The sequence below is a fragment of the Sander vitreus genome, chromosome 2 (genome assembly GCF_031162955.1).
Source record: "Sander vitreus isolate 19-12246 chromosome 2, sanVit1, whole genome shotgun sequence".
In the NCBI taxonomy this organism is placed as follows: Eukaryota; Metazoa; Chordata; class Actinopteri; order Perciformes; family Percidae; genus Sander; species Sander vitreus.
In genome coordinates this window covers 31,785,704-31,857,641 of record NC_135856.1, presented here as the reverse complement: position 1 = coordinate 31,857,641, position 71,938 = coordinate 31,785,704, and the positions used below count along the sequence as shown (strand labels likewise).

At 41.8% G+C, this 71,938-nt stretch overlaps 4 protein-coding genes across 10 annotated transcripts in view; all 4 read right to left on the bottom strand.

The window, feature by feature from the left end:
* The window catches only part of LOC144527856 (ETS-related transcription factor Elf-2-like), a 23,743-nt gene extending 10,735 nt beyond the window's left edge, over window positions 1–13,008 (bottom strand). For 2 of the 6 annotated variants that reach the window (XM_078266156.1, XM_078266181.1), the window contains exons 1-3: window positions 10,106–10,384; window positions 2,136–2,305; window positions 536–788 (exon numbers count right to left, since the gene is read on the bottom strand). In XM_078266156.1, the coding sequence (XP_078122282.1) occupies window positions 536–788; window positions 2,136–2,210 (328 nt within the window). In that variant the 5' untranslated portion in view covers window positions 2,211–2,305; window positions 10,106–10,384. Of the gene's footprint in view, window positions 1–535; window positions 789–2,135; window positions 2,306–2,603; window positions 2,818–10,105; window positions 10,386–12,614 lie in introns of those variants that run through there. The other 4 variants (XM_078266163.1, XM_078266189.1, XM_078266172.1 and 1 more) reach the window with 4 other exon arrangements.
* Window positions 13,009–19,979: 6,971 nt separating this feature from the next.
* Window positions 19,980–29,855, bottom strand: LOC144527845 (uncharacterized). 2 transcript variants are annotated; one of them, XM_078266134.1, is made up of 4 exons: window positions 29,646–29,855; window positions 25,195–25,295; window positions 23,374–23,446; window positions 19,980–20,580 (listed from the first exon to the last, which is right to left on the bottom strand). In XM_078266134.1, the coding sequence occupies exons 1-4, from the start codon at window positions 29,716–29,718 to the stop codon at window positions 20,096–20,098; spliced, it is 732 nt and encodes a 243-aa protein (XP_078122260.1). In that variant the 5' UTR covers window positions 29,719–29,855; the 3' UTR covers window positions 19,980–20,095. The 2 variants fall into 2 exon arrangements, with proteins under 2 accessions (XP_078122260.1, XP_078122269.1); XM_078266143.1 differs by having other exon boundaries at window positions 25,195–25,292.
* Window positions 29,856–33,488: 3,633 nt separating this feature from the next.
* LOC144527837 (ras-related protein Rab-33B-like) lies at window positions 33,489–38,768 on the bottom strand. The gene is made up of 3 exons (XM_078266123.1): window positions 38,507–38,768; window positions 34,845–35,023; window positions 33,489–34,117 (listed from the first exon to the last, which is right to left on the bottom strand). Exons 1-3 carry the CDS (start codon window positions 38,723–38,725, stop codon window positions 33,793–33,795), a joined length of 723 nt encoding a protein of 240 aa, XP_078122249.1. The 5' UTR covers window positions 38,726–38,768; the 3' UTR covers window positions 33,489–33,792.
* A 2,286-nt stretch (window positions 38,769–41,054) lies between these two features.
* naa15b (N-alpha-acetyltransferase 15, NatA auxiliary subunit b) lies at window positions 41,055–62,524 on the bottom strand. Its single transcript, XM_078266110.1, has 20 exons — window positions 62,370–62,524; window positions 55,891–55,975; window positions 55,677–55,781; window positions 53,088–53,245; window positions 52,242–52,376; window positions 51,514–51,667; window positions 50,225–50,344; window positions 50,011–50,106; window positions 49,671–49,777; window positions 49,389–49,461; window positions 48,385–48,554; window positions 48,128–48,280; window positions 46,313–46,441; window positions 45,965–46,178; window positions 44,559–44,752; window positions 44,340–44,448; window positions 44,118–44,216; window positions 43,869–44,012; window positions 43,010–43,107; window positions 41,055–42,698 (listed from the first exon to the last, which is right to left on the bottom strand). The coding sequence occupies exons 1-20, from the start codon at window positions 62,421–62,423 to the stop codon at window positions 42,501–42,503; spliced, it is 2,595 nt and encodes an 864-aa protein (XP_078122236.1). The 5' UTR covers window positions 62,424–62,524; the 3' UTR covers window positions 41,055–42,500.
* Between the last annotated feature and the right edge of the window lie 9,414 nt (window positions 62,525–71,938).

The following is a 71,938-nucleotide window of genomic DNA, read 5'->3' as shown; positions in this document are numbered from 1 at the left end:
ACGACCAGCCACGCTGAGGCGGTACTAAAATCTGCAATGGAAAACGGACGCACAGTGAGGCGAGTAGAGTCGAGGCGAGTCGAGCAGGTACCATGTAATGGAAAAAAGTTTAAAATTCCAACATAAAGAAAGCGGAAGGTAACAGACATCTGGCCTAAAAACAGGGACATACGGCGGAAGTTCCGGCAGCACCTGAACTATCTCGAACTATCCAAGTGGATCGCTGGATGGTTAAAGCAAAATTATAAATGATCAGAAATCTCTCACAAGTCTAGAGCTAATGTCTTGTTTCTGAAACATGCAGCCCATGAAAGTAAACGGTACAACAGCACCCAGAAATGGGAACTGTGCACCAACAATGGTAACAGGATGTAGAAAAAGAAACAGGAGACAAATTTCCCGTTAAGGTTGCTTAACGACCAGGGTTTGGTAGTGGAGTGAGTCATCTGATGCACTAACCTATAGTGCCAAAAGGAACAATATGAGGGGACATTACGTCCAATTTCTGGTGAATACAGGAATATTCATGTCTCACCTGGCTCCCCTTCTGTCTCCACCTCCTGCTCATCGCCCACTTCCTGCATCAGGTAGGCCTCGTCGTCACACACAAACACCTGGGCTGAGTAACCTTGCTCGCCGGCCATGCTGGCGCCGGGTACCTCCTCCACTATGACTGCTGGGTAATCCTCAGCCTCCTCTCTGTCCTGTACTTCTTCATAGGCCTCCTCAGCTTCACACTCGCCTTCTACCTCCCCTTCAAACTCCAAGTCCACCTCACACTCTCCCTCCTGCAGGGGAAAGGGATTGCGGTTCGAAAGAGAGCGAGGCAGTCAAATAGTTTTCAATAAGAGAAATAAGACAGATATGAGAAAAGAAGGCAAGATTCTGTTGTAAACTGCCGTTGCCGGATTAAGCAGAATGTATGCTTCTGCGGGGGCTCTACACAGAGCTTACGCCGTAGTCTACGTAAGTGGCCTGAGGTTTATACTTGTGCGCTGGTGTCTGCGTCGTTCTAGCGAGTGGCGCAAAAAATGGGAATGCACTATATGCGGCGCATAGGGGCGCAGCACAACGGGGGGCGCCAAAGTGATGGTTAAAAAAAAAAAAAAAAAAGATTATTTTTTTCAATATGTAGCTGCTGTTGTGCATTTCCAGATCATTTCTGCATTTTCTCAATGTTATTATATAACATTTTAGAGGACTAACTAGAGTAGGCGCCCTGTCTCATAAGATTCCATCATAGAATGTTGACATAGAAGAGGGAGGGGGAGGGGAGGGAGCGGGTGGGCGCTGTGAGCGCTGAGTGAGCAGGTACGAGCGTACGAGTAGTAAGTTGCTGTCTATGGAAAAAGAGCAAAGCAAAACAGCTGTTGGGGCTAAAACTAGAAAAAGAAAGAGGGAAAAGGAGATGACATGTCAAGGGATGCGACAGCAGTTAAATAAGTGGATGGTGAGAGGCAACAGGTAGGATTTAAAGTGTGACGTCTGTGCTTGGAGGCTTGCAAATATTCATGTTAACAGACTAGCTAGCGTTTGCTAACACTGGGAATGTAGCAGCCAAATGGGGGTTTACGGCTAGCTTACAATATGCAAAAAACGAGGTTGCTGAGCTGAAAACTGATAAATATAAAAGGTAGCATGTACAATAAATGACAATCATCTGGAAAACATAACTAATGCTATAACTCTGGTTTACCATGGAATCATGTATAGATTTGCTACCAAACTTGGAGGCTTGCAAATATCCATGTTAACAGACTGGCTTGTGTTTGCTAACTTGATGCAAACCAATGTTGCTGATAGCTACATTTAGATTTTGGTTAAACCCTATGGTACCAATCCCATTCAAGACATATCTCAATTTTATTAAGGTCAAATAACAACTGGTAAATATAAGGTAGCATGCACAATAAATGACACAACCTTACTGCATAATAGTTGTCTTATCTGATGCAACGGACCAATCACAGGTATTGCGGTCTGCGTCGCCGCGCCGTGTAGTTACATTTTTTGAGAGGTGCACGTGAGGCTACGGCGTAGGGTCGGTATCTACGCGGTACCTACGTGTGTACCCATGACGTGAACTTAGCGCAGGAGCATAAATTGGGCTTTGCTCTTGCTTGCGTCTGACCCACCTGCTCGGGGTCCTCTTCAGCTGCGACATACTCCACCACCGTCCCACCAGCGTCAACCAGCACCACTGAGGCCATGACTCATGCTCCTCAGGGATCAGCGGTCACAGCCGGCGATTAGCCACAGCACCTCTTGTCTGGTGGACTCACCCAGTTGGGTGAATAAAGGCCCCCTGGAGAGAGAAGACACACTGGGTAAACAAAACTTGGTTCAACACAATGAAGTCTGTGATGCAGATTTGGTCAAAGCTGAGTTTTACGGTGAGTTTGACGATGACAGGAGTCTGCCTATTTCCCTATGTTAGCCCTGCGTTGTGTGTCCTTGATCAAAACAATGAATGTCTACCACCTCCACAGTTGTTGTTATATATATATATATATCTCTATCTATCTTCATTGCTCACACTTAACAACCTGAACAATTCTCTTTAAAATGAAAAATCACATGGCTTAAATGCAACCAGCCCAAACCTTCCTCCATCCGTCCCAGCTTTAGACACAGGCTTCAAAAAAGGCCGGGATCTCTCGTATCTCTTCCATCTCTTTCCTTTGTTCTGCAGGAAGTGCCTGTCTGCTATTACAGGAAGAAATGTACTGACAAGAAGCCAAGTGAGTTCCTTAAACACGCACACAGTGTCCAGTGTGAGATCTAGCCATGGTAACAGTTGCTAGGAACCACAGGGCCCTCAGTCCCTGTTCGGTGCTGCTCTGCAGGGTGACAACAGGATGTAAGACAAAGGGAATGCAGGAGCATGGAGGGGCAGACAGATATACACAAACTGCATGACGCTGTTCAAACTGATGCTCCACCTGCTCTGCCTTTACTCAGTTTTTAAAGAGCTGACTTGGCCACTGACCTACTGGGATTTGATATATTGTTACACTGGTCAGTGTTTACAACATGATCCCTCCTTGGAGCAGCAGCGCGTGTGGGATTGTGTTCAGACAGATATTCTGAATATAAAGACTATAGAGAGTGGTGTCTTTTTTGGCCTTTTTAGTGTTAAAAGTGAAACATATTGCTTGAAAATACAAACTATAAAGCATAAATCCAACCTGTCTCGATTGTCCAAGTATGTAAACTAAGCAGCCTAACAGTGTCATGTCAGAATAAAACACGTCTTACATTTTACTTATAATACTGGGACTAACTACCTCCACCCTGCAATACATAAACAATGCTCTTCTACATGGATCATGAACCGGTGAGGATGCTGATTTTTGTGTAGGACAGGACATGCAGCTTTGGCATGATACGGATATATGTATGTAGCCATCAAGTGCATATTCATATATCATTCTACAGCTGTTCACGTTTAAAGCATAACTGCTGGAGACATTAAAAAGTCAGCCAGAGACGTTTCTACGTCTAAAGGCTCTGACAAACCAACCCGACGGCCGACCGTCAGCAGAAAAAGGCCTCCACGAGTTGGTCAAAAAAGTGCCTCGGAACACACCAAAGCGACACCGACTTGAGCGACGTTCTGCGCGTGCGCAAGACGTAATACGTCTCCATAACAGCATTGTATTGTCGCCCAAAAAAATGAAAACCGGCAGCTGTACGAACCAAGGGGGTAAGCTTCTCCTCGAACACGTAGCTCCTATGGCGCCATTTTGATGCTACCAAGCCATCACCTCCTGTTAGCATTCCATTGACTGCCATTCATTTTGGCGCCAATTTGACAGCGAATAACTTTACATCTGAAGCGTTTAAAGACTATTTGTCCATTGTTTATTTCAAAAGAAACGCGACAATGTATAAAAGGCTCCATTACCTTGTATCTCACATTATGGCTCTGTAGCAGACGCGACTACTTACTGTCGCATAGTAGAGGAATTACCGTACAGTACAGGAGAAGCTCGCAGACAGTTTCGACTTACATTAGCTGTTTAAGTTTAATTACTAATGTTAACTAGCATTTTAGTTAGCAATAATTAGCCTGTGCCTATGTTATCTCCTTACATATACCTACGCTCTCCGTCTCTGCAAGATTAGGAATGATTGAGATTTCTCTTGGCACAGCTACCAGAAGACCTCCAACTTTCAGACAGGTTGCTCACGTCACATTTACGTCTTCAAGCTCAGTTGGAGGCTGCTCAGTAACGCTCAGCCATCACTGGAAAACTGCTTCTAATATCCATCACTGGTCTCCGTCCAGAGTAACGGGATCTGTTGGTCCATTTTAAATATGTTAATGGTACGAACGCATGGGTCTGGCTTCTCCGGAATTTTAAAGCCAGCCCATCATGGCTGCTATTTCGGAATACGATCTCATAATTTACGAAAATAGTTCACCGAAACGTGTTTCTGAAAACATTTTAAGCGAGAAATAGGCCGTGCAGTTGCTGAATCTGTCTTCATTTCAGATCGACAAAGGTCAGTTTAAAAGATTTTCGTCAGATTTTGAGAGACTCTAGTCACGCTCAACCCGCTCGTCATTTCCGGGTTAGCACTCCACCAATCAGATTGGTCACTGAGTCCGACTGCCCGCCCTCCGACCCAGCAAGTCAGGTCGGCCAAAACGGATGCCGATGGCCCCTCCGACGGACGACGGCACGGAACACACAGAACAGACTCGAGTCACTGACCTCGCCAGACTGTCCGACGGGCGATAATCGGGTTGGTGTGTCAGGGCCTTTACGGATGTGACATTAGCTTTATTATATAGCTAGCAACAGCTGATAAAGGTCTACTAGCGACAGTTGTCATTTCAGCCAGCCAATTCAACATTTACCAGCTAGAAATACTAGCAGTTAAACTACCTCAGTCTGAAATCAATCACCCTTGTTTTGAAAAGAATTTCAATGGTCAACCTGCCATAAACTGCATATGTGCTGTGCATGAGCGGAAAGCTTAACAGGCGTAGCAACAGTAACTAAGGGAGGCGGAGCTTAACACACTTCATGCCGCGATTGAGCAGGTAAACTGGGGGTTTGAAATTCTCACTGCAAGTTCTCTACTCCCACAAATCAGGAGAACATGTCTGAAAGTGTGCATCCTTATTCCTATTGGTCCAATTCCTCCCATTCTCTACCCTCTCTGTGACATTTGCCTTTAGATGTGTTTGGACCTCTATGGTTTGGATAGGCTGGCTTTGCCAGACCTTCCTCCACAGCGCTGTGGAGGAGGGTCTGGCTAGTCCACACAGCATTCCGGGATGGGAGAAAAACGTGCTCTGGTTTATTGGCATTTCTTTAAACCAATCACAATCGTCATGGCCGGACGGAGCCACGGTGCCGCTGCAAAATAGCCTCGGGAAAGAACTTGTTTTGGTGGAACGTGTGTACGTTCAAAAGTTGTTTTAGTCGTGCAACAGAAAACTCAGATTGGACAGATGGTCTAGCTAGCTGTCTGGATTTACCCTGCAGAGATCTGAGGAGCAGTTAACCATAGTCCTCAGAAATCCACCGGCGTTTAAAATGCCAACACAAAGAAAGCCCAAGGCAACGGACCTCCGGCCGAAATGAGGGACATCCGGCGGAATTTCCGGCGGCACCTGAGCAATCCCGGAAGGGGAACGTCATTGATATAGACTATGGTTTGGACGACACTATGTTTGACACTTTATTTTTTAACATGAACAAGGTCACAAACAGAACAAACTCTATTCTCCTCATCAAGCACAGCACATCTCCCCACTTGTACCGCCAAGGCAGCCCAACCTCTGCTTAAAGATAATCCCACGCAACATTCTTCAAATTCTTCTGTACAAACAGAGACAAGGATTAGAAATAACAATAACTCTCTCACTGGCACTTCCATTTTTTCCACATGTTCCAGTGTAAAAGTAATGACACATTTCAAAATAGCCAGAACACTGAATGTAAAAGCCATTCCATGCATTTCTAAATTTGTACAAACTGACCATACAACAACGTCCTCGAACATGGTGTGTCAGTGTGACATGCTTGGTTAGTCTAACTGCTGTATAATGGATGAGCCATGCTGTGCTGGGGTTTCCTCCGCTACTGAGACCAACATGCTATCAGCTCGGATGGAAATCCTCTGTTCGATTATTCAACAGCATGGAGCAGACACTCATCTACAGCTGTATGTTCTGTTTAGGAGGGGCTGCGTTAATTCAGATTTGCAGTATGCATGCATGCAGGGGTTATGTGATACACCCACATGTCTCCCAGAAGGGCATCTGACTGGTATGTGCTGCTCCAGAGTCCCAGGAAATCAGGTACTTTATATACTTTACTCCCCTCCAATCTCTATTTCCTTCCATTCTAACTCTTCGTTTGAATATTTTATACTTCACCTGTTGTTTCATGCATGTTATTCTCTGGCACAGACACAGGCTAACCAAAGAAGGGTGTGTACACGTGCTGCACTACGTGCCGTGGTTTTGCCGTTAAACTGACAAGTTATTATGTAAGCTCATGGAAGAGTTGGAGATTGTGACACACTGGGTTTTTGTAATACAGTGGTGTGAAAAAGTGTTTGCCCCCCTTCCTCATTTCCTGTTCCTTTGCATGTTTGTCACACTTAAGTGTTTCGGAACATCAAACCAATTTAAACAATAGTCAAGGACAACACAAGTAAACACAAAATGCAATTTGTAAATGAAGGTGTTAATTATTAAAGGTGAAAAAAAATCCAAACCATCATGGCCCTGTGTGAAAAAGTGATTGCCCCCCTAAACCTAATAACTGGTTGGGCCACCCTTAGCAGCAACAACTGCAACCAAGCGTTTGCGATAACGTGCAATGAGGCTTTTACAGCGTCCTGGAGGAATTTTGGCCCACTCATCTTTGCAGAATTGTCCTAATTCAGTTACATTAGAGGGTTTTCGAGCATGAACGGCCTTTTTAAGGTCATACCACAACATCTCACTAGGATTCAGGTCAGGACTTTGGCTAGGCCACTCCAAAGTCTTCATTTAGTTTTTCTTCAGCCATTCGGTGGTGGACTTGCTGGTGTGTTTAGGATCATTGTCCTGCTGCAGAACCCAAGTTTGTTTCAGCTTGAGTACACGAACAGATGGTCGGACATTCTCCTTCAGGATCTCTTGGTAGACAGCAGAATTCATAGTTCCTTTTATCACGGCAAGTCTTCCAGGTCCTGAAGCAGCAAAACAGCCCCCAGACCATCACACTACCACCACCATATTTTTACAGTTGGTATAATGTTCTTTTTATGAAATGCAGTGTTCCTTCTACGCCAGATATACTTGGACACACACCTTCCAAAGAGTTCCACTTTTGTCTCATCGGTCCACAGAATGTTGTCCCAAAAGTCTTGGGGATCATCAAGATGTGTTCTGGAGAAATTGAGACAAGCTTTGATGTTCTTTTTTGCTCAGCAGTGGTTTTCTCCTTGGAACTCTGCCATGCAGGCCATTTTTGCCCAGTCTTTTTCCTGATGGTGGAGGCATGAACGCTGACCTTAACTGAGGCAAGTGAGGCCTGCAGTTCTTTGGACGTTGTTGGGGGGTCTTTTGTGACCTCTTGGATGAGTCGTCGCTGCGCTCTTGGGGGTAATTTTGGGCGGCCGGCCACTCCTGGGAAGGTTCACCACTGTTCCATGTCTTCGCCATTTGTGGATAATGGCTCTCACTGTGGTTCGCTGGATTCCCAAAGCTTTGGAAATGGCTTTATAACCCTTTCCAGACTGATAGATCTCAATTACTTTCTTTCTCAATTGTTCCTGAATTTCTTTGGGTCTCGGCATGATGTGTAGCTTTTAAGGATCTTCTGGTGGACCTTACTGTGTCAAGCAGCTCCTATTTAAGTGATGCCTTGATTGTGAACAGGTGTGGCAATAATCAGGCCTGGGTGTGGCTAGAGAAATTGAACTCAGGTGTGGACAACCACAGTTATAGTATGTTTTAACAAGGGGGGCAATCACTTTTTCACACAGGGCCATGATGGTTTGGATTTTTTTTCTCCTTTAATAATAAACACCTTCATTTACAAATTGCATTTTGTGTTTACTTGTGTTGTCCTTGACTTTTGTTTAAATTGGTTTGATGTTCCGAAACACTTAAGTGTGACAAACATGCAAAGGAACAGGAAATGAGGAAGGGGGCAAACACTTTTTTCACACCACTGTATATCCAATGACTACCATCAAAGTCATTTCATTAGAGAGTCAGAAAGAGATTAAGTGAAAAGGTCAAAGTTAGGGCTGGGTACCAAGCTTCAATAGTTCAAGGCACCGACCAAATTGTAGTATATATATATATATATATATATATATATATATTATCAAAAATGTCTTTTCATTTAATACCTAAGGAGTAAATTTCGCCTAGCAGTTTTCCTCAGATTAGGGTGTCATCTAAATCATGGTTGCAGCTGACGCCGTTGTCCTGCTCCGCGCCCTGCTACGCCCTGCTACACCCTGCTACACCCTGCTACGTCCTGCTACACCCTGTAACGCCCTGCAGTGCCCTGCTACACCATGAACTACTACAACTACTACTTCTAGCCATAGTTCCATTATCTTTATTGTGACTATTATTGCCACTGTTCATCACACCCCCAACCGGCACCGTCAGACACCGCCTACCAAGAGCCTGGGTCTGTCCGAGGTTTCTTCCTAAAAGGACGTTTTTCCTCGCCACTGTCGCACTAAATGCATGCTCTTGGGGGAATTACTAGAATTGTTGGGTCTTTGTAAATTCTAGAGTGTGGTCTAGACCTACTCTATCTGTAAAGTGTCTTGAGATAACTCTTGTTATGATTTGATACTATAAATACAATTTTATTAAACTGAATTAAATCTCATCAGTGTCAGTGAGCCAATTAGCATGCAGCATGCTTGTACCAAGATCTAATAATGCTGCTGACCGGCTGTCCTACATTACAAGTCGTAGAGTCATGCAGGAAACACACAGCAACAGGAGTCACATGTGTGTATTTTGAGAGGCTTGACTACAGTGTGCGTCTCATAAGTGTAAAGCAGCTGAAAAATAAAAAAAACAGATTGTACCGTAATGTTGTAATGCCTTTAAAATTGGTATCGGGGGAAAAAAAATCGTTCAGGAACCGGTATAGAAGTCAAGGTATCGTACTGGCACCAATATCGGAATGTTTTGAACGATATCCAGCCCTACTCAAAGTGCAGTGTCTTGTATGTGGTGCCTATATGTTAACACTTGGCCAACAGAATGATCTGGCACTAAAATGACGGCATACATCAGTATGGAAATAAACTGTCATTGCAGCGCTGTGTATGTTCTTTCTCCCTTTAATGCTATTCCTTTTATTTAGTTCTCTAGTTTATTTCCACTACTAAGGTGTTAAGATAACTCATCTCAGTGCACAAATACAGACAATCTGCACAATACAATGTGCAAGATCACAAAGTATGAAACGTGCACACTACAGGCAGATTCAAAATGTGCGTGCGCGCATACACCCACACCCACACACACACACACACACACACACAAGCTGGTAGGAGTTGAGTCGCTCAAGCAGGACTTGCAGGTTGAATTGATTCAAACAGGTATTACAGGACCTGCTGGACGACCGGGAACACGTGGCTGCCTGGTCGCTTCTGAGCTCAAACATAAATGAGTCAAGAGGCTGCACTATTACCACTGCGACACACTAGTTAATTCAAAAACTACCAGCAAGTTTCATGTTAATGAAAGGAATTCATATTTAAATAAAGTCAAAAGCAGCCTTTTCACTTCTAAAAATTAGCTACTAGTCATGTTAGTATTCCAGGAATTGAATATATTTCTGCTGCAATGAAAGTATATCCTGGGATAAGAGCTACAGCTACATGTGTCAAATCCAGTTCACTTTTAACCTTTGATTACCAGGGTGGAAGCACACGATTAGCTTGATTCTTTAACAAATGGTGTTCTGGTTCATGGTGAGTCAGTAGCAGTCTCGCGACTTTACAAAACACAGCAGAGTCATCCTGACAGGACAACTTTGCCCACTATGAAATCCCAACAAACGCATCAAGACTAAAAAAGGGAAAACGGTCCAAGGGAAAAGTCCAAACTTGCCTTGCCACAGAAAGGTTGATGCGAGTCAAAATGCAGGCCTGCATCTTTACTTGGCTGCTGTTAAAAAATCCACAAAGAGGAGAATGAAAGAATGATGCTTTCTTGTCGAAGGAAAGCAACAGGACTTTTTGGCACCTCTCTCTCTGCCTGTCTCTGACTTTCTCCCACACCTCCTCTCTGTCTGTCTGACATCCATCCATCCATCCATCTGGCCATCCATCTCCTCTTTCTGCCTGCCTGCTCACTGTCTGCCTGTTCCCTGGGTGGAAGGAACCTCTCAGAGCGAGTCAGCACTTCTCAGACCCTGCCCTGAGCTCAGATCACATGACAAGGGTGGAACACACACACAGACACACACACACACACACACACACACACACACACACAGTCACATGATCTTTCAACAACAGAGCTTTTGTTCCAAGTAACTGGGGCTGCAAGTAAAGATACAACGCCCTGCCTTGTGCCTTGCCCTCCACCAACACACACATGCACAGACACAATAATGACACAACGAGCAAATGAAATGGCAACCATGACCTCAGGATTTACTTGACATCCACCCATACCCATATACATACACACACACACACACACACACACACACACAAGTTCGACTATAATTCAGTTGCTCCAATGATATGGTCATGAAGTGGTGTATACATTCTCTGCAGTGTTTTAGTGTCTGCTGTCGAAATAAGCCAGTTTGTTCTATAATACAAATTTGTCTTGCCTAATATTTTAACATTGAGATACTTAAGAGGGGTGGGGGAAATGGCAGCAAATTGTGTTAACTATACTCTCACACATAACCAACACCAACAGATAAACTGTACTATATCACGTCTTAAACCTTAGCATGTTAAGAAGTTACAGGAAGCTGCAACTGAATAAAAAATGTGCAAGTTTGGAAAAATGAGCCTTTAACATTATGCTTAGTGCTGAAACAATTAGTCCATTAATCAATGACCTGATCGACCGAAAACTATTTGCCAACCACTTTGATAATCGATGTATCCATTAAGTCCTTCATCAAGCAAAAATGCCAAATACATACAGGATCAAGCATCTGAAATGTGAGGATTTTTCTTTTTTCTTATGTCATTGTGAATTACAGAGCTGATCTTAATTCATCACAACCCTCTGCACAAATTCCAGTGGAACTCAGCATAACACACACACACACACACACACACACACACACACACACACACACAGCCTCCCACTGTAACATGCAACCACAGTTTAATGATGGATGTTGTCCCCCCCCATCATCCATCCATCTCTTTGGTACCAATCCCTCTTTTCTCGACAGGCCTCTCATAATTTAGCCCCATTACAAGGCTGAGCAAAAGGCAGGCTAGTCAATCATTTACCAGCACAAAGCACACACACTTCAGTAGCCTATACAGCTCACACTGGACACAGCAGGTCCAGGCCCCTGGCCTCTGGGAACTAAACAACACTACCTCACCACACACAATCAAAACTGCCACTAAAGCATAACAACCGGTAACTTAAAAAAAATAAGAATACTGTGCTACACTACGACATTATGTTAATGCTAATTTACAGTGTGGTCAAAGATAGGTAGAGAGGTAGGGGGCGGTGCTCAGGAAATTACATGGGGAAACTATTGTGTTTTTTCATCCATCAAACACAAGTTGAATGTTTGATTTTAAACAATTACTTGATTATGATTAGCTATATTTCTCACATTTTGTTTACTAAACAACTTGCTGTTAAAACATCAACAATAACAAAAATCACTTCCCACATATTCCAAACTACACTTTCCAAATAAACGAAATTATATGAAGAAGAAAAAAGAAAATAGTACTAGAAGGGTTATTATCTATTCGAATTTTTCAACAAGCAATGAGAAATTTGAAAAAGCTACAAATAAGAACAGCACGCCACCAGCATCAATGGCCTACTTATCACCACCTGATACTAATGTTACATCACACAGCAGGGTTACAATAATATGCACTCACTTGCTATGCTACAAAGCCAATATAGTTTTAGTGTGTTGACACAAGGCTTGTTTGCTGGTGGTAATACCTCCGACACATAGAAAGCAGTGAGGTTAGATCCTAAATCAAAGTTACCCAGATCACACAGCTGGCTGCCTGTTTGCAATGCTTACAAACGAGAGATATGAAAGACAAGAGAAAGATGTCAGGCATGTACACAGGCCAATTCAATGTTGCAATGATACCTTTGCTCTCCGCCAGCCTTATCAATGAATTATTAGCCAGCGCTTGCATCATTTATGTATTATTTTACATTATATGCCGAGCTGGTCAATGAACTCTAACGCATTTCAAGAACCGTCATTTTTGAGAACACGTCGCACACAAGAGGCAAACTGAATGGAAACAGAGCATTGGCATGAACTTGGCTAACGTTAGCTAGCTAAGTTAGCATTGTGAAAAACAAGCTGTCAGAAAAGAAACACAACAAACCATGTGACTATTGCTGGCTAATGTTTGCTCAGCTCACTTACCGTGAAATTCTTCTCGCTCCTTGCTGGTAACCAACTTAGTTGACAGGCGGACGCCAGCTACTTGACGTTAGCAGGCTGGCTAATGAGAGTTTGCTGTGTGTGCGTGTGTTTGTGTGTTTGTGTGTTTGCGTGTGTGTGTGTGTGTGTGTGTGTGTGTGTGTGTGTGTGTGTGGTGACAACCAGAGACAACTCTCCTCCTCTTAGCCGGACGGCTCTGCTCTGATCCCGCTGCTGCTGTCGAGTGTCAGGCGAGAGTCCCGCTGCTAATGCAAGCTAATTTAGCGTTAACGTTAGCTGTATTCATGTTTAGGAGCCTCTAGACATATGAGTATAAAAACCTCGGTGTTCTTGGGGTTTCATGTGGGACAGTAAACGAATAAAGAAGCAAACGTTTGGTCAGGACGGTGTGCCCTTCTGGAGACTGACTTGAAGTCAGTTACTCTCACAGTACTCTCCGCTTGTTCAGGCGAATTACTCTCGTGACGTCACGCCGTACAATAAACAATCCCCATAATAAACCTTATATGAAAAAAAGAAAAGAATAAACCCTATATACCCCATGTAATAAACTCATCCATTTCAGTTTGATTTGTTTAATTTCAAGTAAAAAAGAAAAGAAAATCCTAAATACTATGGGGTTCCGATTGTGATACTTCCCTGTCCCATCAGTTATAAAGGATAAATGTGTGTCGTTTTATGAGGAATTTATTTTCTTGCTTTTTTTTTTTGCCTTTGGAAAACAAATGTTCACAATGGTCACTAGTTATTACAAAAACCTCCTGGAAAAAAGCTAATATCCATAACCTTAGACAAATGATCAAATAACACGTATCTGTCTCCACCGAGTGGTAAGTGCACTAAAATGTACCACAGTAGCATAGTGCATTACCATGTTGATTAATAATGAACACACAAATAATTGTATGCACAGAAAAAGTGAGTTCAATTGTTAACACATCACTTTATTTAAAGTGTCTATGTAAGCACATTATCATGACAACAGGGACATCGTTATTAACTAAATAAAAATTGGTATACTAACTTGTTAATATGTTGTTATGATATATAGTTAATATATGATCATTCATGCAGTGCACCGACAACTATTTCTACAACTCAGAGATAATTGGAGGAATGTGACTGTTGAATATAATCGACTAAGTGAGGGTTCAAAATGAATTTATACTAGTTGGAACTTGAATATAATTGATCTTGTTGTAGGAGGTCAAACAACAACACTACAAAATGGATACTAGATATGCATTAAAATATGGATATACTATTGATATCACCTTTAAAAAGCAAATATATGAAAATCAGTTTATCACATTACATGAACAGCAAATTCCTTTCACTGCCTACTACAACAGAGATAACTCCAAAGAAACGTTGTGTTCCAATCAACTGGTCATGAAAAGCTTTGCAACAGTGGCACCTAGAGGACAAGGTGACAGAATGGGAATCATTTCACAAATGCTAATGAAGATTTATCAGAAACAGATGGGAAACATAAAAAAAAAAAAAGAAAAGAAAAAAAAAGAAACTGGTAACATTTCAAAAAGGACACATTATAGCTAGTTAAACCAGTGGCTAGTTGCCCTCGTGTTGTTTTCATCAGCCGTCCTGGCTTGGTTGACAGATACGAGAGTGTTGTGGAAGGCACACTGTCTGTCATGTCATAACTGGCTTGTCACCACCACCATGGTCTCTGTGGCTGAAACAAACAAACAAACAACACTAGTTTGTATGGTAGAAGTGCACAAGTTTAGTGTATGTGACTATGTCACTTTGCAACATACAGTACATATCCTAGAGTTTAAATAAGTAGAATGGACATGGGCAGCAGGACTTAAACAGAGAGCAAAGAAAAGTGTAATAATAGTGTATATGAGCCACACTGGCCTCATGAACTGAGCATCTAAAATGTGGCTATCTGAGAACAAAACCTATCCTGAAGATGTCCATTCTACTCTGTCTCTAGCTCTACACAGACAGCTGTGCTTATTATAGCTGTGCTGCTTTTGACAGTTTACCTTCTTAACTGTACTATTACATCACTGAGCAGCTTTTTACACTCCAGATAGACACCTTTGGCTCTGTGGATATAGGCAGAAATACACGTGGTCAGAGCCTAATACAAGGAAGACTCAGATTATATATATATATGCAAGCTCAGTCTATATGTTTCCAATTAGGTTTAACCCTTGTGTTGTCTTATCGCCGGCCATGCAACTTGTTCCTGTCCTCCCGGCTCAAAATTGAAAATGACCACCTTTTTTCTACGTTTTTGGCCCTTTTTCTAATGTTTTAGTCAGCTAAGAGCTTTTTTTTACTACCACTAGTACATACACAACTAACACAACTATTGCCACTAGTTTTACACAGATATTTTGGAATTCATGGTCAATAAACCTCATTTATATTAAATTATGCCTAATTTCTTAGTTAAAAAAAAATGAAATTCTGAATTATTTTGACTAGGTAAGATCAGAGGAACATATGTTAATGGGTAATCACAGACTGTCAAAGTTTAGTAACTGTTTTGAAACTTTTTACATTTTTTCTCAAATGCTATGAAATTGAATAACACCCAAAATTCAACTGATCATTCATTTAACTTGCAACCAACATTGTATGGAACCATCCATGTTATTTTGGGACAATGTGGTTGAAAGAAACACATATTTCTGATATAAAAAAACGGGTTAAATTTGACCCAAGGACAACAGGAGGGTTAATTAGGTGGTCCTTATTCGTGAACCACTAATTAAGAGTCTTTAGGATCTGAGAGCTTTCCAATTAATAAGGTCCCTTTATATGCAGATGTAGGGAGAGGGAGTTGTAGCCAGTTCAATGTTCTGTCAGCGACCATGATCAGTGGACAGACCACTGAATAGGCTACAACGCCTGCTCGGTGTAGGTCTTTCCTGCAGCTGTCATCATTAAAGATAAATGTCGGCTTACAACAAAGGAAACCTGTTAAAAGTCAACCGAAGAACTTGTCCACCTCCACACTGACTCTGGGAGAGGTGGGCAGTGGCTCCTGTAGCCACTCTAAAACCTTTATTCAAGATGAATCTAGTTCTAGATGGGGTTTTTTAGGTGATATTGTTTGTTATATTTTCAAACACACAAATCCATGTCCGCCCTTAGTTCAGTTACAGTTTCTCAAAGCATGAAAAGCAAAGATGGAATGGAATGGATAACATTAACGATGGCTCAGCTTCATTCAAGTGTATCATTAAGCCATGTCAATGAGCCAGCACCTAAATGGAATGTAGTCAATATTATTAGTTACACCTGGCTTTACGTCTGCTGTGACAAAGATTTATTGTGCTGCCATCTAACGTCTGAAAAAAAAATGAAAACATTTGCCCACACAGTGATTTGTGATGTCAGACTATTTTGTCTATTTGGCAAAACAATAATAAAATAATCAGATCTGAGAGCAGCCTATCCTCACCCTACTTATCATAGCCAATTATATAAGTATGATATGTATTGTCTGACAGGTATATAACAGGTGGACACAAGCTTAAAACTTTGGGTATGATTTATCTTATTTTAGCCTTGGGGGCAATGCGGAGGCTCTTATTCTGTACTACTAATTCATTACATTTACCAAAACAACAAGTGGAGCTATTATGCAGCATTATAGATAATACTAAAGTAGGCATGGGGCATTCAAAAACAGTATGTTCTTACTTTGTTCTTCCACCAGTGACACTGCCTCCTGGACCTCATGTGTTACATCCACAGCTTCCTCAATGGCCAAAGCAGCAGGTGGCGCCCCCTCCTCCGCTGCTGATGGAGCAGAGTGGCAGGCGTGACAGTGCTTGGCCTCATGTGCTGGAGCCTCTGACGTAGATTCTGCGTCAGCAGCTGAAAGGACCTCCAGGTCCGACCCAGAGGAGGCTGCAGCCAGCTGAGTCATGTCCACAACAGCCGCAGCTTCACTGTGTGTCTCGTCTGCGGAAGCTTCAGCTGCTGCCTCCTCCACTGATGTCTCAGCCGCAGGTGACCTCTCACCTGCTGATGTCTCATCCACTGGAGCAGCAGCAGCGGCGGTGGTGGTGGTAGTGGTGGCCTCCTCAGCGGGAGCAGCATCTTCAGGTGAGGCCTCCGTGGAGGAGACAGCCTCCTCTGGAGCAGCGCCAGGGACCGCAGCCTGATCTTCACACTCATCCTCACCCAGCTCCTTCACTGTCGGGGCTGAAGTTGTAGGTTCCTCAGACTGAGGTGCAGCCACCGCCTCCGTCTCCTCTGCTGCTACAGGAGCAGATGTCTCCTCTTTAACCAGCTGTTCAGCAGCTGGAGCTTCTGCATCTTCTGCATCAGCACCAGCTTCTGCAGACTTCCACTCCTCCTCTGTCACTACAACCGCCGCCTCTTCGGCCGCTTCTTTAGCTACCACCTCTGGGGTTGCTTCCAGGACTTGTAGCTCTACCACCTCTGGTGTAGAGTCCAAACTTCTTCCATCACCCTCTATTTCCCGGACGGCTTTCACTAGACTCTTGTCACCAACAGAAGCTGCTGCAATCTCCACTGTGGAGCCGGCCAAGATCTTCACAGCAGCTGTGAGCAGATCGGGCATAGACTCTGAATGACAGAAGGACAGGAAGTAGTGGCTGAGAGATTTGAAATGTAGTATAGGATATAGGTTAACACATTACAACAACTCAGAATATCTGAGTATAAATGAGCTCCAAGTGCAGTTATCATTGTCTTAAACTCCATTAGAAGCCTGGTACCATATGAAGCATGACTGTTGTTAAAAAGGGGTGGCAGTAGCTCAGTCAGTAGGGAGTTGGGTCCATACGGACCAAAGTATGGTGGTGGACTGGTAGCTGGAGAGGTGCCAGTTCACCTCCTGTGCACTGCCAAGCAGTGAGCAAGGCACCGAATCCCCAACTGCTCGGGGCGCCTGTCCATGGGCAGCCCCCCCTCACTCTGACATTGCTCCATTAGTGCATGTATAGGTACTGGGCATGTGTGTGTAATTCAGGCCTGTATGTAATGTGTATAATAATAACAACAGAGTGAAACATTGTAATTTCCCCTTGCTGGATTAATAAAGTATACATTATCATTATAACACAGAAAATGAATCTGCAACTATTTTGATAATCGATTATACAGTTTGTTTTTTAATCAAACAAAAAATGCCAAATATTTACTTGTTCTAGCTTTTCAGATGCGAGAATTTGCTACTTTTCTGCGTATCAAATAATTGGAAATTGAATTTCTTCGTATTTTGGACTGCTGGTCAGAACCACAATGGGTTCTGGAAACTTGTGATGGATTTGTTGACATTACATGCACTTAACGATTGATTGATTGATTGATTGATTAATTGGTCAAAAAGTAATTGCCAGATTAACCGATTATGAAAACATCGTGATCATTTGTTGCAGCCCAAGTGAAGTCCCTCATGTAAAACTAGGATAACAGCTCATGTAAAACCGCTTACCTTGAGCAGGTGTCTATCACTGCATGGTCTACAGTCACCACAGGTTCAGGGAATAGCTACAGGAGACTACCTGCCCAGTTCATGCTCCCTCTGCTGGTGTAAAAAGTGTAAAACACGGCACTTTGAAAGAGCAGTTCGCTTTCAGATAGAGTGTGGTGAGCACTAACACTCTTGGGAGACAATTTGTTTAATAGCACTACATTTGAATACAAAAAAAGTAACCATAACTCTTGTTTTTAAGAATAGGATAAACCTTATATGGACATTTATGAAGACATTCTCCGCACAACGTTCACTTATTTCAATTTGCGTGACATTTGTGTCGTTAGATAGTAAACATCTCTGGATTGCCACCAACAATCCCAGTCCCATGAGCCTGTCTGGTGAGCCACCAGGACACCCTAAAACAAGCATTGTAATCTAGGATTAGTCTTAACCTGTCTGTCTGACTGACTGACTGCTTTAAACTGCACTCCAAATAAAAAGCCAACACACATCTGTGGTTTGACAATCAAGGAAATTTAGAAAGAAAAGAAACTTGTCAAGCTGCATAGATATGAGCCAGGTTTCCCCCCCTCAACTTGTTGAGCAGGACCTGCCACAGAAAACAATTCATGTTGCTTCTGGATTCGTTGCATCTAAAATTCTTCTTTAGAGAGAAGGCACAGGAGCAGGAACATGGCACAGGGATTCTTCAGGATATTAAGTTTTCTACAGGAAGTGGGTGTGTCACACCTACAGTACAATCCAATTGTTACACCATTTACTGCATGTCACGGTATACAATCAAAGCAACAAGCAGCTAAGAGAGTCGCTGAATTATAGCCCTGGACAAATAAGATTACACTTATTCTTATTCTAAACCGTATTTCATAATTGTGATAAACGCACATAATTAAAAACACTTAACGGTCGTTTCAAAAATCATACATTTACCACATGACCATGTACATATAGTGCTTTCAAAAAAATAAAAAATCCAATATTGAGACACTTCGTTCTCATCCAGTAATGTTTTATTGTTTGAAAAACTATTAATCATAATGACAACTTGCTCAAAGACAGATGAATGAATTTTCTGTAGTGTTCCCTGAAAGATTTCACTTTTTTTTTTTTTAAAAGAAGTAAAGAAACATGTAAAAAGAGAGTTAACACTGCAAAAAAACATCTTGTATATGGCTGGTGAATAAGTAAGTAGCAGTAGTAAGTATTTGAATGTGCAAGGTCATTATGAAGCAAATAGGAAAGAGGAGATGCACAAAAATGATTACGAAAACTGGACAAGAGCTGAAGAGCTGTTTTTGGTCAAACTTCACGGTGAGACAGTTCACGAAATGAAGTAGCACTTAGTGTTCCATCTCTCTACCGTTTTGCAAAGATTCATGGGCTATAGCTGGAAGTAAGCATTTGCTGAGCAGAAGAAGACCAAGTGCAAATAATGTTGGAACGAGAAAAGACAACTTAAACAACTTATCAAAACGGGCTACATTCATTCACTGTGCTGACATTTTTTAAATAAGGAAGAAAATGCCGGGCTGTCCTGTTTTAAGGGCACTTAGAATAACATTTCAAGGAGGTCAACATTAGTCATCAACTCAGTTCTATCCCTTATATCACCTAGTTCAACACTCGTATTAACTGTATAGCAGCCAAACCATAATTTGGATTTGCTCGTTATTTAAAAAAAAAAAAGAAAATCCTATAGAAACTGAATATTCCAAACTGAATTTTAAACACAGCCGAATGCCAAATGTTCTGGTTTGGGGCTGAAGGTTGGGGTGAGGTAAGGGAAAGAAGGCACCCGAAAACTGGACTGATGAACCCCCAACTGGTACTTAATAACAAACTAGAAGTGAAAACTAAATGCGTCCTCCCCACCCCCCCTTTTTAATGAAAAAAAAAAAAATCAAAATAGGGGTTCATGAGCGCTTTTTTCCAGTGCCAGAGGTTTGGGACACAGCACAACTGACTCTAGCCCTACTTTCTGGGCGGCTATTGCACCCTCACAGCTCTATGCAGCCACCTCTGCAGCAGGGGCTGCCTCAGCCTCGGGGGCTGCAGAGCCAGTCTCTGCCTCAGCGGGGGGAGCGGGAGGGACTTCATCTACAGCTGCCGTACCAGCGCTCTCTGCTGCAGGGGCTTCGGCTGCAGGGACCTCTGCTGCAGGGGCCTCTGCTGCTGGGGTCTCCTCTGTGGCAGCCACTTCCACAGCTTCAGGAACTGCTTCTACAGGTGGAGCAGCTTCTTCTGGGACTGCTGGCTCTGCTGCAGCCTCAGCAACCACCACCTCCGAGGCCGCGGCGGCTGCTTCTTCAGACGCGACCTCAACGACCGGTTCGGCGGCGGTCTCCGCTACTGGTTCTGCAGAATCAGGGACAGCCTCGGCAGCTGCCTCCTCGACGACCACCTCTTCGGCGACTTCTGCGGTCGGTGCTGCCTCCTCCACCGGGGCGGGTTCAGGAGCTGCCACTTCTGGTGCTGCCTCTGCCTCAGGAGCTGCACATTAAGAGGTTGGGAGCAGAGATAAATAAATAAAAATGGCAAAATTGGACTAGTTTCTCTTCATTAATTGTTATCCGCATCAGGAAAAAATGACATCAAACCAATTTGAAAAACAGCTAGTCAGTATAATGTTTTTGTCAAGTTTAATGGCTCAAAGCCCAGTTTTACAGATTTAGTTTAAATGTGCCATTACTGAATATACACTGACAAAAATTAAGTAGGAAGGCAATTATGTGTTTAAAAATGCAAATAAGAAGTCAGAAAGGAGTGAAAGTCAGTACAGTAGACACGCCTAAACACACTCATAAACAACTAACAGTATTGCTATTATCCTCATTGATTGCATTTTCTGTCACAGTAAAGAATGTTACTATCCCTCAGCTCTGGTATCTGAAAAATAAATTATTTCGTTCCATCAGTACCCATCTATGAATAGAATGCTGGCCTTTACAGTAACAATACTAACTAGTTCATCAATAACAACATACCAGCCACAGAAATAACACTATTTTAGGGGCACACCTCTTCCTATGTCTATGCCCCAATGATATGGAACACCCTGCCACTGGAACTGAGAGAGGCTTCCACACTGAACACTTTACGAAAGTCTATGAATAACTGAGTTTGTCGCTGTTCAATGTTGATCTTTGGTTTGTGTGTGTGTGTGTGTGTGTGTGTTACATGTTTTGTATATATGTGTTAAGTATTATTTTATGTCGCTTTTGTACGAAGCACATTGTGTTACATTAACGTGCTATAGAACTAAAGTTTGATTGATTGATTGATATATGAAATAATGTTTCAGTGTGTCAGCCTATTAGAACTAACAGCTGATATTTTCAATAATTACCTCCACCAAGCAGGTCATGTTTTTGGGTGTAGCATGGGCCAAGGAAGAACCCATTACATTGTTGGAGCAGATGTGAAATCTTGGGGCGGATACACAAATTATTTTTCACTTTTGTTAACGTTGCGAGGAAGGGATTTGTGCTACATGGAGTAGTCAGAAAAATGAGTTTGACTGGAATAAATTCACATTGCATTGCATGCCTTGGTGAAAGTCAGCGCTCTCCGAGTGCCCTTATAGGTCCTTATGTTATCTTCTAGTTAGTGTAACCAACTGATTAAAAACATTTAAAAAGTAGAAATAGTGAAACTAGAATCATTAAACCACAGTGGATCCACTATGACCATTACATAATAATAATGTAGAGGGTTTTGATATTACTGGAAACTGGTTCTTCTCAATTATTTGGATCAACGTAATACCAGTCTAAAACAAGATACTACATTTCAGAAAAATTAACCTGACAGCAAAAGCTGGTTTCCACAAGCAGCCAAACAAAAACAAACCCACCTGATTGTGCAGCCCCCGCACACTAAATTACACTGTAATGACAGTGAGTGATGTGTACTCAGATTAATGTGTCAGGACAATATGATCCTTGATCACAATCACTGTAATCGCTATCACAATGTTTGTGACTTTGTTTCCAGGACATTTTTGCTCGATTACATAATGTGATCACTGGCCAGTTTAAAATCTGAGGAGTTTGCTCTCCAGCACTGGAGGGAGCAGAGCTTTATATTCTTTTGAGCAGCATGTACGCAACTGAACCAGTGGCAGCCGCTGCTTATCCCCATTACAGGCTAGTTAGCTGCACTGGGCGCCGAGCCATGATCTCTCCGGGCTTGTACTGGCTGAATAGACAAATAATTTGCAGACAGAAATCAAAACAGACAGGCAAGATAAACGCTATTGAGAGTGATCATTCTACCATGTTTGATAGTTGGGCAGTGAAGCCAGAACCAACTAGGAAATACAGCAAGATCTTCTGCTTTTTCTGCTTTCCATTTCTCAGAACGGTCCAGTTATTCAATTCATCAGTACATATACCGATTGAGCAAAAGTAAGGCCCTAAACCAATGTTGCATTAGACTCAATTCAATCTTCTATTTTAGAGGTTCGCAAATTCAAAAATATGAAGAAACGATTAAATAACGTATGTGATTTGGGGAAAAGTAGGACTCATCTTTTGTATAGGCTAGTATTAATCTTTCATGAAATGCCTCACCAAAACCCTGAAACATTGTTGTGTAGGTGATCAAACGGTTATTTCATGTTTGGTAGTTTAATGTTAGCTAGACAAGCCAGACAAGCTACGGAATCTCTCGGTTTTTAGCCACGCTAGCAGGGACAAACAGGACAATGTTGATCCACCACTGGTAAGACTAGAATATCAACAATAAATCAAATACATTGCCATGATGACACTCACGATCCCTTAACTTTTAAACTAGAGAACAACATCAGAATCAGCTTAAATGGCACAAGTGTGAACACACACAGGGGATGTTTGACTACAGCTTGTTGTTGCTCTCAAAGTACATATCATCAGGTCAATACTTTGGTTTATGACCAAATACCTGCAAAACTAATGTACTTTGGGTTCAGTGCTAATTAGCCAATGTTAGCATGCTGAACTAAGATGGAGAACATGGGAATTAATTAGACAATGGGTAAACATACCTGCTAAACATCAGCACGTTAGCACTGTGAGCATGCTAAGGTTAGCATTTAGCTCAAAGCACCACCTGCGCTATGTAGCTAAGTAGCTATGGACGAAACAAAGTAGTACTCTAGTAATTTGCTGTAGATATGACACTCTTAAATGTTTAATTGTGTAATTTACAAACTATGTTTAGACTTTCTGTAGTAGTATTTGGAAACGCAACCTCACGATGTTGAGTGTGTGCGTTGTGTGTGCACGCGTGTCAGCAACTGACCCTTTGCCGTGGAGCCCATGTTGGCGAGCCTGTCCTCATAGCGATCGCTATCACCGTTGACTGTCTTGTAGGCCTGAGAGAAAGAGGGCAGATATGCACTTATTACATTCCAGCACACATCAAATGATAACAGTACAAAATGGTAGCTGTGTTACAAAATGCCAGCTTACGCTGACATTTTGTCTAACATGAACAAACACAGCTGATATACACTGTGCTTTGTGTCTGGGCAGACTTGTACCCGTTTACTGTGTGTAGAAGGCACAAAGAACCTTCTATGTCCCTTCCCGTGTCTGAGCTGTGGTGTTGTCTGCTACCAACAGTCCAGTCTGGCCTGAGGATGCATGTTAACTGGCTCACAGTTTACACCAGCCAAAACACCACACTGTAAACTACAAATTGGATGAGTAGTGTGGAAGAAAATAAAATGTAATCCCTAATGTTTTAGTTTCATCTTATTCTGTCTTGTCTTTCCTGTTCACTGATCAGGTTCCTGCTGTTCTGCATGACATTTGGCTCTGTGCTGAGACAAACCTTTACCTTGATTAACAGATTCTTAGTGTATCCTGATCTAATTAAGTGTCTGCCTTTTCTAGCTTTGTATTGAGAGGAACCTTTTTACTTTGATTAACAGATCTCTGAGTGAAAGTTTGTTGTAATGTGAGGAGAGACCAGGCCAGCCCTGTGAGAAGAGACATAACATTTTTTTGTAGAAACTGTAGTAACTTAAGACTGGTATTATGTCACTGTCATCTGTGTTGAACCAAATAGTTGAGAACACTGGGATGGGATGAAGATGAAAAATAAGAAGAGCCTTCTGTTTGTGCCCTCGACAGTCGTTTGCTTGACTTCCCTCACTTTTATCTTCAGTTTAAGTTGAACAGCCAATCAGATGAATTCCTCTCACCGACGTTGGGAAAAAAAAAAGGAGACTAGGGCCAACAGGTGGCAGAGCGAACCACACCACAGGAACTAGGGTGGCCTACGCTCACCGCCGGCCCAACTTAGACCGACAGCTGACGATCTTCTTGGTGTGTCAGCAACTTTACTAATCAAAAATCACCTTTTGCTTTGTGAAATAGACCTGTATTGAGTCTATGTAAATTCACTCAGACAGACTTGGGAGTTGGGAGACATAGACTTAGCCCAGCCCACACCTTTTGTTTAGTGCGCTGACCTTTTGTAATTTTTTGTGGCAGTGGTGGCCTAAAGGTTAGAGACGCAAGGTCGTTGGTTCAATCCCCAGACCGACCGGATAAAATCTGGGTGGGGAAAGTGAAAGAGCAGTGCTTGTCCCTTCCTCATTACCACCACTGAGGTGCCCTTGAGCAAGGCCCTTAACCCCAACTGCTCCAGTGGAGCTGCTCAGTGGCTAGCAGATCAGACTGTGGTTCCTGTGAACTTCTGTCTCCACTGTGCAGTGAATAAAACTGAACCAGATACAGAAATAGACCCGGAAGTTTTGTTTTCTTTAGCCAGTGCTGATCTTTATGGTTTGGAATCAGAAGTGGACAGCAAATCTTTGCACTGGTGTTTTCTGAATTCACATATATGTGTTCTGTGGATGATGCCCACCTACATTTATAAGTGTATGGAAAGTAGTAATACATGCCAGTAGAGTGGCAGTATAAGACTATAAACCACTTTCTGTTTAACATTAACAAGTCAACTTAACATAATCGCATTTTGACTAGGAGACAGGAGAGGACAAAGGGATTCCCCTTTTAAAGCGCAAAATTCCACCCAAAATGGACAAAGGATAATAATGCAGACTTGCAGGTCAGGTGAACCTAGGATGGAGAAATCTCAAAAGATACTCACATAGACGGCTGCAGCAGTGAGGCCTCCTCCACACAAAACAAAGTACGCCATGTTGCTGGAGCCACCAGGAACCCCGAAGGCCATGTGTCGCACTGGAACTGCTGAGAGACACAGAGGGCAGAGTTACAGGGTTAGTTTGGAAATGTGATGGAAGCTGACCCCCAAAGAGGTTGACATTTACTGAAGTTTATATTAGGGCTGGGCAATATATCGATATTATATCAATATCGTGATATGAGACTAGATATTGTCTTAGATTTTGGATATTCTAATATATCATGATATGACAGAAGTGTTGTCTTTTACTGGTTTTAAAGGCTACATTACAGTAGAGTGATGTACTTTTCTGAACTTAAAGACTGTTCTAGCTGTTCTATTATTTGCCTTTACCCCACTTAGACTGTATGTCCACATTACTGATGATTATTTATCTAAAATCTAAGTGTGAAGATTTAAGTGTGAAAATTGTCAACCCTAGAATATCGCCGCAATATAGACGTCGAGGTATTTTGTCAAAAATATCGTGATATCTGATTTTCTCCCTATCACCCAGGCCTAATTTATATCATCAGTAAATGACTATTTTGGACTAGGATGAGTTGGGTGCGCCTTCATTCAACCACTGATTGAACGTATGCAGGGCATTTCCTTTTTGTGTCATGAGATCCAAAGTAAGTAAGTATTTGTGGGTGTTTTATTCCGGAAACTGTCCCATCAGAAATACAACTTGGCACAAAGACTAGTGCATTTCTGATAGCGTCAACATGCCTCCATCCCTTAATCCAGTTACACAATACAGCCCTGGCCAAGCCAAACACCAAACTGTCCCTTAAAGTAAATCCCCAATACAAACACAGAAACCCTTCCTGCTTAACAACTTTAAAATGATCTAGTGGGCTTGAATTCATATGAATTAATCCCTCAACACACATGTCAGGATCTGTCAAATGCTTCTTTAATAGGCTATTGTTGTGGTGCTGACTGTGACTGGCTGCAGCATATACACCCTGTGAAAAGATTTGCTGGTGTTTAAAGGATTGCCAGTGGTGCATGCAGAGGAGGCTGTAAATAAAACCACCCAGCGTCCCAAACACTGCCTCAGCCTAATCTCTTCCTACCTAGATCTCTCTCTTACACACCAAAGAGTGTGCATGCGCACAGTTAGAGTACATACGATATCTTTGACAAGATCCACACCCACTCTGTGTGCACATGCACATGGGTTACAACAACCTGAGCAGGCCGTCTGGAGTCATGAAAGAACACAATGTACAGCACAGCCTCGCCCCTTTTCGTCCTTGCCATGTTTCACGTGTGTTCAGGCAAATCATAACTCATCCTGTGACTTTTCCACTGACAACCTGCATCTAAACTTAGCACAAAAAGTAAGGAAATTTGTGTTTGGCTTTTTGGCAATAAATCTTATAGCGTTGGAAAGCCTGTTTAGTTCCCTTTCAAATGGTGCCCCATTTGTAAGGAACATGCATTTGTGGGATGAGCAGCATTGCTGAGTATGTGAGTTGCGCATATGAAAAATTTGCCAAATCTTCTCTGCCAATGCCAAACAGCTTATTCTGCCATTGACTCGTTTGGTGTTTGGTGGATTGGATGATTGAAGTTTGAAGAAACAAGACATATTGGCAATTGAACAATTTATTCATTTCACAAACAGTAGTCTCAGTAGCGTGTGGAAGAACCATACACAGCCACAACAGCCTGGCACCTCCTCCTCATGCTGGTCACCAGCCTGGTCACACACTGCTGTGGGATGGCATCCCACACAGTCCTGACCTCAACCCCATTGAACACTTGTGGGATCAGCTTGGGCGTGCTGTTCGTGTCAGAGTGACCAACACAACCACGTTGGCTGACTTGCGACAAATGCTGGTTGAAGAATGGAATGCCAAGAAAGAGAGAGCTGACCACTCCGACCTGAAGTGAGCTTGATCGGTTTTCCTCATACACACACACACACATACATATATATATATATATATACATACATATATAGTGTATATATATGTGTATATATATATATATATATATACACTATATATATATATATATATATATATATATATATATATATATATATATATATATATATATATATATATATATATATATATATATATAACCCATGTGCATGTGCACACACAGAGCAGGTGTGGATCTTGTCAAAAATATTGTATGTACTCTAACTGTGCACATGCACACTCTTTGGTGTGTGAGAGAGAGATCTAGGTAGGAAGAGATTAGGCTGAGGCAGTGTTTGGGACGCCGGGTGGTTTTATTTACAGCCTCCTCTGCATGCACCACTGGCAATCCTTTAAACACCAACAAATCTTTTCACAGGATGCGTATGCTGCAGTCACAGTCAGCACCACAACAATAGCATGCATATATATATATATATATATATATATATATATATATATATAAATAAATAAATAAATAAATAAATAAATAAAGGTATACAGGAGTTGGTGTTGCATGAGTCACCATCTCCTAGATGGCGCATTTCTAAAACCAATAATTTGTCAAATGTTGGGCAGCCCCCTCACACATTAGTGCATGTACACTGAGCATGTGTGTATAATTCAGGCCTATGTGTAATGTGTGTAATAACACAACAGAGTGAAACAATTGTAATTTCCCCTTGCGGGATTAATAAAGTATACATTATCATTATTATTACATGATGATGCACAAAAAATGTAAAAAGGAGTCATTACCATCGCAAAGTGTAACTGTAGGGAGCACCATTGCATGGATCTTACTTTGTACAAGCGGTCTTTTAGAAACAAGTGAAAGGCCGTACGTGACATCAAATGCTGTATATGTATTGTTAATTTCCAGGCACATCTGTTGTGCTTCTGTTGACCTCCTGATCTTTGGCTTTATTCAGTCTTTTAATAAGGTGAGATACATGCCCAGTAGCCATTATTACTGGACGTAGCTATATTTTGTTTTAAATTTTCTAGGTACAGGTCAACAGTAGCACCCGTTGTAAATAGAGTTGTACAGTATCGGAAAAGCCTCAGATACTGCCTAAAATGCTGGTATTGGCAAACCAACCTCTATATGTACGTTTATTATTATTTTATGTGAACAAAACTAAAAAAAAACAGAGCCGGACATTGTCCTGCTGTGGATGCTGAGCCAATGTAGCAGTCCGTCCTCCCTCCTCTAATACCATGACACAGCAGCTCCATGCAGGGACAAGGCCAAGTCCAGCTTATTTATACAGGTAAGCAGTTAATCCCTGCTGCCAGCGAGGTTCAAGCCTGTAAAAATGGACATGCATGCCAGGCAACAACAGACAAGATGGCTGCTATATGATGACACATGTGGGTCGACATGTATGCTCTCCTGCTACTGTCTGTCAGCTGACATGTGCTGCAGGCAGAATGGGGGAGGGAGGGGAATATGCAGACCTGCAGGACAACCAGGTCACTGTGGCCCTGTCACACGTGCACGTTTTTAGTCCAAGTCTGTTTTCTTTTTATTAGTATTTTCTCTGCATTAGTCAGAACTCCCAGCACAAGTTTTGTTATTTTAAACAGGAAATTAAAGCAGCAGTTTCCGCCCCCCCCTCAGGTTGAATTCCACATGCTCAAATGCCAAAATGATCCAGGCAAGGCCGCCTCAAATCTCCATTCACTTTACATGCAAACGCTCCAGAGTGACGTCTAAAATACAAATGTAAAAAGTAAAATAAATGCTCATGCTGATTCAGGTGTAATACATGTAAATAGTTATTGGCTGTTCAGTAGGCTATTATGTAAATGTATGTTGTTTTAATGATTTTTCACATATTGGAGTGACTTATTAAGGGGCATAACGTTAGCTGCTCTCCATGTGGTCCAGCTCAATTAAAACGTCCTAGGACAACATGTAACCATGACGGCAACAAAAAACGGTTGTAAATCGTTATTTCTTTTGACTACACGCTCGAGGCTTGAACAATTGTATTAAAAATCGAATACACTCGATGCAGCTGGGTTATAAAACCTTTTTTTTTTTTTCGTCGTATGTGTGATGCGCTCTTTCATAACGTGCAAGAACGACGTGTTCCCAAAAGCAGGACACACCTCCTTCTGACTGCTGCTCAGCACAATGGAAACAAACTAAGAATAAAAGGATCTCTTTATGGGACTTTCACATACTTCTCACATAAAACGTAAATAAATAAATAAATATAAAAAAATCTCTGCTGCAGAACTTTTAAAAAGTCATAGCATTTTTAGCCTATGAGTTGGCACGCTTTAGACACTTTTAAAGTGTTTCAGAAAACGTTTCAATTAGCCTAGTTCGTTCATTTTAATCTAGACGAGAACACGCCCGGGACAGATTGACTCTACTTTCATTTAATTTCACCATTTGACGACCAATCCTGTAAACTCCAATCACAAATCATTGATAAACGGACAACCTAAGGCTATACTCGCCATGTCTGGATGTAGGTTTGAAAGCCCTCCGTGCCAGCGGCCCGACTCTCAGTAATGCCCGTATGCAGAACATCTTGCCCCGGTATGAGCAGCAGGTCGACAAGTGCGTGTCCGTGTGTTTGCAGAAGCGTTTCCCAGCAGCTTTTTAAAGATGATTGAAAAGGTCGGAGCACTCGGCTGCTGTCCAATGCTGATGGCAAAGAGGACACCCCCCCCCCCTTTCAGAAAAAGATTAGTAGTACACCTAGTGCGCCTCCTAGAGGCCCACTGGCAGAATGTCCGGGTTGTTCTGTAGGTTTAATACAAGTATTCAATGTTGTGATGTTATAGATTTAGATGTTATAGATTTATACTGGCAGTATAAACCTTATAATTAAGTAAAACAATATATGCATATAAACAGTATACACACATATATATATATATATATATATATATATATATATATATATATATATATATATATATATATATATATATATATATGTATATATGCCTTGACTTGAGGCATGATGACTCGGATGACTTGCGTGTATTCATAAGTAAGAATGTCAGCTGTTACATATATTATAATATCATTTAATGTTGTCACCTTTCTGTCTAACTAGCAAGTATGCCACGCAGCGCTAACTGCCTGATTGGACGAGTCAAAAAAATCTCACCGGATGTGATTGTCATGATGATTGGATGACTGGCTGTCAAGTCCTTGCTATGGCAACACAATGGTAACATCAAAGACCCCTTACCCCTACCATGTCTTTTGTCTTCATAAAGACCAGATAATACAGGTAAGAGTGCTTTATCTTGGGTTGTAAATAAAAGTGACTTGATTTGGGACTCGACTTGACTTGGGAGAACTCGAGATTTGCTTGAGACTTGGACCAAATGACTTGAGACTAACTTGGGACTTGAGCAAAGATGACTTGGTCACAACATGTTGTATAATGAGATGACATCATGTTGCCAGTGCTGTGGAGGATCAGACATCCCTCACACTGCTCTCAAGTGGATTACAGTCCCATGTGGTTGCATGCAAAGAGACTGTGCTTGCATAACACACACTGTGCCAAGAGCTATTGTAGGCCCGCACCGTGCATGGCTCTGATTGCCAGAGGCAAAATGATAAAGTGTTGTATTCGCTTATATAGCTAATATCATAACATATCGCACCCATCAACATGCCAGCACCAGATGTTTTCAGACAGTAAAAATGCCATCTTTTCAGTTCATTTATAATATATATTTTGAAATATTTAAAAGATCTAAAGACTTGAATCAGCCAAAGTGAGAACGCTGGAGGTTTAACCAGGAGAACAGAATACCACAGGAAGAAAGCCACTTCCAATCTGTTTGTCTCAAAGCACTAGTTTATTTATTATTATACATATATATAATATAAGTACTGGGCAGGAATATAAATATCCAATCCTTAGAAGATCATGTAAAATGGTAAAATAAAGGTAAAATACTGTATGGAGACAGTGTTGGGATGTCTTGAGAGGAGAATTGACTGTAAAAAATAAATAAATGGAGTTCCTGCCACCTAGTGTCACATTTGGCTTTTGCACCGAGGGACAAGACAGCCTGATCCAAAAACAAAAACAAACTCAGAAGAACACGATTAAAAGCTCACTTTTTAGTGAAACTCCTGAACTACTCTTTACTCCATCAACTGTCGGCTGTTTATTAGAGGAGCTGCTGTGTCAAGTCAAGTCAACTTTATTGTCAAGTCTGCCATATGTGCCAGACATACAAAGCAATTGAAAATACGTTTCTCTCCGACCCACGGGGCAATAAGGACGCGTACAACAAGTAAAATATAAAAGATAAGAAATATATACAAATAAAGATAAAAAAAGATAAGTAATATATAAAATAGTAAAGAAAACTAAAGATTAAGACATTGAAATGTGCAGTTTAAAAGGAAGAGTTCCTGAGTGTCTTCTTTTATAACGTGGCCAATGCTGATCCTGATGGGGGGGGGGGTGTTGAGCTCCCTTGCAGCCTTTTTGGAATCATTGAAGCCTCCCATAACTCCACCTTTACTCTATAACCATTACTTGGCTGGCAGTAACTCAGTCAGTAGGGAGTTGGGTTAGAAACCAGAGGGTTGCTGGTTCAACTCCCCATACAAACCAAAGTATGGTGGTGGACTGGTAACTGGAGAGGAGTTCACCTCCTGGGCACTGCCAAGGTGCTCTTGAGCAAGGCACTGTCCATGGGCAGCCCCCCCCTCACTCTGACATCTGTCCATTAGTGTGTTAATGTATAGGTACTGGGCCTGTGTGTGTAATTCAGGCCTGTGCGTAATGTGTATAATAATAACAGAGTGAAAACATTGGAACTTAAAACATTTTTCATTTATAAAAATAAATAAAATAAAACTGTACCCTCCCTCAAGCAGTAAATTTGTCCTCCCCCCCCCCCCGGGCTTAGTCTTATTCCACTGAAGGTGATTCATGGAGTGCATTATAGCAGGGCGAAACTCTCCCAAATGTACCCAGAAACAGCTGGGATTAGAAGATAGGTACACTGTGGAATACTCAGGTAGGCTGTGGCATTTAAACAATGCTCAATTGGTACTAAGGGGGCCAATGAGTGCAAAGAAAATATCCCCCACACCATAAAACAACCAGTTTTAAACCATTCACCATGTACAAGGATCCATGCTTTCATGTTGTTTTATTTCTCTGTGGATTATTGATACTTTCACAGTATTTATAGAGCACCGCAAACCTGCTTTATAATAAAGAAAGGCCATGGAAATATTTTTTACAATATGGGACCTCCAGAGGCACACACGTTTCCACAAGCTCAGTAGAAATGTGTGAAATTAGTGGAATGTCTCTAGGTAGGCCATCTCTAAAGCATTGTATTTAGCTACAGTACAGCGGAAATCACATCTGTTAAGGCCCTGACACACAGTGTGACAGGGCATCACATCAGTCATACAGTCACATAGAGTGACAATATTGTCAGATGTTTAAAGGTAAGCTTCAGATTTCTTCCGTTCTCCGTGTCCCTTCGGAAGTAGGTGAAGATGTGCCGGAAACCCCAACTCTGCTTCTACAAACAGAAGCATCAGAAATGATGCAGCTGTTCACGGTCAACAGTCAGAAAAATAGTTTGTTGAGAGATTTGTCTTCTACACGTTCTCTTATTTCCACTTTTGACGAGACCAAAACAGAAGACATCGGACAGGGTCATCATAGGTAATGTCAAATGCTCGACATCATAAATCAGATCACATTGCAGTATTAAGGTCTGTGGGTCCTTGTTTGTCCTTGATTGTCTTTTTAAAATCATAAAGATCCTTATAATCCATGACTTGGATTCAACCAAAGCCAGGGTATTTTAAGGGGTGTTCTAACTTATTTAGTACATTGCTTTTTTTTTTTTATTTATTTAAAATGTGTGTTATGGCAAGACAAAAAAAATAAAAAATAATACTCTCCTCCCTTTGGTCTTTCCTGAGCCTAGAGGAAGACCTCTACCAGTTGGCTGTTGAATGTTGCATCAACGTGACACACACACAAACACACACACGCACACACACACACGCGATCTAAATTGAGCAGAAGAGGTTTTCCCTCATCATGTGATGAGTCATCGATTGGACACACAATCTCAACACGTGATACGCAACGCCCACACTGCTCATGCACAAGACCGGTGCATGACAGTTCACTGATGTGATGATTTGTCCATCTGGACACAGTCCTGTGATGGGAGACCCTTAACAGCCAGGATTAGATTGTACCATACTTAAACATTACACCACTGTCCTAAAGTTTCTCGTATACAGCGCAACGTATAGTGATCCAGGACAGAGCCTCCACCAAATACATTCACAGTCTTTTATTTCGCAGTAATAAGATCACAAATATACACAAAATTTACATTTACGCACAATTCCACATTTAAGAGTATAAATATTAAAATTTCGGTGTGCGAGTAACAGTAACTGTATTTCAAATGTAACATTTGTCTTGCATTTTTTGTGATTATTGTGCACAAAATGGTCATTCGCTTACTCACACAAACACACACATGTTCACACACACACACAATCATACACTTACAAAGAGCTAAAAACATGACAATTCTCCCATCTGGAAAGAGAAACGCTTCTCTCTCTCGATGTCTCTCAGCAGCAGGTCCACAGCTCTTTCTCGGCTCTTTTCTTGTTGATTTTAAAGGAGCTGCAGGCCGGGGAGCTTGCTACTGAAGGTCTCCTCTGTCTCTTCAGTTTGGCACCAAGAGCAACAACGATGTCTTCCACCTTATCCTGCTGATACGACACCTTGGCATCAATCCGTCGACCGTTCCCGCATTTGTTCGGCGGGTTCTTGGCCGACGTCTCAAAAGACATCATGCCGTGGGCTTTGGCGAAGCTGGCCGCCAGCTCCTGGCTCACCTGGCCGTCAGCCCTGCTGGGGTCCCGCAGGTCGCTCTTATTACCCACCAGGAACCTGCCGGGAGAAAGGCCAGCAGAAAGGGACTAAATGGAGGATGGTGATGTTAAAAGTTGCACAAAAAAGTAATATGGGCATAGGATGTGGACCATGAATGATCAATTAGATTTTTTTAAAACTAAAGCAAAGTACTGTCCTTCCAGTGAGTAGCAGTACGCACACAGAGCTGATGCAGTTACCTGGGGACTAGTCTGAATCAACGGAAATACATTTCCAGGACAACTGCCTGACACGTCCCTCGCCTTCCGCTCTCTGTGTGTTGCCGTTCTCAAACAACAAACTTCGAGTTATCAAGCCATATGCTGAATATGGCAAGTTTTGAAGAAAATTTGGATCATGCAACAAGGCAGGCCTGCTTGGTTCTCTCAGGGAATGACTGTAAAGATTTGCAAAGAATATGTTTGTAACCATGCATCCAGCTAATTTCAATAGCTCACGTTACTGTATTGTGTGAACAGAATATTAAACTTTGTTTATATGTGGCATTTTCTTCTGCCGGGGTGCAAATGCAAATGCTGCACCAAAACAAGTTCCTTCCCGAGACCTTTTTGCAGAGCCATCGTCGCTGCGTCCGGAGCTTAGCGCCGCCTAAAGCGACCGTGATTGGTTTAAAGAAATGCAAACAACCCAGAGCATTTTTTTTCTCCTATCCTGGAATGTATGTGTGGTGTAACCAGACCTTACTCCACAGTTGGTAGAGATAGGTCTGGCAATGTGAGACTACCTGGGGATGTCCTGCCCGAGGGAGTTCTGCCGGCACTCTTCTATCCAGGCAGTCAGACTGCGGAAGCTGGCGGGGCAGGTGACATCATATATGAAGAGCACAGCGTGGACATTGCGATAGTAGTGTTGCACCATGGACTTACGGAAACGCTCCTGTCCTGCTGTGTCCCACAGCTGGAGCTGGAGGTGGGAGGAGTGGGGGGGGATGGAGAAAGCGAGAGATTGACATGTAGGCTGGCACTTTGGAGGAGGTTGTAGAGATAGAAAAAAGTTGTAAAGAGGAAATGAGAGGAAAATAAATCCTGTGTTGAAATACTCCCCGCCCCCACGCGTGCACACACACACACACACACACACACACACAATGAATCATCACAGAGAGAGAACAGAGAGCAGACAAGTTGATCTCATCATTAGAAAGTCAGATCTCTCTGTCACGCTTCTAAGACACAATCTCTGTGAATAACCAATCAAATAAATACATACATTGGAGACAACATAAAACTCACAACGTAATACAATCATTGCCTGAAATGGGCCAGTACTAGGTACCAGCACTTCTGATTTGTGTCCACATACAGTAAGTACCCTTACTTCTAATTGTTACTAATGGTATTATTAATAGGCTGAGGTTTGTACCAAAATAGGCAATATATTTAATGATTTAATGGGAAAAACCAAGCAATTCTATGTAAAATCAGACAGACCTTCAGCCACCCCCCCAATATAGCCCGAATTGAATGATCATTTGTTTCTTAAGCACGTTTTCAGACACCACGATGGTTCGAGAGGGCAGTCGATAAAGGCTCCTTAAATCAGATTGTCGCTTATTCGGGGTCACCCCTACTAGATATACTGTAGCACAAATGTAAATATATCCAAGACACAACACATGCGATGATCATGTCATGGAACTGCTGAATTAGGGTACTGGCACCCCTTTTTTGGGGTCCAATGCAGGCACTGAACACAATAACACAAACCTATTTGATTACTAGGTCTACGCTGTGAAAGGACTTTGCATAAAAGCCTGTAAACACAGATTTGAAAGGAAAATCTCAAATCTCGAAAACCTGAAGACCTGTGACCCGAGTTGGACTTGAGTACTGACTCGATTTCCATGAGACTTGGCTTTATTGACTTGGACCAGAATTCTAATAAAAAAACAGCTCTGGTAAAATGGCAAGTCACTTTGCATAAAAAAATTAAAAAAAGTATTATTATGTCCAATTCCATTATTAATTTAAGGTACTGGGGGCAAAGCTGGAACCCTCCTCTACCCTAAAGTTATAAACAAAATCCTGTCACCACTGACACACTTCCCCTGTCATGTGGTCGTTTCAAAACACTCAGGAAGTAGCACAAGCCAACTAACACAACAGAATCAATGACTAAACCAGTCCCTTCCGTGACGCGGTTCAAATTAAACTTGTGACAACTTGAGGTTGTTAAAAATCAGAGCGGAGTTAAATGGCTTTATGAGGGTGTTGATGTAACCGCTAACATGCCACTAGAATCAAGCAGGTTATCTTCCCAGTGATTTACAGGCTGCTTTAGTTCTGCCGATTTTCCTTCATCCAGAGGATTCTCAGTCATGCAGTCTGGGACAAATCCCTCGGCAGAGCCACACCGCAGGGTGGGAGCCTCAGAATAAGGGCTGGGCCATAAAATATGGAACACAGGATGAGAAATATCGTCAAAAGGCTATAAAATGTCTATCGTTTCCAACATCTATGCCGTTTCTATCATGATGTTGAAAAACCGGCGGTGGAACTGCATTACAGCAATATTCTTTGCACGTTATGTTCACGTTCTTAATAAAACAGAAAACGCTCCGTATTTATCATCTGTCAAGTATTTCCTTCACACAGGAGCATTTGATGTAGACTTTTTATTTATTGAATTATCAGAACACATGCTATGACGTGATATATATAGTTATCGAGGTATATCAAACTTTATAATATACCTTTCCCGATATATAAAGCCGCCGGTGTGTGTAAACAGATCTGTTAGCCTGTTCATTTGTTTTGACCTGCAGTTTGTTTCAATGGCCGGTCCGCTGCAACTCTAATATATCTTTCCCGATTATTTATTTATATATATATATATATATATATATATATATATATATATATATATATATATATATATATATATATATATATCGGGAAAGAAGGTTTTGGCCATATCGTCCAGCCTAATAGGCCTATTTAGAGCTCACAGAGGAGACACAAATGCAGTAGAAAACATGATAAAACCACAGTTAAAAAGCACAGCCACTCTCAAATAACCTGCAGGAGCCTAACTGGAATATTCTGTCCTCTCATACACCTGAGTCCCTGCTGGTTTGGAGGATTTTGTTTTGTTTTCTTAAACCCTGCTACGCCCTGCAGTGTCCTGCTACGTCCTGCAGTGCCCTGCTATGTCCTGCTATGCCCTGCAATGCCCTGCTGTACTCTGCTACACCCTGCAGTGCCCTGCCACGTCCTGCAGTGCCCTGCCACGTCCTGCAGTGCCCTGCCACGTCCTGCAGTGCCCTGCCACGTCCTACTACGCCCTGCAGTGCCCTGCTATGCCATGAACTACTATTTCTAGTCATTGTTCCGTTATCTTTATTGTAAATGGTAAACTGTATTTATATAGCGCTTTTCTAGTCTCTGAGACTACTCAAAGCGCTTTTACCTAGTACAGGAACCATTCACACACATTCACATGCTGTGGCTGAGGCTGCCGTACAAGGTGCCACCTGCTCATCAGATAAACATTCACACACATTTACACTCCGACGCGCAGCATCGGGGGCAACTCGGGGTTCAGTGTCTTGCCAAGGACACTTCGACATGGGACTGCAGGGCCAGGGATCGAAAGATAACTCGTTATGATTTGATACTATAAATAAAATTGAATTGTGTCTGGTCTGAATTATCAGTGGAATTCATGGGAAAAGCACTTTATTAGCAGTCGGTTTATTTAAACTAAAGAGCCAGTTGGAAGCCGCCGGTGTGGGTAAACAGATCTGTTAGCCTGTTCATTTGTTTTGACCTGCAGTTTGTTTCAATGGCCGGTCCGCTGCAACTCGAAGTTCTGTTAAATCAAAGCTGAAGACTTTTGTTTGTGATGCTGCCTTTCTTTAAATAACTGCATTTCTTATACCTGCAGGTATACTGCAGGGGCGGTTCTAGGATCAGAGCTGTAGGGGTGCCCGGCATCTAGCCATGGAAAAGTAGACATTTTCAAAATGCTGCATCAATAACTTTTGAAAATTAGAGATTTATGCAATTTTGACTAATGGCTGACAAACACTATTTGCTGAAAATGGCTCAGAACGTTGATATCGGCATCTAGATTCTGGGTTTAGTTTCATGATGCACAACTCCTTAGATTAGAGGGGGGTTTTTTTTAGCAGTTATTTTTTTGGGGTGCCGGGATCAAGTGAAAAAAAAAAAGGGCTTTAATCGCCCCTGCTGCACTGTAACTTTTATTCTTGTATTTTATACCTGTCTTATTCTATTTCTGTTTTCATATTTTTTTTTAAGTGTTTTAACTGCTCTTTAATGTTTTAGGCGATATAGCCTAAAGCACTTCGAATTGCCTTGTTGCTGCGATGTGCTATAGAAATAAAGCTGCCTTGCCTTGTTGCATACACACTTCCCCCGTTACCTTGATTTTCTCTCCATGGATATCCAGCTGTAAATCGCGGAAGTCCACCCCGATGGTAGCCTCCACTCTGCGGGGGAACTCTCCGGCGCAGAGTCGGTGTGTGAGGCAGGTCTTCCCCACCCCGGAGTCTCCTATCACCAGCACTTTAAAGGTCCGACATCGAGTCAACACGGAGGACAGACTGCCCAAAGAGTTGGAAAACTCAAGAGATGACTCCATTTACCCGACGGTCAACTAAACAGTAAATTCACAAGAAATTTGACAAAAACGCGCTCCGCGTCAAACGTTATATCTCCAAGAAAGGTTTCTAAAAATGCAGCTTCACTAGGTATTAACAAAATATAGTTGGACTTCTGGGGAAAACGCGCTAAACACAAATAGTCTTTAAGTTGTGTTCACGGCGCCGAGCAGTGCGACTGGGAGGAGAGCATGCCGAGGACTGGTGCCTGAGGGAGGGCGGGGGGGGGGGAAGAGCTGATTAAATGACGAGCAGCCATCACCATATGTAGATGGCATGCTGATTAATCAGATGGATTTCTCTGAAAACATTTCTGATACACTGTGTTTTTGTTACGAGTCCCCCAACCTTTGAATTTGTCAAAAATAAAATCTTTAATTGATGTGCAACCTGCCTGAGAAGAAAGGCCGGAAGTTAGTTCGACAGAAACACTTTCATTGTTGTGAAACAGATTCCCCACTTCCATGCTGAATTAAACGTAATATATACTCAGCAAAAAAAAAAAAAAGAAACGTCTGGTCACTTTCAAATGCTTTTGTATTTTAAGCAAACCTAACATATGCAAATATTTATATGAAAAGATTTAACAACTAAGACATAAACTGAACAATTTTCACAGACATGTGACTAACAGAAATGGAATAATGTTGTCCCTGAGCAAAGGGAGGGAGGGGGTCAAAATCAAAAGTAGCCCTCAGTATCTGGTGTGGCCACCAGCTGCATTAAGTACTGCAGTGCATCTCCTCCAGTTCTTGCGGTTGTTGCTGCCATCCTGTACCTGTCCCGCAGGTGTGATATTCGGATGTACCGATCCTACGCAGGTGATGTTACACGTGGTCTGCCACTGCGAGGACGATCAGCTGTGCTTCCTGTCTCCCTGTAGCGCTGTCTTATTAGGCGTCTCACAGTACGGACATTGCAATGTATTGCCCCTGGCCACATCATGCCCTTTCTTTTGGTGTTTTTCAGAGTCAGGAGAAAGGTCTCTTTACTTTCCTAATTTTCTCGTAACTGTGACCTTAATTGCCTGCCGCCTGCAAGCTGTTATTGTCTTTTCGACCGTTCAACAGGTGCATGTTCATTAATGTTATATGTTTATAGTTCATTGACCAAGCATGGGAAACATTGTTTAAACCCTTTACAATGATCTCTAAAGTTATTTTGATTTTTACAAAATTATCTTTAAAATACAGTGTCCTGAAAAAGGGGCGTTTCTTTTTTTTTTTTGCCGAGTTTATATTTTCTTTACATCAAATCGTCACCTCAACCAACCACATCCATAGCTACAGCACTAACAGCAGCCCCCTCGCCCACTCACCTGTCCTGTGAGGAACGTGCTGCTGCCCCCTACTGGTGGAATCACTTTGGTTATATTTCTGTCTTGTGTGTCCTGCTGTCCTACCAAGGCACTTCTCTCCTGCAAAAAACAAAAAGACCTATATCATTTACACTTTGGGTAACTAAAGAATCAGTCACCTATATTTTTTTTCATATATTGGAAATATTGCGGGATAATCCTAATGTTAACTAACATATTTAATGAACTTAATGCGAGGACCGAGAGTGTGATGATGCTAGCCTTACCCACAATGCTGAATCTGACCTGCCAGCTAAGAACACACAGTACCAGCAGGGTTCCCACTCTTTTAGAAATCATTTTCCAGGAGTTTGACAATACAGTACAGCACATGCTCACATACAATTATTATTGTACAATTATTCATATACATTTTTTTTTAAATGATGCAGGGTTCATGATGAAATGCCTCAGGTTCATTATAGGTGATAAATACACCCATCACTGCCAACTGTACAGTAAGGTCATCAGTACTGCCATGTTTATTTTGTTTACTTCCAAAACTCATTCCAAACACTAGCTGGTCCCTCATATGAACAAACTATGTTCTACCTCTGGAACAATTTCAAAATGTTATATAGCAGTAAATCCCACACTGTAAGGTATGCATTATTGTAAAAGCATTTTTTTGGCATGGGTTGATACTTGCCCCCCTAGTAGCCTATAGCTGTCTTGATGAATGAAATCTTAATTACAGTTAAGGTTACTTTTACGACTAGTTTACTACAGTTTTCCTCTGACCGTAACATTTCAAACAAAATGGTTTATGTAGTAAATCTGAGTGAGAGAATTTTCCAGAACAACATTATGGATACTTTTAATCAACTTTCAGGGGTTTCCATGACTGGAAAACTAGTCTCTAAATTTCCAGGTTTTTTCTGGACGCGTGGGAACCCTGACCAGCAGCTCAGCGAGGTTAACAGTTACACATACAGAGGAGAAGAAGTCAATGGTTTTCTTTCGTTTGGTTTTAATACAAAAATCCAGAGATATCATACGTCGCCATCTCAGATTTCATCTTTCACATTAGAACCCAAATTAGAGGAAAAAGGGGAAGAGAAGAGATTTTGGGGGGGGGGGGGTCGGCGGCAGGGGAACAGAAAAAGTAAAAAAAATTCCAGATGCTCAGTCATTTACTCGCCTTGTAACATTTACACTTCTGTCACCTCGGGCAACAAGCTTGGATGCTGAACTCTGACCTTTAGAGGAGCCATTTAAATGAGCAGAAGAGCCCTCTGAAGTAGGATGTTTCCACTCTGTTAGAGTCCCTTGTGTACATGCAGATAAAACAATTTCTAACAGTGACAACAGCAACACCACGAGTGACTGCCAGAGGGATCAGTGTAAACCACTTCAACCAGATCTAGAAATGATTATCATCAATAAGAAGAGTTTCATTGATCCATTATGGACAGGAAGGTGTCTATGGTATTGCTTAGATCTATCCAACTCTCTTAGAACTATGTAAAAATGTTAAGAGTAGCAGTGTATTTGAAATGGAGCACAACACACAACCTTTACAGTTTTTAAATCTGTGCTACAAAGGTGCTCCATATTGACAGACAGAGGATTACATATTCCCAAGTTTTACCAGGAACAGTGAGGGAAGCGCAGTCTGACCAAAGAAAATCAAAAAGAACTGTTCACATGTGAGGCGACTTTCTTCGCGCTGTGGCCCCCGCAGTGACCGGGCCTTCCTCACACACTCCGCTGCACGTAGAGCACGTGTAGATCAGAGGTTTCCTGGAGCGTTACAGCAGATACAGATATGCATATGGTCGCTGGGTGTCCTCACTTCCGGTCCTCAGTAACTCTTCCTGCTCAGCTTCCTACAGATCTGTCAGAGATCAGATCCACTCAGCTCAGTCTCCCGTCCCCCAGTGACAGTTGTCCTATTTTCATTTAAATTAGCTTTTTAAAATTAGGGGAACGCAGTATGCGATAGGCGTATTGGAACAGCACTGAGTCAAACTCAAGTGGTTCTTGTCACCGTTATTGATCATCTCCGAGGAAACCGACAGTCCGAGCCAGTCCCTTACAGTTTGCCAATAACTGTATTTTCATATTCAGCTTGGTTGTCAGCTTTATTAAAAAAGTAAAATGGCCATTCTGTTATCTTCCTCTTCCCCCCCCCCCCCGCCTTTCCCACAAATATACACAACCGCACACATGCTCTCAACATACACACGCACACACACACACACACACACACAGTCCTGATTTTCACCATGTGGGAGAGAGCCAAGCCAAGCCATGCCAGGACAGACCCGATTAAGCTGAGCCTAAGAACAAACCCCTTTTTTCGCCTCCCACGTCTGGCTCTACAAAATGGCTGCCAGGCGTACCACAAGGCTCCGTGCTCGGCCCAATTCCTTTTCTCATCCACTGTTCTGCCGCGCTCACATATCATTGGCTAGCTCCTCCGTTTCTGTGGAAACGTCTCCGTTGGCGACCTTTGTGTTCTCCTCGTATCCGGGAGGCGTGAAAGCTAATGTGTAGGGGTAAAGCTTGCGACACTCTGCGCGGTACGACTCTGCACGCTCCTTACAGTCGCCCAGCACGGCGCCCCGAAGACACTCCAGGACCTCCGTGCAGATCTGATGAGGGAAGAGAAAGGATGAAGAAAAATTGGGAAATTTATTTTATTTCTTAAAAGAAAAGATGAAGAAAAGTCAACCTTAATACTGATCCATCAACAGAGCTATATACACAATTTACTGTACAAGAGGTGAAATACGGGCTATACTCTGTGTACCATATTAATAAGGCAATTATTTATATAAAAAGGACTACATCGCTATAAGTATATCCACTGTGGTATCAATGTATAATTGCTAACATTTTATATATACATATAACTCCTTTTTACCAAACAGTTGTCACAATGCTCAATTCCATAAATGCGTACCTGTATGCTTCTGTTGTCGAGGGACTCATCTAGTGCAGTGGCCAGCTCTATAGCCTTCATTTCTGTCGATGAGTCCAGATACACCATCATCTTAGCAGCTGCAGGGAGAGAAGAGCGTGTGTGTGTGTTTGTAACAAAACTTTTAAGAACTGAATCAAAAATATGACTTGGAGAAAAAATACTTTTTTTTTTTTTTTTTTAGGTATGTAGAATTAAGTATTTTGAGAAAGAGAGAACCAAATGTCTTTCTGAACCAGTTAGAAACTGTGACAGTGGAATGCATGAGTGTTGGAAGAGTGATTTCAGTGTTGTATGAAGGTTTTCTGATGGGCAGAGGAAGCTCTCAATCCTGTATATTAGAGATAAATCGGCAACAATGCATGAGAGGGAAATATCCCATACTGACTGGTACAGTTATGTCAGGTACAACACACAACCATCAGCTCCAGGATGTGAAAAGGTTTGTTATAAAATAAGAGTCAGATTCTTTATAATCTCTATAAATAGATATCGACATATGAATGCAGAATCTGTAGGCAACGGGATAAGATTTTGGTATGGGAAGCATTCTGGTTTCCATTTCTCCGAGTAGCATTGACCAATCATGTTTGAGCAGGCTTTGGTTGCATGCAGGTAAACAGTCAGTGTGGAGAGCAAAAGAGGTAGAAGGCAATGGCCAAAATGCAATCTTGGAACCCATCGGCTATTGTCTGACTACACCGGAACCCCCAAAATATTGGCCACTGCCGCTGGGTTATGAGATTGGATTCTCCATTATCCTAATGTTGTGTGTTCACACCAAGCGCAGGGATAAATGTGAACCTATCCTTTAACAACACTGCGTTTGAGAGAAGCGTACCAGCCAGTCGGTGTGGTATGGAGTTGGAGTGCTTGTTGAGGTAGGCCTGGTTGAAGCTCATGGCGTTGCTGTCTCCGAAGAGCCGGGTGATCTCCTGCTTCAGCACCGTCCTGACCACCTCCAGCAGCTCCTTGCTCTCAGAGACTGAAAGAAGGGAAAAGAGGGAGATGAGTGAGAGATATGAGGAATGTAGAAAACAAAGGACATGCAACCAACTAAATGTTTTTAATAAAGAAGCCTGTCTCATACCGCCTTTAAAGAAGCGTACTAGACACTGGTGTAACCATGGGTGGTCTGGGTCAATGGCCACCGCTCTCTTCACTGATTGGAGCATCAACAGGTACTTTTCTGAAAAGAGAAGACTGATTGTAAATCTGTGTGAAGCAGAAATCAAAAGTGAGGGACAGAGTATCAACATGGTAAGAACTAAAGAAAAGTCAGTCAAGTATCATTTGAAATGTGCTTGCCAACCTTTCCTGAAGTAGATCTCAAAGGCCAGTAGTTGTGTGTCTATTTTGTCCTTGACCAAGTGTTTGAGAGGCATCAGGAACTTAACAGCTTCTTCCAGTGGATTTTCTACCTGTAAAGTGCCAGAGAGGGAACTTGCATCACTTTAACGGATTCCGCTCGCCTGATCGCTTGCTATTCTAAGTGTACCCGTGTAAGCAGCGTCATGTTTCTCTCTCTAACCTTGACCAGCTTGTCAGGTATTAGCTCCTCCTTGGGCCCTCCGATCTCCTCGTCATCATCCTCCTTCTTCTTCTTCTGGTTCTTGAGCTGCTTCTCCTTCTCCGCGTTCTTCTTCTCCTCCTCCAGCTGGGCCTTTTTCTGGGCTCTCCGCTGCTTGTTTCTCAGCTTCTTCAGCTCTTTGTCCGAGAGGTTAGCTGGAGAAGAGAGCGGGGCGTTAATGATGGACTAAATGTACTACATTTCCTCTTTTTCTTGTCCACAGGGTTTCTGCAGGTTTCAACAAGTCAAATTTAAGACTTTTTAAGACCATTATGAATGAAATTTAAGCTCTATATCACGACATCAAAGTACAATGAAATGCAGTGTCATAACAGTACTTGCAAAGTAAATAAAACTATTAAAAATAGAATAGAAGTGACTACTAGTAATAATAATCTGTACATATACAGCTAATTATATTTGGACTAGCAAAAGAGAGAACTACAACACCACAGAAAAACAAAAACATTTTAATGAGCATTAGAGGTAGCATTACATGGACGTAGGAAAATTAAGACCCATTTAAAATTATTAATAACCTAGGACACAATACTTCCGCGAATTTAAAGGAACACGCCGACTTATTGAGTCTTTATCTTATTCACCGTAACCCCCAGAGTTAGATAAGTCCATACATACCCTTCTCATCCGTGCGGGTCGTAACTCTGTCTGACGCCCCCAGCGCTAGCCTGGTTTAGCACAGATCCTGGAGGTAACCGGTTCCAACTAGCCTACTGCTCCCAATAAGTGACATTTACATGTTGTGATTTGTATAGTCATAGAGTGTACAAATAACAAGGTCATATGAGACACAGCCGTCTTCTAACCGTATACAAACTGGGAACTATATTCTGCTACTTGGGCGGAGTGATTTGCTAGCAGCACCTGAAGCCCCGTGGTGAGGAGCAGAGAGTTCGCCTGGACTTCGCTCAGAGTTGGAGTAATAGAGTCAACAATTACTAGACAGTAAAAGCATAGTGACCTTGTTATTTGTACACCCTGTGTCCATACAAATCACAACATGTAAACAGGAACATGTTGCCGTTACTTTGTCACGTATTCGGAGCAGTAGGCTAGTTGGAACCGGTTACCTCCAGGATCTGTGCTAGGCTTAGCTAGCGCTGGGGGCGTCAGACAGAGTTACGACACACACAGAGATGAGAAGGGTATGTATGGACTTATCTAACTCTGGGGGTTACGGTGAATAAGATAAAGTCCCAATAAGTCGGCGTGTTCCTTTAAGACTTTTTTAAGGCCTAAAATGTTGATTTTTAAATTTTAGACTAAGACCCTGCAGAAACCCTGGTCCAGGAGAGCATTTGAAATATACAGGTAAACTCAATGGTGCTAATGGGACAGGCTCTCACCAGATTCGGCCTGCAGCTCCTTGCTGTCGTCAGTCAGGGGATTGTCGTGGAGGCTCAGGTAGATCTGGATGGCGCTGATGGCAGCCTTGTAGTAGAAGGGATGCATCCGGAGCACGTCCTCCAGCTTCAGAAGGTCCACGTAGGAGCGTAGCGTCATCTTCCTCATGCAGTAGGTGTGGAAATCAAATTGGTCGTCTGTTATCTCCACAAAATGCTGATGAGAGAGGGAAGTAAGGAGGAGGAAGATGTAACAAACAAACAAAAAAACAATCGGGGATTGGCCCAGGAATCTAATGCAAACATAGCATGCATTAATACACCAAGTATCCCATGATAATAAGGACTCACCCTTTCAATCTCGTGGCACTTCTTGAGGGCCTCCCCAAACTTGTTCATGGACTTGTAGGCGAGTGCACACTCCGTCTGGAACCACATACACTGCATCTCGTTGAGGTTCTCCACTGCCGAGGCTCCCTCCTGGACAAAAACAAAGCAAAAACACATGCATGAGCAAAGTAAATGACAAAACAGGGACATGCTCCATTATCATGTCAACTGCTGCTCTAGTCTCCCACACACACACACAATTCGTAGGAGACTAGAGTTGGGTTGATTTTGCCCGGTCCGGAACGGGCTTAAACCGGTGCCGACTGCGTCACCGCGCCAAATACAACTTACACTAACAGTGGTGGGCAGTAGCAGCTGTAACTAAATCTCAATAGCGTCGCTGTTTTCTGAATCAAAAAGCTTTTCAGTAGCTTGGCTCTTTTACTGATCAAGTAGTGCAATGGCGTCCACACAAGCTACATTTTCCCGGGCATTTGTGAAGCTCAAGCGCAGCGGAGCTTTCTGCTGCGGTCTGAAATCAAACTGCTTAGAATCCCCGACGCCACCGCCAAACAGACGTGCATAAAAAACAGTTTTGATGTAGTAAACTATTTTCGCCATGTTGAAAAGAATTCCACCCTCAGTTATTTAAGTTTGTAGTATAGTAATATACACTCACCCAAAGGATTATTATTAGGAACACCCTACTAGTACCGTGTTTGACCCCCTTTCGCCTTCAGAACTGCCTTAATTCTTCGTGGCATTGATTCAACAAGGTGCTGGAAGCATTCTTTAGAAACGTTGGCCCATATTGATAGGATAGCATCTTGCAGTTGATGGAGATTTGTGGGATGCACATCCAGGGGACAAAGCTTCCATTTCACCACATCCCAAAGATGTTCTATTGGGTTGAGATCTGGTGACTGTGCGGGCCATTTTAGTACAGTGAACTCATTGTCATGTTCAAGAAGCCAATTTGAAATGATACGAGCTTTGTGACATGGTGCATTATCCTGCTGGAAGTAGCCATCAGAGGATGGGTACATGGTGGTCATAAAAGGATGGACATGGTCACAACAATGCTCAGGTAGGCTGTGGCATTTAAACGATGCCCAATTGGTACTAAGGGGCCTAAAGTGTGCCAAGAAAACATCCCCCACACCATTACACCACCACCACCACCAGAGGGGGGATGAGTGGTACCCGGTGGGGTCTTCTGCTGGTGTAGCCCATCCGCCTCAAGGTTGTGCGTGTTGTGGCTTCACAAATGCTTTGCTGCATACCTCGGTTGTAACGAGTGGTTATTTGAGTCAAAGTTGATCTTCTATCAGCTGGAATCAGTCGGCCCATTCTCCTCTGACCTCTAGCATCAACAAGACATTTTCGCTCAGAGGACTGCCGCATACTGGATGTTTTTCCTTTTTCAGACCATTCTTTGTAAACCCTAGAAATGGTTGTGCGTGAAAATCCCAGTAACTGAGCAGATTGTGAAATACTCAAACCAGCCCATCTGGCACCAACAACCATGCCACGCTCAAAGTTGCTTAGATCACCTTTCGTTCCCATTCTGACATTAAGTTTGGAGTTCAGGAGATTGTCTAGACCTGGACGACACCCCTAAATGCATTGAAGCAGCTGCCATGTGATTGGTTGATTAGATAATTGCATTAACAAGAAATCTTACAGGTGTTCCTAATAATCCTTTAGGTGAGGGTATAACTGCCATGGGGTCTCTGGGTTGTATTCATTCTTTGCAAATTGACTTAATGGGAAAAACAATCAATCCTCAGCTGTCTGTGTGTACTTGTGTGCAAACCCACACACAGTTTTCCTCACCCGTGTGAACTTGGAGCACATTTCCTCGGCCTCTTTGACCATGCCAGCCTTCAGCATGTACTTGGCACACTTGGAGTTGATGAATCTGTCAGCGGTGTCCAGAGCCTGGGCCTCATCCATCCACTGAGCAGCCTCTTTGATGTTCCCAGCATGCTGCAAGAGGAGAAAGGTCAATCCAACAGTCAAGACGAGCAGCATAGCCACATCCGGCTTCTGTTACAACAATAAAACACATGTACGAATGTGCCGTATTTTACCTTGTAAATCTTGGCTTTGATAAGGAAGAGTTCGATGAGTGTAGGCGTGCTCTCTATGGCTGCATTTATGTATTCCAGAGCCAGTGTCTGTTGGCCAATTATGTTGTAGTGCTGTGCCAGGAAGTACTGCACCCAGAGCAACGTGGTCGGCGGTTCCTCCTTACCGTCATCTGCGAGAGAAAAGAGAGACTGTGTAAGTTTACGTCTTCAGGGATGTAAACCAAAGACTGCAGCAGTTAACCTTGGAAGATCTAAACCGAAATGAGAAATGTTGGTTATAATCCTTAAGTAATTGAATGAAATCAGACCGTATTTTGGATACTTTTTGAAGTCTTCATTTTTCTGCAATAGCCATTTAATGTATTTTCATTCTGCAACCACCACTCTTCATTTTTAGTTTGGTGGTGGAGTTTGCCATTCAAAGCATATGGATTCACAGAAAAATTTGCAAAATGTAATTCAGTTTTAGCTTTTTAATGATACATTATTGGTATCTGCCTCACCGTTTACTGTTCACTCTCCCACAGCCGTATCAGAGCTGCATTAAGTAACTGCTAATGCAAAGCCAACATTTCCAACTGCTGCTGCTTCACATTAAAAGTATTCGACGTGCCAAACATGGGGCAGCTTTTATTTTGAAGCAGTCTCAGGAAACGCCTTGCATTTATCACCAAGGTTAACACTGACTGCAAAACTGTTTATCAAAAATGTGTCCAAAAAACTATACTGTCACTTTGGGCATTTTTGGTCAGCGGAGCCGTTAAGATTTTGCAGGGAGAAATGGAACAACAAGGAGCAGCCAGTGAGCTGTTGCACACGTCCAACTCCTCAGCAAGGTGACCAATGTGCATGGCATGAAATCAGATTATGACTACAATTATTTCGACTGACTTTTGATAAATCATTAAGGATTACAATTTACGCTAGACTACACACTGAATATTCTTAATTAGAAAGACATTAAATCCAATATTATAATCCTGATTTATACATTTTGTCCTCACCGTTCTGGTTGAACATTCTACAGCTTTTTAATGTGGTTTCATAGCCGACCACCAACTCCTCTATTATTGCCACCTGCAACGAGAAAGGAGGACAGAGTACATTACCTCCCCTGCAGTACTGAGTACACAATACTTAATACACAATAAGTTGAATCTAGAACACTTTGCCTCAGATTGACCCCTCTTCCATCAGTGCATTATGTAAGCTGGTTTAAAAGGGAGGAAAAAAGTGTCATTGTGATTAGAGCAGTCATGGGGCATATCCAGCAGCAGTGCTGTCACCTTTTCTTTGTTGTTGTACAGTGATTTGAGGGTGGTGAAGACGGGCGGACAGCCTTTACTGAAGTTCAACCGCAGATACCTGTCCAGACACTCTTTGAACTTCTCACCTGCAGGGACATACGGTGAGAAGGAGAAGATCAGAAAACTTGACTCCACTTCTATCAAACGGGTAACTTCAAATACAAGTGGAGTAAAAACTGGGAACCCAGATAGCAGGAATACAATCCAACAACTGAAGCTGAAGACAGCTGCTGGCTTGTTCATTTATACATTCGACACAAACGGATATTTTAACTAAAGTCACTGTTTTAGTTGAAAGGAGACGATTTATTGGCCACACCAGAGAGGAAGTTGAGGGGCAGCCGGCGAGGAACCAGTCCTTTGGGAAACTTCTCCCAGGCGTCTTCGTAGATCTTTTGTCTCTCTTCTACACAGCCTGGAGAAAAAAAAAACAACATAACAATTCAGTAGGGTTGACAATTGTAGATTGTACAATGAATGTGGATATTTTAAGAGTCAGTGAAGATGATGCTGGTGTTTCTAATGTGTCATACTTGGCTTTAGGGCATTTTCCAAGCCACGGTAATAGGCCCAGTTCTCGGGGTTCCTCTCTTGCAGACGGCGGTAGACTTCTGTTGCCTCATCCAGACGCTCCAACTTCAACAGTACCTCTCCTATAGAAACACGAGAGGAGAGCTTAGGGGTCAAAGTTCATAGAAAGAGTCAAATTCAACTGACGACAAAGCGATGTGCTAATGCATCCCATAAAATATGATGCCATTTGGCCTGATGGTGGAGCTATAACTTAAGTCCCAAATTATAAAAGGCCACGCCCCCTTACACGGTGAGTCTGACTTGGAATGTCTCACACAAGTCCTGCTCAATGTGCTCTACAGAAAAGCCTCTTGGACCATAAACATCCACCACAACTGTTTTTTGCTAATTTGCATAATGTGAAAAACGGTTAAATTAATATACTTTGGTCAATTTTGATTCTGTCAACACCAAAATTGGTATACAGCATAGCGGGACTGAGATACACATTTCTACTAGAAATGAGCAAGACTGGTGAAAAAACATGGCCGCCATCAATCAAAGAACTTCATAAAAGGGCGGTCTTAGCAGGGAATTGTCCACAACTCAAGTTCTTCTTGAGGAGTCCTGCTTAAACTAGATGGAGACATCTGGCACGAAAACCTGAATGTACGTACCAATTTACGTTGAAATACGATAAAAGGGGAAAAATGGCGTGACTTATTAAATAGTTGCATCCATTGTATTGTTGAAAGTGATTGTGCTTGGTTTCACCTCATTTTCTGCCATATTAAACCAGCTGCAGCATCTTTACTCAGATTTGTAAAGCCCGAAATCTGCTCAATGCTGCTTGCGGCTTTGATTTTGGCAATTGGGCTGCTTCCTTCTGTTGGCTGAGAAAGGGTTTGAACCCAGGAATTGCCGCTTGCGGTTTTATTTATTATTATTATTTGGGGTCATCCCATACACTGCAGCCTGCATTCTCTACTGACGGTGACAAACAGAGTGACGGCTGACTCATATGAACGAGTTCAACGTGGGTTGAATGCACATCGGTAGGTCTGCGTTATTAAGGGTTTTGTTTTTTTTACTGATGGCAAAATGTTTCCAGCAGAAACAATGGCTGTTTTTGCAACCTCAGCGTAGACAATGTGATGTGTAATATCTGCTGCCTGACGTTCCTAACCTAGCTCTGCTCGCTCCCCGGAGCTGCTCTAGCCTGCAAATGTGTGTGTCTTTGCCCGTCTGCGGCACAGTAGCCTTCACAGTGCTGACATTGACAGAGTAACAATGGAGCACATTGACTCACCACGTGTCTCCTCCACAGCCAGTTTGTCACAGATCTGTTTCTCATAGCTGGACAGATGCTCCAGGGCCTCCTTGTACAGGCCTGCTTCCCTCAGCACCTGGTTCTGGTACAGCAGTAGCTCGCTGTATTCGTAGTCCACTTTGTCTGGAGACGTCTGGCCAAACAAACGGGGGGGGGGTTAGTGAAGTCAACATTTTCTACAAGCAACAGTTAAAAACTACTGGAGCTGCTGGGTGGACTTCTGCATCTATGCTGTTCAGGAAACTCTGCATCATTCTTCGTGTATAGGGGTTAGTTGCCTAGTCACACCAACTGGTTGTATTACATAGATGGTACAAAGACAGGAAGCAGATCGGTCTTATCAGGAGCAAGCCAGAGAGAGGGAGAGAGCGAGCTCTATTGTAGTTGTGACCGATGCAGAGACAACACCCATATTTAAAACTTTTGAGAGGAAGAACTGAAAAAAGGCTTAAAAGCGCACACAGTAACTCGTAAGCAAGTCAAACACGTGCGACATGACACAAAACGGGAGTAATCCCATTACTCCTCTTACACTGCAGTGTGTGGCACAGCATCTGAGATACACAAAACACTTCATACGCATGGCTCTTTGTCACCTCAGTTTCTCAGTTCTAAATCATAATTCCTAATCATCTCATCTCATGTATGAAGAATGACAGCGACAGACTTTATATAAAGAAAATTGCTGAGCCGTCATCGAGTCTAACCTGTTGTGTTTTCCTGAACTCCTCAATGATCTTTGCGGCCATCTCGTAGTCTTCCAGGAGATGATAGGCGATGGCGTAGCCGATCCAGGAGGCCCGCTGCGCTGGCCGCAGCTGCAACAGCTGGTATCGTGTCTCCTACAGAACAAAAATATGCCAACGCAGGCTTATTTAGCGGTGCTTACCATCAGAACCAAGACTCTTGTGTGGCCCAAAGGATTCGTAATGTGATGTGTAGCTGGAGAGATAAAGTAGGAGGAAAAGAGGCGGCACAAAGTGAAAAAGACACAATTTGCTGATTCATGGTATTGTCACCAGGTTGTCACTAGCTGGTTAAGGGAGAACTAAAAATTGCTTTCTCTCTCTCTCTCTCTCATCCATATTTGTAATCCTTTCCAACAGACTTTTCATCATACCTCTCACTAAGTAAGCATCTAAATCCCAGCCTGTGTCCCGCGAGAGCGGTTCTACATTGTGAAACCTGACTGCGACCTGATATCTGCCTGCTGATATGCTCCGTCCTCTCCAAACCAGTGCCATGCTGCGCCCTGGACAAGGCAGAGCGACAGAAGGATGTGTGTATTCCAGAAAAGTTATTTACCCACAAATGACGTAGGTCGGTTCTATTCTTGCATTACAAAGAAAAGTGACCATATTTCTTATATCTGCTTCCCACAGCTGGTCGTGCACTCTAAGGCATGCTGTTTCACGGCTGAACCTGTGCCCTGACCCTGGGGCAGGATGACTGAAAATGGCTTTTCATTATGATAATCCAAGATATCTCTCAGAATCATTATTTACCAGGATAGAAACCATCCACTCATAGTAAGTTCCCCTGTCAGTCCTCACCCTGTAACCCTCCAGGTCTCTCATCTGGATCTGCAGCAGGGACAGGTCTCGAAGGATCTGCAGGTTGTCCTTGTCCCACTTCAGAGCGTTGCGGTAACACTTGATGGCCTCGTCGTACTTCTTATCCGAGCGCTGCAGTAGGCCGTATACGTGCCAGCCTGGGATGCACATGGAGTTAAGGAACCATCTCCATATAATCTGATGTTATCAAACTACTATCAAAAAGGTATACTGCACAGGGGTACACAGAGATGTTGTGGTTACTGGGGGTCACTGTGGCCCAATAAGCCTCTCCTGGTTAGAGCAGACTACTGAATTAACTGATCCATGTATCAATCACTTGAATGTTGGTTCTGTAACATGTTTTTCTTAAATGTTACCTTCTTGAAGAAGTCCCATTCCGCTGACAATTTCAAAACTGGGGGGGGGGGCGGGGAGAATAAACACAAAAACATAATAAAATAAACTGCTCAAGCCATTGGTTAACGTTAGCAGCACACACCCATGACTGGGGGTGTACACCTGAACACGTGTTCAAGAGCAGTCACTGCTGACTTGGTTTAAAATAAATAGAAAAGAAACTAATTACCCGCATTTTCATTTCGATTCATTCTTTAGTCTATAAAAAAAAGGTCAGACGATAATGAAAAATATCCACCACAATTCCCTAGAGGCCCAATTGATAAAATAAATCAATCAAAATCACTAACTATACATAAAAAAAAAATATGATTTGTTGTTAAATCCCTGCTCTCTGTATATCAGCATGTATCCCTTAAATAAGACATTTTTGCCACAGGCTCTCAAGATAAGACTTGACTGGTGAAGCTGAAGAAAGATAGCAGTGTGTTGTCTGCTCAGAGATATGTTGACTTTAGGCTTAGTCTGTCCAGCACTTTTTCCCCTCAGGCCTGGGAGTCACCGGGAGGGAGAGAGATAGGCAGAAAAAGAGCAATAGCGAGAGGATGGGCTGCCTATGCTCAACATAGACAAGAGCTCCTCAGCACAATGTGTGGCATCTCAAGGTCCTGTGGCATCAGACACACATTCACTCATTTTACAAAACACACAGCAGCTGAAGGTCTTAAATCAAGGTTCTTGCACCATTTTTAAAGTTTAAAATTCAATTATTTTAAGGGCGTTTTCACACCTATAGTTTGTTTGCTCTGGTCCAAATCGGTTGATGAGTTTGTGAACTCTGGAGCGTTTTCCACCTATGATTCGGTTTCGTTTCACATGGGGAAAAATCCAAGCGTACCAAAATGCATCACTACCAGGGCTTATTGGTCAGATCTGTCTGGGGCGGGAGCAAGAAACTAAATACAGGAAGAAGGTCCTGTGTTCTGGACCAGTGCATATTTCTTGCCTCTCCATGTTCAAACCAACTCATTTCATTTTAAAACAAAATTCAGACATTGTTTCACGAGCAACGTTACAACATCTGCTCACCGAGACATCGCTCTGCCCTGCCGTCTGTCTCCAACTTTAGCCGCGGCTAGTTTGACCACGGAAATGCGAGTGACCGCGAGCCTGAACGCAGTCTATATCTGTGAGAGAAGCATCGCGAGCATCTACAGTTTGCATGTTCTGCTGCATCACAGATTGCAAGATCAGAGTGCGATTGCTGCATTCACACCTGCCCAAACGATCCGCACCAAGGGGGAAGACGAACTCTAGCGTGATTCAAGCGAACTAAATTAGTCAGGTGTGAACGTAGCCCAAAAGACCTTTTTAAAAGACTAATGAGCTTAATTTCCTTGATTTTACTTCAAGAATTGTTAAGATGCTGCGAGAACAATGTAGTGCCAACAGCTTACCCCAGAGCATATCTCCTTCACTAACACACAAATGATGATGTGTGCCACGACATGAATAAGCAGTGTTTCCTCTAGAATTTTTTTCAGCGAAACCATCCAGAAAATAGACGGTACCGTAGGGTGACGGTGGGTTAACGTCACATTACTAGCTACATTTTTCATGTTGGTTTTGAGCGGTATGCACCCCCACTAACCTGGAAAACGGTTTTAAATCAGTAACGTTACTACAGCGTGTTGGAAAAATACACACAGTCTCCTGCAGCGGCGAGTAAGAGGGGCCGTCACAGCAGCGTGGCTAACGTTAGCTTCTTGTCTCATCTGGGATCTGATAAACAGTAAATTCATCAACTTCAGTGTCCACAACGCTATTTTCCAATAAACTGTAGCTGTCATATTTCACGGGCGTGAGTGCGGATTTCATGTCGCGGCTTTTGTCGCCGTTTATCACTTATTGAGTGAAGTAGCTAGTACTCGCCCTGTTGTTTATTTGGTTGCCATAACTTCGCGAGTGATGACGTCCTGTCACTGTTCCAGTTGCTCTGCTCACCCTGGGGGGGGAGAGAGCAGATGACAGTTCGCTTGAGTTCAGTAGAGCAGACGGCGCTACGACTTTATGACTTTTCATAAACAGCTGATGGAGCGGTGGTGCGTGGTGTACATAGCGGAAACCCTGTTGTGCGTCTGCCCTATTTCTGATACCGTGGCGCTGGACATTTTACTGTGGCGGGCCGCCACTATGCTATCAACATAGAGGAAACGCTGATAAGGATACAGACGTGGCTCTTGAGGTCGTTGCGCAGGCCTCTTCTCACCAGGTCGTAGGCCTCCTCCTTCTTCCCCAGACAGTTCAGGGTCAGTCCCTTCATCGCAAGGGTCTCTGCAGGGAGACAATACAGGTACAGCAGACGGTAAGAAATACAGTACATATTGCCCATTGGCAGCAGAACCTTTTCATCCATCTTTCCATCCGTACGTCTGCTGCTTACCTCCATGCTCTGCAAACTTGGGGTTGGATAGAATTTGTTTGCAGAACTTGAGCCCATTTCTGTACTGCTTGTGTTCGTAACATCGCTGTGAAAGGAAGGAGAGAGAAATCACACAGGGTTCCCACATCTTCACAAAATTTCCCATGACTTTTAAAAAAGGACCCATAACAAGTTTCCATGATCATTCACAACATATAACACGAACAGAAGTATATGGTACACTTTACTCCAAATGTTAATTATTGTATGAAAATAAACAGCAAACTTTTCAAATCTCTAATAGTTGGCTGTGTTTACAGTCACATGCACAGTCAATACATTGTCTTTTATTTAAAAAATAAATAACATTGCTTTACAAGCACATGGGGGAAACAGAACCAATTGTACTATCTGTGTATTCTTAATGGATTATAAACTCATTTCTGGATGCAAGTCTGAAAATGAGTGCACTGTGGACGATTTAGTTAATATGGAGAAATGTCTTTAAGAGACAGTGATGTCTTGGTCACTTTCCGAGTTCTGGCAATAAATACAGAATGAGTCATTGTTGTTCACCACCAACAACTATATCATTACAACAGCAGCACATTATTATTCCCCCTTACTATCCATATTAAGATTTATCTATATCCATATTAACATATATCTGTCTACTGCCCAGAGCTAAGCTTAAATGATGAATAAGACTTAACTTTTTTAAGACAGTATTACACCAACTTAAAGAAATTACCAGCTTTTTGTCCTAAAGTTATATTTAGTACGCAGTTGCACATCAACAGAACACCTCTCTTTTTAAGATGATCCTGTGTGTGTGTGTGTGTGTGCGATAAGAAGAGTTAAGCTGGCAGATGGCATTTCGTTGTCGTACTGTCGACTTCACTCAGGTTGAAAAAGGATGACGTCAACCTCACATATGGGTGCCAAGGTAGATTATGAAATTAGAAGTAATTCACTGTTGAACTAAGTGGAGGATTGTACCATTAGCAGAGACTTTGGGCTCAGGACAGAACAAACAGGCTGAATGTCCTGTCAGTTGCTGGATGGTGATGCTTTAGCTACACACTGCACTCTAACTGAGCTGCATAAAAAGGACAATGTGACACAGAATTGTGCATACTGGTGCAAAACAGTTGCCTGTGTGTAAAAAGACCATCTGTTCAAGGTTGTAAGGGGCTAATGGAGGGTAATTGGACACACATTAGGAGATGGACACACATTAGGAGATGTACACACATTAGGAGATGTACACACACAGTCGGCCACAGTACTCGCCTCAATGGCACAACCTTATCACCTTTACCCAAACCATCTGATTTACTGACACCAATTTCTCTCCACAACTCCAAACTATTACATCAAAACTATTGTTATAGAACTAGGGAAAGTGCTCTCCATTGTCCTGATTCATTCCATAATTAATCTAATGACAGCCATGCATAGAGTGTTAGATTGGCATTGGGTCTTTTATAATATCGTCTAAATTAGGGCTGCACAATTAATCGAATTTTAATCCTGATCACGATTTTGGCATCCCACGATCAAATTCACGCGATCGAGCGATATTTAAAATGCTTCATTCCGTTCATAGAATGCTCTGTATAAAAAAAAAAATTTTTTACCCAAGCTCCGTAAACCACTCTCTAAACACGTGCCTCGATGAGCCAATCAGAGTGGTTCCCTGCACCGCGCAGCTTAGTTTAGATGTAGACAGTCACAGAGGACAGAGTAACGGGAGGAAAATTCCACAACAGATAGCAGTCGGTCACGAGGTTTACCAGTAAACGCAACATTTTGTCCCGTCTGTGTTGTTTTTCAGACAACAGCAGTGACCAGTGCTAGTTTGAGTCTTTTAGCTCATAGCTTTAGCGGCAGACTGTTGTACGTCCCGCTGTTGGAATCCTCTACAGTGAAATACAGTCACACTACACCGTTTAGCTGTCAGCATTTTAGCCGTGTTTAATCCAGTTACTAATGTAGCTAACGGTAGGCTAACGTTAGCTGCTGTGTAACGTGTTATTAGTGTTTACTAGCGTGACATGCAGCGATGTTTCTGTTGCCTCTAACGTCTGTTTTGGAGCATCAGAGCACAACGCAGACATTTAAGTGGGACCGTAATCCGTGTTGCTATTTCGTCCGGTAGATACCAGGCACCGGATTTTAACATGCGCCCGTTAACGTGAGCAGGCATGGGCGAGTTACCGATTTTAAGGTATACCACTGTATGAAAAAGTCACGGTTTCAAAACCACTAAAAATTTCCGTTATACCGTTCCTGTGGTATGACCCGCTTTATGATTGGTCGCAAACAGAAAGTGCCGGTCAGAAATCCCCCCTGCTGCCAACGTGCAGCGTAGAGTATCAGCCCCCCGCCTCCTCCTGTTGTTGGTGCGAGTGTCTGTGCATGATGTCTGCAGGAGATGAAACTACCAAACACTTCCCGCACGTCAAAGACCGAAGCCGGCTATGTGGGAATTTTTCGGGTACTGAAAAAGCACCGACGTCCCAAACTAATTCAAGGTAACGTAACGCTGTCTTTGAATGAACGTTCAGTTTCAGGAAAGTGGCTGCATGTGTCCGACAATGCACAAAACATCAACAGCGGTACAAGCCTACAGCTCTTGGCGGACGCGGAGTGCGGAAAATGTGCCAGAGCCTCCCGGACGGGTGAACTGAGACTCCGTTTCTGGTAATGATCGGTTAACATTTAATTTCATTGTGCTTTCTTTTGGAAGGCTGGCCTGAGTTAAACGCCAGCTATCAGTAAACAGAAGGTAGTGTCTGGTGTGTGCTCCAGTGTTTGTGTTTGTGTGTGTGTGTGTGTGTGTGTGTGTCCGCCACGGCATTTGGCGACTGTTAAATTCGGACCCTGCACACACGGTAGAATGTTTTTAAGGAGAATGTAGGCCTATCAACAGAAATAAATTATCGTCATGGGAAAAATACGTCGATAACAGCTTCAGAATTTCGATGTTGACGATGTAGACATTTTCGATTAATCGTCAAGCCCTACTATGCATTACATGTCAATTTAGCAACATTAACACCACCAGCTGTGCTTGTCCAGCTTGTTCTCTACCTAACCCAAAATAGCTCGTCCCCCGAGTTACAGAGAGAATCTGTCAAAGCCGGGGCTTTAAGCCGCAGGGCTCACTGCAAGGAGTGCAACCGTTAGATTTAGGGAAAACATTTCCCAAAGCACTGACGCTACATTCACATCAGGTTGGAAGAAGGGTGGTGAGGAGGAGAGTCTTGGAGTTACAACTCAAATTAGTGAAGAGCAACTGAAGAGGATAACGCAGCAACATTGTACTAGTCACGTCAAGTCAGCTTTATTGTCAATTTCTTCACATATGCTAGAGATGCAGAGGAATCGAAAGTTCGTTTCTCACCATCCCACGGTGAAGAACAAAAATGCACAACAGATAAGACAAGACATTCCTACCACAGGAGTAAAAAAAAGTGCTCAACAGATAGGGACATTTTTCCTAACACAAACAATAAACGGCAACAATATCACAAGATCAGACAAAAACAAGAATGTCACAAGCAGAAAAACATTATATCGTGATATGAGACTAGATATCCTAATATGACAAAAGTGTTGTCTTTTTCTGGTTTTAAAGGCTGCATTACCATAAAGTGACGTCATTTCCTATCCATTTCTATTTTTCTAAGTGATTTTTGACTTAGTATCAGAACTATAATACCTAGAAACTTCGCCCTACTGTTCATTTAGGAGATGTTTCTGGTGGAGCGGTAAGTCCGTCAGCTGAGCCACGTCTATCAGCATGAGGGTTTGAATTGAATGCTATCAATCCAGAAGAATGTCAGCACGTCAGTAGGCAGGACTGCCGAGCTGGTGTAGCCAGTTTCATTGATGAAAGTCGCTCTGCATATGCATTATATTTTATGTTCCATCACGTGCAGCCAGCCTGTCAGACTGGCGATCTCGAGTAACCACGATTGGACAAATTAGAAATATTAGAGATCACCCAAGCCTACCTGGCACCTATATTGTTCTATACACCCAATACTACTCATAATCCATCTAGACAGTGCTGGATAAATCATTTCAACAGGCAGACTCAGTTCCACTCTACTCAACCTGTCCCACCGCATGTTGAGCACTAAACAAAAAAAAAACACAAGAGGCTCCCCCTTGGTGTGGGCGTGTTGCTACAGGTATCACTGCAATGAAAAGGAAAAACCCGGAAGTCCAAATTAAAGAATTACATCCATTAGTCAGAATAAAATGTTTGTGTCAGTGCTCTGTATGGCACTTTTCACATCCCCTCCACCCACCCTGTCTGCAACACAGATTTGTCATTTGTTGCTGCAGCTTAGGGAGAAATTAGGAGCGCTTAGCTGGATGCAAGTCAAGCCCTGCAAATTCAAATGCACCACAAAAGTGTTCATGTCAGAACAAGACTGCGATAAAGCATTGCTGAAAATCACCATTTTAAAGAGATTAATGGTGCAAGGTCCACATTTAGGTTAGGCTAACAGGACCACAACAGAACAAAATGGAAACTCATGAAACTTCAGTGCCATGCTGAAACTGGAGACCTGCCAACTTCTAATAATGCATTTGGGCACTCTGGGAAAGCAAAAATAAATAGGGGTGTGGCCCACTTCTGACTACAGCCAGAGAGCTGCAAATCTCATATCAAATCCCCACTGCAGAAAGGGTAATGACATTTTATTCTGGGTACTGTCATCCACACAACAATTTCAACCAGACAATGCTTTCAGATCTCTTCTTAACTAGGAACAAGAACTATAGGTCACCTCACTTTTTTGATAGACAAGTCTTGAACAATGTTTATCAGAAAAAAAGTGACAGTATACTCCGATATATGCCTTATACGTAGCTCTTATTCACCAAGTGATTTAACTTATGTACTGTGTTCCACGGGACATTTTTCATAATTTAAGTTTTTTTTATTGATTAACTCTATAATTAAGCGTGACATCAGAAAAACACAACTTCAATCCAACACATTTAACAGTGTGGCGCAACAACAGTTGAAGGGAAAGCTATAGCCTACCAGCAAAATACAGGCTGTAACTTTTCAAGATCAGGTGCAGGTCACACAACCCTGGTTTTCCTGCCAGAGGTAGAGTGAATGAATGCCCTCTGCCAATGTGCTGATAACTGATAAAGCCACCAACTCCCAGCAGAGCCCCTGCCTTTAAAACAATAAAGGATATCTGAACTGGTCAGTGGCGGTAAAACGTACTCCACACACTTCATGCAAAGTATGTAAGCTAGATATCAATGCAGTGCCGAGATGTTTAACAACACACACTGACAACCTACAAGCACGGCAGAAGAGGAAGACTTGTTTAACATGCAGCAAAGGACACAAGTTCCTAGACAGCTCAGTTACTGTCATATCCGTGAGAGCCACAGCTTTGGAACCCCTAACCGAGGAAGTAAAGTCAGGAAACTCGTTTTTTTTTTTTACAGTAAATCCGTTGTTTGTCTAATTTCTATTGCTCTTAAATCACTTGTATTTTTTATTACACACTATTTTATCAGGTCTTATGTTCTGTGTTTTAATTGTTTGTGTTGTTCACAAAAAAAACGTTATCATATCCTGTAACCATTACAACTTTATCCGCAACTATAAAAATGTGGGCAGATAGCAAATAAACAGAGGGGCGACACAAGGATTCAAATATGAGAGAGGGATGGATGGATGGGTAGCTAAGTTAGCTAGCTAGCTGCCAGAGCTCAGCAGGCCTGAAGCAGCTACAGATTTGCTGACAGTGACATCGGTCCGTCCCTTGCTTCCTCTCGTTTTCACACATGACCTAATCCAACAAAGACCGGAGATGGAAATGTTTGCAGTCCTAGGTTCAGGACTGAGAGATTAAGACTGACAATTACCCAAAGACTGCTAAACCGAGATATCTAACGCTAGTTAGCTAGTGTTAGCAAATTAGCTAACGTTAAATGGCCAGGAGCTAAGCTCGCATAGCTGGTAAGCATGGACATCAAACGTGCAATTATATTCCGGTAAAACACCTGCTATGCGTTCAGTTATCAACAAACAAACGCCAAAACAGTTATAAGAGGTAGTTTGAGAAGCTAACTAACAGCATACACTACCGCAACACGACTTATTGGTTGTTGTTTGTGACAGGTGGAGAGGCCTTTCGTAACTAACGTTAGCTAGGTTTGGCTATTTAAACAAGCACTGACATGCTTTTAGTGGTGCTGCACTTTAATAACCATGAACTCGTCCGTCAGAATAACAACAGAGTCAAGAACTACCATTTTGGCTTTACGTTCGGTGACAGCGCATGTCAGGGCCGGGCTAGCTGGCCCATTCAATGGAGCCATTTTGCTAACACACTCAAGCTGAAGCTAGCAGCCGGAGAGCTACAGACAGTACCGCAAATTAATCTTTAAACTCGTAAGTTGTCTATATTAACGACACCTGTCGTTATGCAGCTCTTTAACAATTAACTCACCAAAATCCTTTTGAAGAGAGCGTTCTCTTTCGGCGGTAAAGTAATTGTCGGCATTGTTGCAGTTGAGATCAGTTCCCCCCTCGACCTCAGCACATGTAGCTAAAGTTAGCCCGGGTAGCCTAGTCAAGACGAGTAGAGTTGAGTGATGATGATGGCCCAGGCTCGCTCCCCTGCTTCAGCCGCTCCGCTCGATTGCTCCGTCTTCCCTCGTCACTCACTTCCTCCCTCCTCACGTGGTGACGGAAGCTCCGACACCTTTCAAAATGGCGGCGGCTGCCTACTTTAAACTACCTTTTTTCTTTTCTTTTTCTTTTTTTTTTTATATGTATTTATTTAGTAAAGAACATAGGTACATCGTCAGTATGTACATATATAAATAGTCAATACCAGAGGTGCATATACAAAGAAAAATATATGTAGAAAATAAATAAAAAAGTAGAAAAGAAAAGTACAGTAGGCTACATATTAAGTCAAATGTAGCCTATCACATGAGGAATTTTTCAAACACACTTCCAGTCTTAATTGCCTTCTTATTTTTAATGACTTTTATAGTGTTGCCGTATTGTTGCAGTTCTTGAAAGAAGTGTTCAAAGCTTGGTTTGGAGTCCGCCCATTTCTTCTTGTGAATGTGGAATTTCCCCAATAACAAGATTAATTGAACAAAATAAACAACATCATTGTCCAACTCATTGCCTTCAAAACAAATAAAAATATCTTTATCTTTAAATTGAATTGATTGCCCAGTGTTCCGTCTTATAAGATGTTGAACATCTACCCAAAATATTTTAGTATAGATACAGTGAAAGAACAAATGACATATTGTTTCTTCTTCTAGTTCACAGAAAGTACAAGAATATTCAATATCAAGTTTAAATCTCCTTAATGTCCTTTTTACTGGATATATTTTATTTAAGATTTTAAAAGAAACCTCTTTTACTTTGTTATTAAGACAGAATTTGTCACCAATTAACCAGATTTTTTGCCAGTTTCAGTCATTTCTCCAAAGATCGAAGCCCAAAAGAATCTTCCAGAGGGCAGAGTTACCTCTTGTATACAATTCCTGATGTGTTTATTAGAACATTTATTCTTGGTAATGTCAATCCCCCCAAGGAATATACCACAACTAAGCGGATTGATCACTGACATTACTAAACCTCTAAAAAGTTGCAGCACACTCCTCGGCACAGCATCAACAACTATTGCATATTCTCTTGGAGTGACTGCAAACCGGAATTTGGAGAGGAATTCATTATACTTTAATAACTGCCCGTCAGCATTAAGGAGTTGTTTTACCAATACAATACCATTAGCAACCCAATTTCCATAATACAAAGATTTATTTTTATATTGAATATCCTTGTTATTCCAAATGTGGTAATTGGTTGGCGTAAAATGATGCTTGTAAATTAACTTCCAGGCCAGCAGAGCTTGTTTATGAACATTTGATAACTTTACAGGCAATCTATCAATTTTGTAATCACATGTTAACAGAAATTTAACTCCACCAACTAATCCAAATACATATTTAGGGAAAGTTTTCCAAATACAGTCCTTTTCTTCAATCAAATTAGTTAACCATTTTACTTTGAAAGTATTATGTACTGTTTCAAAACTTAATACCTCACCATTTCTTCTAATGTTGCACAGGATGTATTTTCTTAAGTAATGACATCTGTTCCTCCAAATAAAGTTGAATAAGATTTTATCCAATTTTTTGGATATTTCTGAAGGGATGTTTAATGATAATGATACATAGACAGACCTTGATATTCCTTCAGCTTTAGATAACAATACTCTACCATTCAATGAAAGATCTCTCATCAACCACATATTGAATTTTTTCTTAATTTGTTCAATTATAGGATTGAAATTTAGGTTACTGCGACATTTTTCATTCTGATCAATGATAACACCCAGGTATGTAATTGTATTCCCTCTACTTCGGTTAGTTCACATTCCTTAAGTGGTAGTAAAACAGACTTACTCCAATTCATTCTTAAACCTGACACATCAGAGAATTCCTTAATACAGCTAATTGCTTTTATCACTTCATGTCTATTGGCTAGAAAAATTGTTGTATCATCTGCTAGTTGGGATCATTTTTAATACTCTGCCTAAGGCAACTATACCTTGGAAATGACCTTTTTTAAGATGTATAGCCATAATGTGTGTAACAAGGAGGAATAAGAAGGGGCTAATATCTTAGCATCATTATTTAACAGACTAATTGGTCTCCAATTTTCAATACTCAATTTATCTTTTTTTGGTTTAGGAATCAATTTAATAAGACCTTGTCGAAGAGTTGGAGGTAATTCTCCTTTTCCTATGGCTTCTACAAACATAGCCGCTAAAAAAGGTGCTAATGACTCATTAAATACTTTATAAAATTCACTTATCAACCCATCATTCCCAAGAGATTTATTTTCTTTGAGGTAGTCAATGCATTTTTGTACTTCTGTTAAACTAATCTTCTGATCGCAAACTGATTTAAAACTTTCATCAACGCATTTAATGTTCCTTTCCATATCTTCCAGAAACATATCCATATCTCTTTCATTTTCACAGTCAGCAGCATATCACTTTTGATAGAAGTCTGCTACATACTGTGAAATACCTTTTACATCTTCGCATATTAGATTATTAATTTTAAGTTTACACAGGGAAGACAACTCAAAGTTTCTCTTTTCCAAATTGAAAAAGTATTTAGTGCATTTTTCACCTTGTTCAAGCCACTTCCTCCTAGATCTGATAAAGGCACCCCTGGCAGTTTCCAAAATGATTGAGTATGTTTGCTTGACTCCAGTATCTATCAATTATTGTTTGGGTTTCTTTAAATTCTTTATTTTGTAAAAGTAATTTATTTAATTTCCAATAATCTTTGTTAAGGCTGTGTCTAACCATCCCAATATTGACATTAATTGTTACAGCCTTATGATCTGTAAAAACTGCGGGTTCTATCATCACTGAGTCAACCTTGTTTTCTATGTCTGATGAGACCAGCCAGAAATCTATGCGGGATTGTTGAGTTCTATCCTTATTATTCCAAGTATATATGTTTTGGTTCGGGTGTTTATGTCTCCAGATGTCAATTAAGTCCAATCGATTACATATATTTCCTAATTCATTTGTTGCTCTGCCTTTGGGAGGCCATCTATCTATACTTTCATCCATTACTGTATTCAAATCTCCACCCCATAAGACTTTAGCTGAAGGAAATACCATTAAGAGGTGATTCATTTTACATTCTACTGTTGAAAAAATGACTGTATTGTTTGGTCTATTATTGGATGCATAGATATTAACCAAAACAAACTGAGATTGGTCAATGTCTACAAGAAGAATTATCCATCTACCATCTGCATCTATTAGGTGCTTGATGACATGACCCTTAAACTTTCCCTGCAATATAGCGACCCCTGCTGACCTGTTACTACCAAATGAAAACCACACATCTCTTCCCCATTGACTCCTCCAAAATGACACATCTGTTTCGGATGCTTTAAACAACCAGAGACTGTTTAGAAAAAGGATCCATTGTGAAGCATAAAACAGCCTTTAAGACTAATGGTATATGATATAGTCTTATAACATAATATAAGATTGTTATAGATAAAGTTAAAGATCCCCTCCAGACATGTTTTAAAAAAAAATACTAATATAACAATTTGTGTCTGATATAGCTTTTCCACAAAAAAGTTAAATGGCCTTGTAAAAAAAATATTAAAATTACACTTAGCCCTCAAATCCAGAAACTTTGAATAGCCTATTTGAAAGGTAGCTCATGTTCACAAATATTGATTGAACTTTTCTAGGCCTTGGAAAAGTTGGTAAAGTTTCCCTTTAAACGAGATTCAACGTGAGCACCATAGTGAGCACAGAAACACGTTCTACTTTCAACAGATGAAGGTGAAAGCAGCTTTCTCTTGTTGAAGAGGCCTACATCGTTTTGCATAGTGAAGATCCAAGTAAAGCCAAACATTTGTGGGTGTAGGAAGAGTTTCATAAAACGATTACAACCTGTGTAGGGGAGAGCCGGGACAGTGAAAGTAAACGTAATTTACAAAGCGATCGTATCACACTGAAAGCTAATATTTTGTCACCAGCAACCTACACCTGTCCTGTGTCAAATACAGTTGCATTTTCAGCGTTGAACAAAACCGTTCAGGATTTATTACAGCAAAAGTGGGGCGTGCGTAATGTTTCATTCGTCCCTCCTGGTCGGGACGAATGAAACATACAGTTTAAGCCATACAAACGTCCCACAACTTCAATATTTTACTACATATCATGAATGGTACTCCCAAAAGGTGTTATTTAAGATAGATTGTTGCTGGGCTATACGTCTTGGTGAGTGTCCGTTAACAACTCATTGCAGTCATCGTGAAGCGTGTATGAAGCGGTTATTGAAATATCATGCACTGTGGATGATTCTGCCATTTTTATAGCTAGAACAGTAAGTTTTCCCATTTATATCATGTTTCTATTGTGGAAAATGGCGTTGCACTAGGTTTTTACGTGGGCCAGGCCACTGCACATCCAAATAAGTGCCCGTAACGACCCACAGCCCATCAGTCTCCATAGGATAACATGGGAAAACTCGACCCCCTACCTGGTGGAGCCCAAAAATATTTTCATCTTTCTAAAACTGCTTTTCCATGTCTCACCTCCATACATTATATTATAAACACAGCTATTTGTGCATTTACTTAAAATACATGGAGTTACAGCCAGACATATGCCATTATAGCCTGTTTTGCTTTCCATGTAAACAAGCATGGGTCTTGGGATTGTGGAGAACACTAAATGGTCTACTGAATAAGCATGTAGTCGAACCTTTAAATGAAAAACACTCATTAATAATCGAAAAATTGAACCGCTAATGACGTTTACTTTTGACCATCAAAACTCGTTTATCGCCTGTAACTCCGTGATAAAAGGAAATAACAGGATGATATTTGGCTAGGATAGAAGGAGGTTAACGTGCTCTATGTTTTGACTTAAGGAAGCCTGTCTGTCATCATTGCACTCGGAGAAAACTGGAATGTTTCATCCATCCCGCGTTTCAATTGTCCAGCTGTCGTGCCAAGGTACTTCTCCCCGCCAGGATTGTATCTCCTGGCCGCGGGAGCGCGCGTGCACTCGGAGCGGAGCTTAACTGCCGTGGGCTACTTCGAATTCACCTCTTAAATGGAACAAATAGCGACGTGGAAGACTCGACAGGGTTTTCCATAGTAACAAGGGTCTTATTTATCTACATAAATACGTTTATTTGTCTATTACATTAAGGCGACGTATGAATTGTTTATTGCGTCGTTTAGTACTGTGGATTAATCGACAGTGTCTTCCAAAGTTCCATACTGACGCACCTTAGCTACACAGGCCGACTGATAGGCCTATCTATGTGAGTCATGCAGGTTTATGAACAATATTTTGTCCTCGTCTTTGCTAACCCGTCCCTCCCTGCCCTCTAACGTGATTTCTGTTTTAATTTAATATGACTTTTCAACTAACGGCTTTGTTCACCTGTCTACCATATAAGTTACAGAGGAGATACACAAAATATCAGGCCGTTTTTTCACCTGATATTTTGTGTGTCCCCTCCCCTAACAAAGAAAGAGTCTATCCTGTCCTCGTGTGTCATTTTCAGTGTTTACCAGGTCACAGTGAACAATCTGAGATAATATGGAGATGTCTGCTGTTTTCTAGCAATAGTTACAGAGGGGATACACATTATATCAGGCCTAACATCCCCTAACATGCAAAGGGTCTGTCCTGTCAATATGGAAACTTTGGAAAACACTGTCGATTAATCCACAATAATAAACTTGTTACTATGGAAAACCCTGTCGAGTCGTCCACGTCGCTATTTGTTCCGTTTAAGAGGTGAATTCGAAGTACAGCAGTCGGAGTCAGACACCTGTCGGCTCTCCCTTACTTTTTATATAGCCTAGTTTAGGTTCAGACAAAATGGCAGCGACAGCGTCTTGCCTTCGAGGACAGTCCTCCGGTTTATGCACTTCAGTGGTTTCCTGGACGCGAGCTTTATGACCTGTAGAGTACACATTCACAAAATAAAACAAAATCAAATTAAAATACAAATATGCACTAGGCCTATACATATTATAAACTAACAACAACCTACAGATGACTGTCAGCAGGAGGATACCCCCTAGTTGAACTCAGACTAATGAAGCCTATTGTATTATATTGAGGTTGTATTTTTTTGCACAAAACGAAGGCTTGGTAAATTTAGTCTACCATCTCTTACGTTGTGTAGCCTACTAGTAGTCACGTTAGGAAGAGATCTCTTCACAGCAGTGGTGGAATGTGAAAACTAAGTACATTTACTCAAGTACTGTACTTACGTATGTACAAATTTGAGGTACTTGTACCACTTTCTACTTCTACTCTACTACATTTCAGAAGGGAAATATTGTAGCCTACTGTTTACTCCACTACATTAATCTGACAGCTTTAGTTACTACAAATTAAGATTTTTGCACACAAAACACATGTAGTTTATAAAATATGACGTTTTATTATAAATGTAACTAGGCCTACCCAACAAATTCAACACCTAATTGATCGACACAACAGTTTGGATCGTTCCAGTTTCTAAAATGGGAGGATTCTTCAGCATGGAGTACTTTTAATACTTTAAGTACATTTTCCTGATGATACTTACATACTTTTACTTAAGTAACATTTTCAATGTGGGACTTTCACTTATAACAGAGTATTTTCACTGTGTGGTATTAGTACTTTTACTTGTAACAGAGTATTTTCACTGTGTGGTATTAGTACTTTCACTTAAGTAAAGGATCTGAATACGTCTTGCACTGCTTCACAGCCAATATGGACAGGAGGGATGATTACAGACATCAACATCTTTTTCTAACTGTACATATATGGCATTTGAGTGTTGTACTAACATAGACTTAGAATACATTTCTCAGTCTTTTAAGGCTTTTGATCCCTGATGTTTCACATTCAAATCAAGTTTGCTTACTTGCCTCGTAAATAAAGATGTGGCTATTCACACCAGAATCTCAAGTCATACAAAAGATGAATGATTTTTGAAATAGGAGTTTCTCTTGTACACACTGAAAGACGGATGCCAGCACTGACCCATTTTGAAAATCCAAGATCACTACCATATTGACTTTTGAATAGTCCACAGGTTTGTTCTATGTGGTTCCCATAACGTGGGAAGGTTTTAGAGCTTCACAAGATATGAATCATAAAATCTTAAAATACTGAACCTTAATAAATTTGACTCACCACGTAGTACTGAGCCCTGTGCTTCTTGTCCTCCATCAGCATTGGCATCCCGGTAAATACAGAGCAGCAGAAAAAGGTCATTTTGTTAATCCAGGAGTGGGCTTGTGAGATGGCGGCGTTTGAAAGAAATGTCATATTAACGGTTCGCCAGATTGAATGTGTACACTAGAAAATGGGAAATGTTCTTAAGCCTTCTGGAGGACTCCTAAGAAGCCAGATGCTGTGTAGAGGCGTATGCTATGTGCTTATTGTTTTATCACATATACATACTATGTTTATTTGGTTTACAGTTGTCTATTTTGTTACTATTTTATCGTATTGTCTTGAATATTAGGGTTATTGTTTTAATCGTGTCTTCATTTTCGTCTAAGTAAGTGGTGATGAGGAGTGTGTGTGTGTGTGTGTCTGTGTGTGTGTGTTTGGGGGGAGGTATTAGTATTTGTGAACAAGTTCAACTCTTTTTTTTTTCCAAATCTTGATACCAGAGAACAATGATTGTAATCTGTGATGATCAATGTGCACCCAGCAGCTGCTACTTTTACAAATAAATGAATCACTGACTTTGCGGTAACATCCACACACACACACACACACACACACACACACACACACACACACACACACACACACACACACACACACACACACACACACACACAAAGAATCTTTATTCTTCTCACTCACATGTTGTGTACAGCAACATGACAGTGTTGTTTTTTTCAGAATGCAGTCTTAACTGAGCCACGGGTGCTGTAATGTTGTAATGTTTCATCTGTCTGTCCTCTCTTTATTAATATCTTCAGGTTGCACATCTGCACTGCAGGGGATGAAAACACAAACAGCCATAACAATTCCATACAGCAGCAATTTATTAAGGCATGCAACATTAAGAAATGTTTAAATGTTTAAACACCAATGAAGCTACTATGAAAGTTAATGAGCGAAAGTAAATGAGGTATTGACTGGTACAGCAGACGAATCATTTCACAACTGATTGTCTTTTGTCTTCATTATTTAAATACTTTAACATGTAATATCAATTCATGTTTTAATTGTGCTTGTTTTAAATATCATTAACCCTTTTGAATTATTCGTTTTGCTGCTGCAACATCCAAAATAACTCTGATCTATTCAACTCCATTCTGTTTCAATTCTCTCAAAGTCCATCAAAATAAATGTTATTTTTAAGTAATTCTATTTTTCCAACTTTTTTTTTTTTTTTGATGACGTTGAACAGAAATTAGGGTATTTTCCACCAGTGTAAATCTTAGACAGCCCATCCAGGTGATTATTCAACCACGTGAATCTTAGCGAAAATTCAATCAGGAAGACTCCTTTTACTCACATATTCATCCTCATCTCCCTCTGCCTCTTCCTCTCCGGCTTCTACTCTGTGGGTGTTAATCAGTTAGTCAGGGGTCTTCAACCTTTTTTAAGCCAAGGACTCCTTAACTAGAAGAGAGATGGAGCACGGATCCCCAACTACATATGTTATATAAAATGAAGTTGCATATTAAACTGGGCCTACAATAACGTGTAGGGCGGCCTAAAGCCTTTATACACACCTTTTTTTGCATAGAATACTAAGCTATTAAAATAGCCTAATAGTTGTTGCCATGATTTTATAAATCATGTTTTAATGTTAAGCGTACATGTGGCACAGTGACTCCTCAGGATGAACTGGATCTGTGGATGATTATCTTAGTGACTACCTTACCTATAGGCCAGTAAGCCTATCATCAGTGGGGATTTATATTTGCTAATAATATGTTCAATTCATGTTAAGACATTTTAATTTTTGAAAAAACTTTCAAAAATGAACAATAATTTGGCCCCCTAGCATTGACTCTGAGGACCCCCTAGGGGTCTCTGAGTAGTTGGACCATATATTGCCACAGTCTCTCTTAGCCAATCCTATCCTTGCTGTCAAACTTTAAAAATCCTTTCTTCTCGCTGCTGCTGCCTGTTGTTATTTCAGTATGAACGGATGCAACCCTTCTCTACACCTTCACCTCCAGTCTTCATCATATCAGCGGACATTCCTGCTCTACATTCCATCATCCAGGTCTTCAGCAACTCTCTGCACCCCCAGTGTCTAGAGCCCAGGGGGGAGATATCCTCATCTCATCACGGGATCACTACTCCCCTAAATATACCACGTCACGATGGGGTCGACTCTCCAAAGACTCTTCTCAAAATTCTTTTTTATCATGCACTTGAATAAAAAAATATATTGTTCACTTTAATGAAGACTCTCCTGATCAAACTTAAAATGCAGGTAAATCATA

Bases quoted from the DNA above. Each gene is read 5' to 3' on its own strand.
- LOC144527837 (XM_078266123.1), bottom strand. From the start codon at position 38,725: ATGGAGTCATCTCTTGAGTTTTCCAACTCTTTGGGCAGTCTGTCCTCC. The intron at 35,024-38,506 runs GTAACGGGGGAA...TCCCACCTCCAG, and splicing joins TCCATGGAGAGAAAATCAAG to CTCCAGCTGTGGGACACAGC. The intron at 34,118-34,844 runs GTAGTCTCACAT...TTCTCCCGGCAG, and splicing joins CTCGGGCAGGACATCCCCAG to GTTCCTGGTGGGTAATAAGA.
- naa15b (XM_078266110.1), bottom strand. From the start codon at position 62,423: ATGCCGACAATTACTTTACCGCCGAAAGAGAACGCTCTCTTCAAAAGG. The intron at 48,281-48,384 runs GTAAAATACGGC...CTCCTCTTGCAG, and splicing joins TCAAAGCCAAGATTTACAAG to CATGCTGGGAACATCAAAGA. The intron at 44,013-44,117 runs GTATGAGACAGG...CCCTTCTTTCAG, and splicing joins AGTACGCTTCTTTAAAGGCG to TCTCTGAGAGCAAGGAGCTG.
- LOC144527845 (XM_078266134.1), bottom strand. From the start codon at position 29,718: ATGTTCTGCATACGGGCATTACTGAGAGTCGGGCCGCTGGCACGGAGG. The intron at 25,296-29,645 runs GCGAGTATAGCC...TGTGTCTCTCAG, and splicing joins CAAACCTACATCCAGACATG to CAGTTCCAGTGCGACACATG. The intron at 20,581-23,373 runs GTCAGTTGCTGA...CTTAATGTGCAG, and splicing joins CATGGGCTCCACGGCAAAGG to CTCCTGAGGCAGAGGCAGCA.